Here is a 72,089-nt window from a genome sequence, read left to right as displayed (position 1 = left end):
ACCAGAAACGGAACATTACCGTGAAACAGAAACACAACATTATCGTGGACCAGAGAAGGAACATTACCGTGAAACCGAAACAGAATATTATCGTGGAACACAGAAACGGAACATTACCGTGAAACCGAACATTATCGTGGACCAGAGATCGAACATTACCGTGGACAAGAGACAGAACATTACCGTGGACCAGAGAAAGAACATTACCGTGGACCAGAGACAGAACATTACCGTGGACCAGAGACAGAACATTACTGTGGACCAGAGACCAAACTTTACCTTGAAACCGAACATTACCGTGGACCAGAGACAGAATATTACCATGGACCAGAGACAGAACATTACCGTGAAAAAGAACATTATCATAGACCAGAAACGGGACATTACCGTGAAACAGAAACACAACATTTTCGTGGACCAGAGACGGAACATTACCGTGGACCAGAGACGGAACATTACCGTGAAACCGAACATTATCGTGGACCAGAGATCGAACATTACCGTGGACCAGAGACGGAACATTACCGTGGACCAGAGACAGAACATTACCGTGGACCAGAGACAGAACATTACCGTGGACCAGAGACAGAACATTACCGTGGACCAGGGACAGAACATTACCGTGAAACAGAACATTATCATGGACCAGAAACTGAACATTACCGTGAAACAGAAACAGAACATTATCGTGGACTAGAAACGGAATATTACCGTGAAACCGAAACAGAACATTATCGTGGACCAGAAACGGAACATTACCGTGGACCAGAAATGGAACATTAACGTGAAACCGAACATTATCGTGGACCAGAGACGGAACATAACTGTGAAACCGAACATTATCGTCGACCAGAAATCGAACATTATCGTGGACTAGAGACAGAACATTACCGTGGACCAGAAATGGAACATTACCGTGAAACCGAACATTACCATGGACCAGATACGGAACATTACTGTGGACCAGAGACGGAACATTACTGTGGACCAGAGACGGAACATTACCGTGGACCAGAACATTACCGTGGACCAGAACATTACCGTGAAACCGAACATTATCGTCAAACCGAACATTATCGTGGACCAGAGGTCGAACATTACCATGAAACAGAACATTATCATGGACCAGAAACGGAACATTACCGTGAAACAGAAACACAACATTATCGTGGACCAGAGAAGGAACATTACCGTGAAACCGAAACAGAATATTATCGTGGACCAGAAACGGAACATTACCGTGAAACCGAACATTATCGTGGACCAGAGATCGAACATTACCGTGGACCATAGACAGAACATTACCGTGAAACCGAACATTATCGTGAAACCGAACATTATCGTGGACCAGAGACGGAACATTACTGTGGACCAGAGACCGAACATTACCGTTAAACCGAAACAGAACATTACCGTGAAACAGAAAAAGAACATTATCGTGGACCAGAGACCGAACATTATCATGGAACAGAGATAGAACATTACTGTGGACCAGAAAAGGAACATTACCATGAAACAGAAAAAGGAACATTATCGTGGACCAGAGACCGAACATTACCGTGAAACAGAAACAGATCATTATCGTGGACCAGAGACCGAACATTATCGTGAAACCGAACATTATCATGGAACAGAGACAGAACATTACTGTGGACCAGAGACCGAACATTACCGTTAAACCGAAACAGAACATTATCGTGGACCAGAAACGGAATATTACCGTGAAACAGAAAAAGGAACATTATCGTGGACCAGAGACCGAATATTATCGTGAAACCGAACATTATCATGGAACAGAGACAGAACATTACCGTGGACCAGAACATTACCGTGGACCAGAACATTACCGTGGACCAGAACATTACCGTGAAACCGAACATTACCGTGAAACCGAACATTGTCGTGGACCAGAGACGGAACATTACCGTGAAACAGAAACAGAACATTACCGTGGACCAGAGACAGAACATTACCGTGGACCAGAAACGGAACATTACCGTGAAACAGAAACACAACAGTTTCGTGGACCAGAAACGGAACATTACCGTGAAACAGAAACAGAACATTACCATGGACAAGAGACACAACATTACCGTGAAACATAAACATAACATTATCGTGGACCAGAAACGGAACAAAACCGTGAAACAGAAACACAACATTATCGTGGACCAGAGACGGAACATTACCGTGAAACACAACATTTTCGTGCACCAGAGACGGAACATTACCGTGGACCAGAGACGGAACATTACCGTGAAACCGAAACAGAACATTATCGTGGACCAGAGACGGAACATTACCATGAAACCGAACATTATCGTGGACCAGAGATCGAACATTACCGTGGACCAGAGACAGAACATTACCGTGGACCAGAGACAGAACATTACCGTGGACCAGAGACAGAACATTACCGTGGACCAGAGACAGAACATTACCGTGGATCAGAGACAGAACATTACCATGAAAAAGAATATTATCATGGACCAGAAACGGAACATTACCGTGAAACAGAAACAGAACATTATCGTTGACCAGAAACCGAACATTATCGTGAAACCGAACATTATCGGGGACCCCAAACACAACATTATCGTAGACCAGAAACGGAACATTACCGTGAAACAGAAACACAACATTATCGTGGACCAGAGACGGAACATTACCGTGAAACCGAACATTACCGTGGACCAGAGACAGAAGATTACCGTGAAACCGAAACAGAACATTATCGTGGACCAGAAACGGAATATTACCGTGAAACAGAAACACAACATTATCGTGGACCAGAGACGGAACATTACCGTGAAACCGAACATTATCGTGGACCAGAGATCGAACATTATCGTGGACCAGAGACAGAACATTACCGTGGAGCAGAAATGGAACATTACCGTGAAACCGAACATTATCGTGGACCAGAGACGGAACATAACTGTGAAACCGAACATTATCGTCGACCAGAAATCGAACATTATCGTGGACTAGAGACAGAACATTACCGTGGACCAGAAATGGAACATTACCGTGAAACCGAACATTACCATGGACCAGATACGGAACATTACTGTGGACCAGAGACGGAACATTACCGTGGACCAGAACATTACCGTGGACCAAAACATTACCGTGAAACCGAACATTATCGTCAAACCGAACATTATCGTGGACCAGAGGTCGAACATTACCATGAAACAGAACATTATCATGGACCAGAAACGGAACATTACCGTGAAACAGAAACACAACATTATCGTGGACCAGAGAAGGAACATTACCGTGAAACCGAAACAGAATATTATCGTGGAACACAGAAACGGAACATTACCGTGAAACCGAACATTATCGTGGACCAGAGATCGAACATTACCGTGGACAAGAGACAGAACATTACCGTGGACCAGAAAAAGAACATTACCGTGGACCAGAGACAGAACATTACCGTGGACCAGAGACAGAACATTACTGTGGACCAGAGACCAAACTTTACCTTGAAACCGAACATTACCGTGGACCAGAGACAGAATATTACCATGGACCAGAGACAGAACATTACCGTGAAAAAGAACATTATCATAGACCAGAAACGGAACATTACCGTGAAACAGAAACACAACATTTTCGTGGACCAGAGACGGAACATTACCGTGGACCAGAGACGGAACATTACCTTTAAACCGAAACAGAACATTATCGTGGACCAGAGACGGAACATTACCGTGAAACCGAACATTATCGTGGACCAGAGATCGAACATTACCGTGGACCAGAGACGGAACATTACCGTGGACCAGAGACAGAACATTACCGTGGACCAGAGACAGAACATTACCGTGGACCAGAGACAGAACATTACCGTGGACCAGGGACAGAACATTACCGTGAAACAGAACATTATCATGGACCAGAAACTGAACATTACCGTGAAACAGAAACAGAACATTATCGTGGACTAGAAACGGAACATTACCGTGAAACCGAAACAGAACATTATCGTGGACCAGAAACGGAACATTATCGTGGACCAGAGACAGAACATTACCGTGGACCAGAGACAGAACATTACCATGGACCAGGGACAGAACATTACCGTGAAACAGAACATTATCATGGACCAGAAACTGAACATTACCGTGAAACAGAAACAGAACATTATCGTGGACTAGAAACGGAACATTACCGTGAAACCGAAACAGAACATTATCGTGGACCAGAAACGGAACATTATCGTGGACCAGAGACAGAACATTACCGTGGACCAGAGACAGAACATTACCGTGGACCAGAGACAGAACATTACTGTGGACCAGAGACCGAACTTTACCTTGAAACCGAACATTACCGTGGACCAGAGACAGAACATTACCATGGACCAGGGACAGAACATTACCGTGAAACAGAACATTATCATGGACCAGAAACTGAACATTACCGTGAAACAGAAACAGAACATTATCGTGGACTAGAAACGGAACATTACCGTGAAACCGAAACAGAACATTATCGTGGACCAGAAACGGAACATTATCGTGGACCAGAGACAGAACATTACCGTGAAACCGAAACAGAACATTATCGTGGACCAGAAACGGAATATTATCGTGGACCAGAGACAGAACATTATCGTGGATCAGAGACAGAACATTGTCGTGGACCAGAGACGGAACATTATCGTGGACCAGAGACAGAACATTACCGTGAAACCTAAACAGAACATTATCGTTGACCAGAAACGGAACATTATCGTGATACCGAACATTATCGTGGACCAGAAACACAACATTATCGTGGACCAGAAACGGAACATTACCGTGAAACTGAAACACAACATTATCGTGGACCAGAGACGGAACATTACCGTGAAACCGAACATTACCGTGGACAAGAGACTGAACATTACCGTGGACCAGAGACAGAACATTACCGTGGACCAGAAATGGAACATTACCGTGAAACCGAACATTATCGTGGACCAGAGACGGAACATTACCGTGAAACCAAACATTATCGTCGACCAGAAATCGAACATTATTGTGGACTAGAGACAGAACATTACCGTTGACCAGAAACGGAACATTATCGTGAAACCGAACATTACCGTGGACCAGAGACCGAACATTACCGTGAAACTGAAACAGAACATTATCGTGGACCAGAAACGGAACATTACCGTGAAACAGAAACACAACATTATCGTTGACCAGAAACGGAACATTACCGTGAAACAGAAACAGAACATTAGCGTGGACCAGAGACAGAACATTACCGTGAACCAGAGACAGAACATTACCGTGAAACAGAAACACAACATTACCGTGGACCAGAGACAGAACATTACCGTGAAACGGAAACAGAACATTACCGTGAAACCGAAACAGAACATTATCTTGTACCAGAAACGGAACATTATCATGGACCAGAGACAGAACATTACCGTGAAACCGAACATTATCGTGGACAAGACACAGAACATTACCGTGGACCAGAGACAGAACATTACCGTGAAACCAAAACAGAACATTATCGTGGACCAGAGATCGAACATTACCGTGGACCAGAGAGAGAACATTACCGTGGACCAGAGACAGAACATTACCGTGGACCAGAGACAGAACATTACCATGGACCAGAGACAGAACATTACCGTGGACTAGAGACAGAACATTACTGTGGACCAGAGACACAACTTTACCTTGAAACCGAACATCACCGTGGACCAGAGACAGAACATTAACATGGACCAGAGACAGAACATTACCGTGAAACAGAACATTATCATGGACCAGAAACGGAATATTACCGTGAAACAGAAACACAACATTATCGTCGACCAGAGACGGAACATTACCGTGGACCAGAGACGGAACATTACCGTGAAACCGAAACAGAACATTATCGTGGACCAGAAACGGAACATTTTCGTGAAACCGAACATTATCATGGAACAGAGACAGAACATTACTGTGGACCAGAGACCGAACATTACCGTTAAACCGAAACAGAACATTACCGTGAAACAGAAAAAGAACATTATCGTGTACCAGAGACCGAACATTATCATGGAACAGAGACAGAACATTACTGTGGACCAGAGACCGAACATTACCGTTAAACCGAAACAGAACATTACCGTGGACCAGAGACAGAACATTACTGTGGACCAGAGACCGAACTTTACCTTGAAACCGAACATTACCGTGGACCAGAGACAGAACATTACCGTGGACCAGGGACAGAACATTACCGTGAAACAGAACATTATCATGGACCAGAAACGGAACATTACCGTGAAACAGAAACAGAACATTATCGTGGACTAGAAACGGAACATTACCGTGAAACCCAAACAGAACATTATCGTGGACCAGAAACGGAACATTACCGTGGACCAGAGACAGAACATTACCTTGAAACCAAAACAGAAAATTATCGTGGACCAGAAACGGAACATTATCGTGGACCAGAGACAGATCATTACCGTGAATCCGAACATTATCATGGAACAGAGACAGAACATTACTGTGGACCAGAGACCGAACATTACCGTTAAACCGAAACAGAACATTATCGTGGACCAGAAACGGAATATTACCGTGAAACAGAAAAAGGAACATTATCGTGGACCAGAGACCGAATATTATCGTGAAACCGAACATTATCATGGAACAGAGACGGAACATTACCGTGAAACAGAAACAGAACATTACCGTGGACCAGAGACAGAACATTACCGTGGACCAGAAACGGAACATTACCGTGAAACAGAAAACAAACAGTTTCGTGGACCAGAAACGGAACATTACCGTGAAACAGAAACAGAACATTACCGTGGACAAGAGACACAACATTACCGTGAAACACAACATTTTCGTGCACCAGAGACGGAACATTACCGTGGACCAGAGACGGAACATTACCGTGAAACCGAAACAGAACATTATCGTGGACCAGAGACGGAACATTACCATGAAACCGAACATTATCGTGGACCAGAGATCGAACATTACCGTGGACCAGAGACAGAACATTACCGTGGACCAGAGACAGAACATTACCGTGGACCAGAGACAGAACATTACCGTGGACCAGAGACAGAACATTACCATGAAAAAGAATATTATCATGGACCAGAAACGGAACATTACCGTGAAACAGAAACAGAACATTATCGTTGACCAGAAACGGAACATTATCGTGAAACCGAACATTATCGGGGACCCCAAACACAACATTATCGTAGACCAGAGACAGAACATTACCTTGAAACCAAAACAGAAAATTATCGTGGACCAGAAACGGAACATTATCATGGACCAGAGACGGATCATTACCGTGAATCCGAAACAGAACATTATCGTGGACCAGAAACGGAACATTATCGTGGACCAGAGACAGAACATTATCGTGGATCAGAGACAGAACATTATCGTGGACCAGAGACGGAACATTATCGTGGACCAGAGACAGAACATTACCGTGAAACCTAAACAGAACATTATCGTTGACCAGAAACGGAACATTATCGTGAAACCGAACATTATCGTGGACCATAAACACAACATTATCGTAGACCAGAAACGGAACATTACCGTGAAACAGAAACACAACATTATCGTGGACCAGAGACGGAACATTACCGTGAAACCGAACATTACCGTGGACCAGAGACAGAACATTACCGTGGACCAGAGACAGAACATTACCGTGAAACCGAAACAGAACATTATCGTGGACCAGAAACGGAACATTACCGTGAAACAGAAACACAACATTATCGTGGACCAGAAATCGAACATTATCGTCGACCAGAAATCGAACATTATCGTGGACTAGAGACAGAACATTACCGTGGACCAGAAATGGAACATTACCGTGAAACCGAACATTACCATGGACCAGATACGGAACATTACTGTGGACCAGAGACGGAACATTACCGTGGACCAGAACATTACCGTGGACCATAACATTACCGTGAAACCGAACATTATCGTGAAACCGAACATTATCGTGGACCAGAGACGGAACATTACTGTGGACCAGAGACCGAACATTACCGTTAAACCGAAACAGAACATTACCGTGAAACAGAAAAAGAACATTATCGTGGACCAGAGACCGAACATTATCATGGAACAGAGATAGAACATTACTGTGGACCAGAAACGGAACATTACCGTGAAACAGAAAAAGGAACATTATCGTGGACCAGAAACGGAATATTACCGTGAAACAGAAAAAGGAACATTATCGTGGACCAGAGACCGAACATTACCGTGAAAAAGAAACAGATCATTATCGTGGACCAGAGACCGAACATTATCGTGAAACCGAACATTATCATGGAACAGAGACAGAACATTACTGTGGACCAGAGACCGAACATTACCGTTAAACCGAAACAGAACATTATCATGGACCAGAAACGGAATATTACCGTGAAACAGAAAAAGGAACATTATCGTGGACCAGAGACCGAATATTATCGTGAAACCGAACATTATCATGGAACAGAGACGGAACATTACCGTGAAACAGAAACAGAACATTACCGTGGACCAGAGACAGAACATTACCGTGGACCAGAAACGGAACATTACCGTGAAACAGAAACACAACAGTTTCGTGGACCAGAAACAGAACATTACCGTGAAACCTAAACAGAACATTATCGTTGACCAGAAACGGAACATTATCGTGAAACCGAACATTATCGTGGACCATAAACACAACATTATCGTAGACCAGAAACGGAACATTACCGTGAAACAGAAACACAACATTATCGTGGACCAGAGACGGAACATTACCGTGAAACCGAACATTACCGTGGACCAGAGACAGAACATTACCGTGGACCAGAGACAGAACATTACCGTGAAACCGAAACAGAACATTATCGTGGACCAGAAACGGAACATTACCGTGAAACAGAAACACAACATTATCGTGGACCAGAAATCGAACATTATCGTCGACCAGAAATCGAACATTATCGTGGACTAGAGACAGAACATTACCGTGGACCAGAAATGGAACATTACCGTGAAACCGAACATTACCATGGACCAGATACGGAACATTACTGTGGACCAGAGACGGAACATTACCGTGGACCAGAACATTACCGTGGACCAGAACATTACCGTGAAACCGAACATTATCGTGAAACCGAACATTATCGTGGACCAGAGACGGAACATTACTGTGGACCAGAGACCGAACATTACCGTTAAACCGAAACAGAACATTACCGTGAAACAGAAAAAGAACATTATCGTGGACCAGAGACCGAACATTATCATGGAACAGAGATAGAACATTACTGTGGACCAGAAACGGAACATTACCGTGAAACAGAAAAAGGAACATTATCGTGGACCAGAAACGGAATATTACCGTGAAACAGAAAAAGGAACATTATCGTGGACCAGAGACCGAACATTACCGTGAAAAAGAAACAGATCATTATCGTGGACCAGAGACCGAACATTATCGTGAAACCGAACATTATCATGGAACAGAGACAGAACATTACTGTGAACCAGAGACCGAACATTACCGTTAAACCGAAACAGAACATTATCGTGGACCAGAAACGGAATATTACCGTGAAACAGAAAAAGGAACATTATCGTGGACCAGAGACCGAATATTATCGTGAAACCGAACATTATCATGGAACAGAGACGGAACATTACCGTGAAACAGAAACAGAACATTACCGTGGACCAGAGACAGAACATTACCGTGGACCAGAAACGGAACATTACCGTGAAACAGAAACACAACAGTTTCGTGGACCAGAAACGGAACATTACCGTGAAACAGAAACAGAACATTACCGTGGACAAGAGACACAACATTACCGTGAAACACAACATTTTCGTGCACCAGAGACGGAACATTACCGTGGACCAGAGACGGAACATTACCGTGAAACCGAAACAGAACATTATCGTGGACCAGAGACGGAACATTACCATGAAACCGAACATTATCGTGGACCAGAGATCGAACATTACCGTGGACCAGAGACAGAACATTACCGTGGACCAGAGACAGAACATTACCGTGGACCAGAGACAGAACATTACCGTGGACCAGAGACAGAACATTACCATGAAAAAGAATATTATCATGGACCAGAAACGGAACATTACCGTGAAACCGAACATTATCGGGGACCCCAAACACAACATTATCGTAGACCAGAAACGGAACATTACCGTGAAACAGAAACACAACATTATCGTGGACCAGAGACGGAACATTACCGTGAAACCGAACATTACCGTGGACCAGAGACAGAACATTACCGTGAAACCGAAACAGAACATTATCGTGGACCAGAAACGGAATATTACCGTGAAACAGAAACACAACATTATCGTGGACCAGAGACGGAACATTACCGTGAAACCGAACATTATCGTGGACCAGAGATCGAACATTATCGTGGACCAGACACAGAACATTACCGTGAATCCGAAACAGAACATTATCGTGGACCAGAAACGGAACATTATCGTGGACCAGAGACAGAACATTATCGTGGATCAGAGACAGAACATTATCGTCGACCAGAAATCGAACATTATCGTGGACTAGAGACAGAACATTACCGTGGACCAGAAATGGAACATTACCGTGAAACCGAACATTACCATGGACCAGATACGGAACATTACTGTGGACCAGAGACGGAACAATACTGTGGACCAGAGACGGAACATTACCGTGGACCAGAACATTACCGTGGACCAGAACATTAACGTGGACCAGAGACAGAACATTACCATGAAAAAGAATATTATCATGGACCAGAAACGGAACATTACCGTGAAACCCAAACAGAACATTATCGTGGACCAGAAACGGAACATTACCGTGGACCAGAGACAGAACATTACCTTGAAACCAAAACAGAAAATTATCGTGGACCAGAAACGGAACATTATCGTGGACCAGAGACAGATCATTACCGTGAATCCGAAACAGAACATTATCGTGGACCAGAAACGGAACATTATCGTGGACCAGAGACAGAACATTATCGTGGATCAGAGACAGAACATTATCGTGGACCAGAGACGGAACATTATCGTGGACCAGAGACAGAACATTACCGTGAAACCTAAACAGAACATTATCGTTGACCAGAAACGGAACATTATCGTGAAACCGAACATTATCGTGGACCATAAACACAACATTATCGTAGACCAGAAACGGAACATTACCGTGAAACAGAAACACAACATTATCGTTGACCAGAAACGGAACATTATCGTGAAACCGAACATTATCGTGGACCATAAACACAACATTATCGTAGACCAGAAACGGAACATTACCGTGAAACAGAAACAGAACATTATCGTGGACTAGAAACGGAACATTACCGTGAAACCCAAACAGAACATTATCGTGGACCAGAAACGGAACATTACCGTGGACCAGAGACAGAACATTACCTTGAAACCAAAACAGAAAATTATCGTGGACCAGAAACGGAACATTATCGTGGACCAGAGACAGATCATTACCGTGAATCCGAAACAGAACATTATCGTGGACCAGAAACGGAACATTATCGTGGACCACAGACAGAACATTATCGTGGATCAGAGACAGAACATTATCGTGGACCAGAGACGGAACATTATCGTGGACCAGAGACAGAACATTACCGTGAAACCTAAACAGAACATTATCGTTGACCAGAAACGGAACATTATCGTGAAACCGAACATTATCGTGGACCATAAACACAACATTATCGTAGACCAGAAACGGAACATTACCGTGAAACAGAAACACAACATTATCGTGGACCAGAGACGGAACATTACCGTGAAACCGAACATTACCGTGGACCAGAGACAGAACATTACCGTGGACCAGAGACAGAACATTACCGTGAAACCGAAACAGAACATTATCGTGGACCAGAAACGGAACATTACCGTGAAACAGAAACACAACATTATCGTGGACCAGAAATCGAACATTATCGTCGACCAGAAATCGAACATTATCGTGGACTAGAGACAGAACATTACCGTGGACCAGAAATGGAACATTACCGTGAAACCGAACATTACCATGGACCAGATACGGAACATTACTGTGGACCAGAGACGGAACATTACCGTGGACCAGAACATTACCGTGGACCAGAACATTACCGTGAAACCGAACATTATCGTGAAACCGAACATTATCGTGGACCAGAGACGGAACATTACTGTGGACCAGAGACCGAACATTACCGTTAAACCGAAACAGAACATTACCGTGAAACAGAACATTATCATAGACCAGAAACGGAACATTACCGTGAAACAGAAACACAACATTTTCGTGGACCAGAGACGGAACATTACCGTGGACCAGAGACGGAACATTACCTTTAAACCGAAACAGAACATTATCGTGGACCAGAGACGGAACATTACCGTGAAACCGAACATTATCGTGGACCAGAGATCGAACATTACCGTGGACCAGAGACGGAACATTACCGTGGACCAGAGACAGAACATTACCGTGGACCAGAGACAGAACATTACCGTGGACCAGAGACAGAACATTACCGTGGACCAGGGACAGAACATTACCGTGAAACAGAACATTATCATGGACCAGAAACTGAACATTACCGTGAAACAGAAACAGAACATTATCGTGGACTAGAAACGGAACATTACCGTGAAACCGAAACAGAACATTATCGTGGACCAGAAACGGAACATTATCGTGGACCAGAGACAGAACATTACCGTGGACCAGAGACAGAACATTACCATGGACCAGGGACAGAACATTACCGTGAAACAGAACATTATCATGGACCAGAAACTGAACATTACCGTGAAACAGAAACAGAACATTATCGTGGACTAGAAACGGAACATTACCGTGAAACCGAAACAGAACATTATCGTGGACCAGAAACGGAACATTATCGTGGACCAGAGACAGAACATTACCGTGGACCAGAGACAGAACATTACCGTGGACCAGAGACAGAACATTACTGTGGACCAGAGACCGAACTTTACCTTGAAACCGAACATTACCGTGGACCAGAGACAGAACATTACCATGGACCAGGGACAGAACATTACCGTGAAACAGAACATTATCATGGACCAGAAACTGAACATTACCGTGAAACAGAAACAGAACATTATCGTGGACTAGAAACGGAACATTACCGTGAAACCGAAACAGAACATTATCGTGGACCAGAAACGGAACATTATCGTGGACCAGAGACAGAACATTACCGTGAAACCGAAACAGAACATTATCGTGGACCAGAAACGGAATATTATCGTGGACCAGAGACAGAACATTATCGTGGATCAGAGACAGAACATTGTCGTGGACCAGAGACGGAACATTATCGTGGACCAGAGACAGAACATTACCGTGAAACCTAAACAGAACATTATCGTTGACCAGAAACGGAACATTATCGTGATACCGAACATTATCGTGGACCAGAAACACAACATTATCGTGGACCAGAAACGGAACATTACCGTGAAACTGAAACACAACATTATCGTGGACCAGAGACGAAACATTACCGTGAAACCGAACATTACCGTGGACAAGAGACTGAACATTACCGTGGACCAGAGACAGAACATTACCGTGGACCAGAAATGGAACATTACCGTGAAACCGAACATTATCGTGGACCAGAGACGGAACATTACCGTGAAACCAAACATTATCGTCGACCAGAAATCGAACATTATTGTGGACTAGAGACAGAACATTACCGTTGACCAGAAACGGAACATTATCGTGAAACCGAACATTACCGTGGACCAGAGACCGAACATTACCGTGAAACTGAAACAGAACATTATCGTGGACCAGAAACGGAACATTACCGTGAAACAGAAACACAACATTATCGTTGACCAGAAACGGAACATTACCGTGAAACAGAAACAGAACATTAGCGTGGACCAGAGACAGAACATTACCGTGAACCAGAGACAGAACATTACCGTGAAACAGAAACACAACATTACCGTGGACCAGAGACAGAACATTACCGTGAAACGGAAACAGAACATTACCGTGAAACCGAAACAGAACATTATCTTGTACCAGAAACGGAACATTATCATGGACCAGAGACAGAACATTATCGTGGACCAAAGATGGAACATTATCCTGGACCAGAGACGGAACATTACCGTGAAACCGAACATTATCGTGGACAAGACACAGAACATTACCGTGGACCAGAGACAGAACATTACCGTGAAACCAAAACAGAACATTATCGTGGACCAGAGATCGAACATTACCGTGGACCAGAGAGAGAACATTACCGTGGACCAGAGACAGAACATTACCGTGGACCAGAGACAGAACATTACCATGGACCAGAGACAGAACATTACCGTGGACTAGAGACAGAACATTACTGTGGACCAGAGACACAACTTTACCTTGAAACCGAACATCACCGTGGACCAGAGACAGAACATTAACATGGACCAGAGACAGAACATTACCGTGAAACAGAACATTATCATGGACCAGAAACGGAATATTACCGTGAAACAGAAACACAACATTATCGTCGACCAGAGACGGAACATTACCGTGGACCAGAGACGGAACATTACCGTGAAACCGAAACAGAACATTATCGTGGACCAGAAATGGAACATTTTCGTGAAACCGAACATTATCATGGAACAGAGACAGAACATTACTGTGGACCAGAGACCGAACATTACCGTTAAACCGAAACAGAACATTACCGTGAAACAGAAAAAGAACATTATCGTGTACCAGAGACCGAACATTATCATGGAACAGAGACAGAACATTACTGTGGACCAGAGACCGAACATTACCGTTAAACCGAAACAGAACATTACCGTGGACCAGAGACAGAACATTACTGTGGACCAGAGACCGAACTTTACCTTGAAACCGAACATTACCGTGGACCAGAGACAGAACATTACCGTGGACCAGGGACAGAACATTACCGTGAAACAGAACATTATCATGGACCAGAAACGGAACATTACCGTGAAACAGAAACAGAACATTATCGTGGACTAGAAACGGAACATTACCGTGAAACCCAAACAGAACATTATCGTGGACCAGAAACGGAACATTACCGTGGACCAGAGACAGAACATTACCTTGAAACCAAAACAGAAAATTATCGTGGACCAGAAACGGAACATTATCGTGGACCAGAGACAGATCATTACCGTGAATCCGAACATTATCATGGAACAGAGACAGAACATTACTGTGGACCAGAGACCGAACATTACCGTTAAACCGAAACAGAACATTATCGTGGACCAGAAACGGAATATTACCGTGAAACAGAAAAAGGAACATTATCGTGGACCAGAGACCGAATATTATCGTGAAACCGAACATTATCATGGAACAGAGACGGAACATTACCGTGAAACAGAAACAGAACATTACCGTGGACCAGAGACAGAACATTACCGTGGACCAGAAACGGAACATTACCGTGAAACAGAAAACAAACAGTTTCGTGGACCAGAAACGGAACATTACCGTGAAACAGAAACAGAACATTACCGTGGACAAGAGACACAACATTACCGTGAAACACAACATTTTCGTGCACCAGAGACGGAACATTACCGTGGACCAGAGACGGAACATTACCGTGAAACCGAAACAGAACATTATCGTGGACCAGAGACGGAACATTACCATGAAACCGAACATTATCGTGGACCAGAGATCGAACATTACCGTGGACCAGAGACAGAACATTACCGTGGACCAGAGACAGAACATTACCGTGGACCAGAGACAGAACATTACCATGAAAAAGAATATTATCATGGACCAGAAACGGAACATTACCGTGAAACAGAAACAGAACATTATCGTTGACCAGAAACGGAACATTATCGTGAAACCGAACATTATCGGGGACCCCAAACACAACATTATCGTAGACCAGAGACAGAACATTACCTTGAAACCAAAACAGAAAATTATCGTGGACCAGAAACGGAACATTATCGTGGACCAGAGACGGATCATTACCGTGAATCCGAAACAGAACATTATCGTGGAACAGAAACGGAACATTATCGTGGACCAGAGACAGAACATTATCGTGGATCAGAGACAGAACATTATCGTGGACCAGAGACGGAACATTATCGGGGACCAGAGACAGAACATTACCGTGAAACCTAAACAGAACATTATCGTTGACCAGAAACGGAACATTATCGTGAAACCGAACATTATCGTGGACCATAAACACAACATTATCGTAGACCAGAAACGGAACATTACCGTGAAACAGAAACACAACATTATCGTGGACCAGAGACGGAACATTACCGTGAAACCGAACATTACCGTGGACCAGAGACAGAACATTACCGTGGACCAGAGACAGAACATTACCGTGAAACCGAAACAGAACATTATCGTGGACCAGAAACGGAACATTACCGTGAAACAGAAACACAACATTATCGTGGACCAGAAATCGAACATTATCGTCGACCAGAAATCGAACATTATCGTGGACTAGAGACAGAACATTACCGTGGACCAGAAATGGAACATTACCGTGAAACCGAACATTACCATGGACCAGATACGGAACATTACTGTGGACCAGAGACGGAACATTACCGTGGACCAGAACATTACCGTGGACCAGAACATTACCGTGAAACCGAACATTATCGTGAAACCGAACATTATCGTGGACCAGAGACGGAACATTACTGTGGACCAGAGACCGAACATTACCGTTAAACCGAAACAGAACATTACCGTGAAACAGAAAAAGAACATTATCGTGGACCAGAGACCGAACATTATGATGGAACAGAGATAGAACATTACTGTGGACCAGAAACGGAACATTACCGTGAAACAGAAAAAGGAACATTATCGTGGACCAGAAACGGAATATTACCGTGAAACAGAAAAAGGAACATTATCGTGGACCAGAGACCGAACATTACCGTGAAAAAGAAACAGATCATTATCGTGGACCAGAGACCGAACATTATCGTGAAACCGAACATTATCATGGAACAGAGACAGAACATTACTGTGGACCAGAGACCGAACATTACCGTTAAACCGAAACAGAACATTATCATGGACCAGAAACGGAATATTACCGTGAAACAGAAAAAGGAACATTATCGTGGACCAGAGACCGAATATTATCGTGAAACCGAACATTATCATGGAACAGAGACGGAACATTACCGTGAAACAGAAACAGAACATTACCGTGGACCAGAGACAGAACATTACCGTGGACCAGAAACGGAACATTACCGTGAAACAGAAACACAACAGTTTCGTGGACCAGAAACAGAACATTACCGTGAAACCTAAACAGAACATTATCGTTGACCAGAAACGGAACATTATCGTGAAACCGAACATTATCGTGGACCATAAACACAACATTATCGTAGACCAGAAACGGAACATTACCGTGAAACAGAAACACAACATTATCGTGGACCAGAGACGGAACATTACCGTGAAACCGAACATTACCGTGGACCAGAGACAGAACATTACCGTGGACCAGAGACAGAACATTACCGTGAAACCGAAACAGAACATTATCGTGGACCAGAAACGGAACATTACCGTGAAACAGAAACACAACATTATCGTGGACCAGAAATCGAACATTATCGTCGACCAGAAATCGAACATTATCGTGGACTAGAGACAGAACATTACCGTGGACCAGAAATGGAACATTACCGTGAAACCGAACATTACCATGGACCAGATACGGAACATTACTGTGGACCAGAGACGGAACATTACCGTGGACCAGAACATTACCGTGGACCAGAACATTACCGTGAAACCGAACATTATCGTGAAACCGAACATTATCGTGGACCAGAGACGGAACATTACTGTGGACCAGAGACCGAACATTACCGTTAAACCGAAACAGAACATTACCGTGAAACAGAAAAAGAACATTATCGTGGACCAGAGACCGAACATTATCATGGAACAGAGATAGAACATTACTGTGGACCAGAAACGGAACATTACCGTGAAACAGAAAAAGGAACATTATCGTGGACCAGAAACGGAATATTACCGTGAAACAGAAAAAGGAACATTATCGTGGACCAGAGACCGAACATTACCGTGAAAAAGAAACAGATCATTATCGTGGACCAGAGACCGAACATTATCGTGAAACCGAACATTATCATGGAACAGAGACAGAATATTACTGTGGACCAGAGACCGAACATTACCGTTAAACCGAAACAGAACATTATCGTGGACCAGAAACGGAATATTACCGTGAAACAGAAAAAGGAACATTATCGTAGACCAGAGACCGAATATTATCGTGAAACCGAACATTATCATGGAACAGAGACGGAACATTACCGTGAAACAGAAACAGAACATTACCGTGGACCAGAGACAGAACATTACCGTGGACCAGAAACGGAACATTACCGTGAAACAGAAACACAACAGTTTCGTGGACCAGAAACGGAACATTACCGTGAAACAGAAACAGAACATTACCGTGGACAAGAGACACAACATTACCGTGAAACACAACATTTTCGTGCACCAGAGACGGAACATTACCGTGGACCAGAGACGGAACATTACCGTGAAACCGAAACAGAACATTATCGTGGACCAGAGACGGAACATTACCATGAAACCGAACATTATCGTGGACCAGAGATCGAACATTACCGTGGACCAGAGACAGAACATTACCGTGGACCAGAGACAGAACATTACCGTGGACCAGAGACAGAACATTACCGTGGACCAGAGACAGAACATTACCGTGGACCAGAGACAGAACATTACCATGAAAAAGAATATTATCATGGACCAGAAACGGAACATTACCGTGAAACCGAACATTATCGGGGACCCCAAACACAACATTATCGTAGACCAGAAACGGAACATTACCGTGAAACAGAAACACAACATTATCGTGGACCAGAGACGGAACATTACCGTGAAACCGAACATTACCGTGGACCAGAGACAGAACATTACCGTGAAACCGAAACAGAACATTATCGTGGACCAGAAACGGAATATTACCGTGAAACAGAAACACAACATTATCGTGGACCAGAGACGGAACATTACCGTGAAACCGAACATTATCGTGGACCAGAGATCGAACATTATCGTGGACCAGACACAGAACATTACCGTGAATCCGAAACAGAACATTATCGTGGACCAGAGACAGAACATTATCGTGGATCAGAGACAGAACATTATCGTCGACTAGAAATCGAACATTATCGTGGACTAGAGACAGAACATTACCGTGGACCAGAAATGGAACATTACCGTGAAACCGAACATTACCATGGACCAGATCGGAACATTACTGTGGACCAGAGACGGAACAATACTGTGGACCAGAGACGGAACATTACCGTGGACCAGAACATTACCGTGGACCAGAACATTACCGTGGACCAGAGACAGAACATTACCATGAAAAAGAATATTATCATGGACCAGAAACGGAACATTACCGTGAAACCCAAACAGAACATTATCGTGGACCAGAAACGGAACATTACCGTGGACCAGAGACAGAACATTACCTTGAAACCAAAACAGAAAATTATCGTGGACCAGAAACGGAACATTATCGTGGACCAGAGACAGATCATTACCGTGAATCCGAAACAGAACATTATCGTGGACCAGAAACGGAACATTATCGTGGACCAGAGACAGAACATTATCGTGGATCAGAGACAGAACATTATCGTGGACCAGAGACGGAACATTATCGTGGACCAGAGACAGAACATTACCGTGAAACCTAAACAGAACATTATCGTTGACCAGAAACGGAACATTATCGTGAAACCGAACATTATCGTGGACCATAAACACAACATTATCGTAGACCAGAAACGGAACATTACCGTGAAACAGAAACACAACATTATCGTTGACCAGAAACGGAACATTATCGTGAAACCGAACATTATCGTGGACCATAAACACAACATTATCGTAGACCAGAAACGAAACATTACCGTGAAACAGAAACAGAACATTATCGTGGACTAGAAACGGAACATTACCGTGAAACCCAAACAGAACATTATCGTGGACCAGAAACGGAACATTACCGTGGACCAGAGACAGAACATTACCTTGAAACCAAAACAGAAAATTATCGTGGACCAGAAACGGAACATTATCGTGGACCAGAGACAGATCATTACCGTGAATCCGAAACAGAACATTATCGTGGACCAGAAACGGAACATTATCGTGGACCAGAGACAGAACATTATCGTGGATCAGAGACAGAACATTATCGTGGACCAGAGACGGAACATTATCGTGGACCAGAGACAGAACATTACCGTGAAACCTAAACAGAACATTATCGTTGACCAGAAACGGAACATTATCGTGAAACCGAACATTATCGTGGACCATAAACACAACATTATCGTAGACCAGAAACGGAACATTACCGTGAAACAGAAACACAACATTATCGTGGACCAGAGACGGAACATTACCGTGAAACCGAACATTACCGTGGACCAGAGACAGAACATTACCGTGGACCAGAGACAGAACATTACCGTGAAACCGAAACAGAACATTATCGTGGACCAGAAACGGAACATTACCTTGAAACAGAAACACAACATTATCGTGGACCAGAAATCGAACATTATCGTCGACCAGAAATCGAACATTATCGTGGACTAGAGACAGAACATTACCGTGGACCAGAAATGGAACATTACCGTGAAACCGAACATTACCATGGACCAGATACGGAACATTACTGTGGACCAGAGACGGAACATTACCGTGGACCAGAACATTACCGTGGACCAGAACATTACCGTGAAACCGAACATTATCGTGAAACCGAACATTATCGTGGACCAGAGACGGAACATTACTGTGGACCAGAGAGCGAACATTACCGTTAAACCGAAACAGAACATTACCGTGAAACAGAAAAAGAACATTATCGTGGACCAGAGACCGAACATTATCATGGAACAGAGATAGAACATTACTGTGGACCAGAAACGGAACATTACCGTGAAACAGAAAAAGGAACATTATCGTGGACCAGAAACGGAATATTACCGTGAAACAGAAAAAGGAACATTATCGTGGACCAGAGACCGAACATTACCGTGAAAAAGAAACAGATCATTATCGTGGACCAGAGACCGAACATTATCGTGAAACCGAACATTATCATGGACCATAAACACAACATTATCGTAGACCAGAAACGGAACATTACCGTGAAACAGAAACACAACATTATCGTGGACCAGAGACAGAACATTACCGTGAAACCGAACATTACCGTGGACCAGAGACAGAACATTACCGTGGACCAGAGACAGAACATTACCGTGAAACCGAAACAGAACATTATCGTGGACCAGAAACGGAACATTACCGTGAAACAGAAACACAACATTATCGTGGACCAGAGACCGAACATTATCGTGAAACCGAACATTATCGTGGACCATAAACACAACATTATCGTAGACCAGAAACGGAACATTACCGTGAAACAGAAACACAACATTATCGTGGACCAGAGACGGAACATTACCGTGAAACCGAACATTACCGTGGACCAGAGACAGAACATTACCGTGGACCAGAGACAGAACATTACCGTGAAACCGAAACAGAACATTATCGTGGACCAGAAACGGAACATTACCGTGAAACAGAAACACAACATTATCGTGGACCAGAAATCGAACATTATCGTCGACCAGAAATCGAACATTATCGTGGACTAGAGACAGAACATTACCGTGGACCAGAAATGGAACATTACCGTGAAACCGAACATTACCATGGACCAGATACGGAACATTACTGTGGACCAGAGACGGAACATTATCGTGGACCAGAACATTACCGTGGACCAGAACATTACCGTGAAACCGAACATTATCGTGAAACCGAACATTATCGTGGACCAGAGACGGAACATTACTGTGGACCAGAGACCGAACATTACCGTTAAACCGAAACAGAACATTACCGTGAAACAGAAAAAGAACATTATCGTGGACCAGAGACCGAACATTATCATGGAACAGAGATAGAACATTACTGTGGACCAGAAACGGAACATTACCGTGAAACAGAAAAAGGAACATTATCGTGGACCAGAAACGGAATATTACCGTGAAACAGAAAAAGGAACATTATCGTGGACCAGAGACCGAACATTACCGTGAAAAAGAAACAGATCTTTATCGTGGACCAGAGACCGAACATTATCGTGAAACCGAACCTTATCATGGAACAGAGACAGAACATTACTGTGGACCAGAGACCGAACATTACCGTTAAACCGAAACACAACATTATCGTGGACCAGAAACGGAATATTACCGTGAAACAGAAAAAGGAACATTATCGTGGACCAGAGATCGAACATTACCGTGGACCAGAGACAGAACATTACCGTGGACCAGAGACAGAACATTACCGTGGACCAGAGACAGAACATTACCGTGGACCAGAGACAGAACATTACCGTGGACCAGAGACAGAACATTACCATGAAAAAGAATATTATCATGGACCAGAAACGGAACATTACCGTGAAACCGAACATTATCGGGGACCCCAAACACAACATTATCGTAGACCAGAAACGGAACATTACCGTGAAACAGAAACACAACATTATCGTGGACCAGAGACGGAACATTACCGTGAAACCGAACATTACCGTGGTCCAGAGACAGAACATTACCGTGAAACCGAAACAGAACATTATCGTGGACCAGAAACGGAATATTACCGTGAAACAGAAACACAACATTATCGTGGACCAGAGACGGAACATTACCGTGAAACCGAACATTATCGTGGACCAGAGATCGAACATTATCGTTGACCAGACACAGAACATTACCGTGAATCCGAAACAGAACATTATCGTGGACCAGAAACGGAACATTATCGTGGACCAGAGACAGAACATTATCGTGGATCAGAGACAGAACATTATCGTCGACCAGAAATCGAACATTATCGTGGACTAGAGACAGAACATTACCGTGGACCAGAAATGGAACATTACCGTGAAACCGAACATTACCATGGACCAGATACGGAACATTACTGTGGACCAGAGACGGAACAATACTGTGGACCAGAGACGGAACATTACCGTGGACCAGAACATTACCGTGGACCAGAACATTACCGTGGACCAGAGACAGAACATTACCATGAAAAAGAATATTATCATGGACCAGAAACGGAACATTACCGTGAAACAGAAACAGAACATTATCGTGGACTAGAAACGGAACATTACCGTGAAACCCAAACAGAACATTATCGTGGACCAGAGACCGAACATTATCGTGAAACCGAACCTTATCATGGAACAGAGACAGAACATTACTGTGGACCAGAGACCGAACATTACCGTTAAACCGAAACACAACATTATCGTGGACCAGAAACGGAATATTACCGTGAAACAGAAAAAGGAACATTATCGTGGACCAGAGATCGAACATTACCGTGGACCAGAGACAGAACATTACCGTGGACCAGAGACAGAACATTACCGTGGACCAGAGACAGAACATTACCGTGGACCAGAGACAGAACATTACCGTGGACCAGAGACAGAACATTACCATGAAAAAGAATATTATCATGGACCAGAAACGGAACATTACCGTGAAACCGAACATTATCGGGGACCCCAAACACAACATTATCGTAGACCAGAAACGGAACATTACCGTGAAACAGAAACACAACATTATCGTGGACCAGAGACGGAACATTACCGTGAAACCGAACATTACCGTGGTCCAGAGACAGAACATTACCGTGAAACCGAAACAGAACATTATCGTGGACCAGAAACGGAATATTACCGTGAAACAGAAACACAACATTATCGTGGACCAGAGACGGAACATTACCGTGAAACCGAACATTATCGTGGACCAGAGATCGAACATTATCGTTGACCAGACACAGAACATTACCGTGAATCCGAAACAGAACATTATCGTGGACCAGAAACGGAACATTATCGTGGACCAGAGACAGAACATTATCGTGGATCAGAGACAGAACATTATCGTCGACCAGAAATCGAACATTATCGTGGACTAGAGACAGAACATTACCGTGGACCAGAAATGGAACATTACCGTGAAACCGAACATTACCATGGACCAGATACGGAACATTACTGTGGACCAGAGACGGAACAATACTGTGGACCAGAGACGGAACATTACCGTGGACCAGAACATTACCGTGGACCAGAACATTACCGTGGACCAGAGACAGAACATTACCATGAAAAAGAATATTATCATGGACCAGAAACGGAACATTACCGTGAAACAGAAACAGAACATTATCGTGGACTAGAAACGGAACATTACCGTGAAACCCAAACAGAACATTATCGTGGACCAGAAACGGAACATTACCGTGGACCAGAGACAGAACATTACCTTGAAACCAAAACAGAAAATTATCGTGGACTAGAGACGGAACATTACTGTGGACCAGAGACCGAACATTACCTTTAAACCGAAACAGAACATTACCGTGAAACAGAAAAAGAACATTATCGTGGACCAGAGACCGAACATTATCATGGAACAGAGATAGAACATTACTGTGGACCAGAAACGGAACATTACCGTGAAACAGAAAAAGGAACATTATCGTGGACCAGAAACGGAATATTACCGTGAAACAGAAAAAGGAACATTATCGTGGACCAGAGACCGAACATTACCGTGAAAAAGAAACAGATCATTATCGTGGACCAGAGACCGAACATTATCGTGAAACCGAACATTATCATGGAACAGAGACAGAACATTACTGTGGACCAGAGACCGAACATTACCGTTAAACCGAAACAGAACATTATCGTGGACCAGAAACGGAATATTACCGTGAAACAGAAAAAGGAACATTATCGTGGACCAGAGACCGAATATTATCGTGAAACCGAACATTATCATGGAACAGAGACGGAACATTACCGTGAAACAGAAACAGAACATTACCGTGGACCAGAGACAGAACATTACCGTGGACCAGAAACGGAACATTACCGTGAAACAGAAACACAACAGTTTCGTGGACCAGAAACGGAACATTACCGTGAAACAGAAACAGATTATTACCGTGGACAAGAGACACAACATTACCGTGAAACACAACATTTTCGTGCACCAGAGACGGAACATTACCGTGGACCAGAGACGGAACATTACCGTGAAACCGAAACAGAACATTATCGTGGACCAGAGACGGAACATTACCATGAAACCGAACATTATCGTGGACCAGAGATCGAACATTACCGTGGACCAGAGACAGAACATTACCGTGGACCAGAGACAGAACATTACCGTGGACCAGAGACAGAACATTACCGTGGACCAGAGACAGAACATTACCGTGGACCAGAGACAGAACATTACCATGAAAAAGAATATTATCATGGACCAGAAACGGAACATTACCGTGAAACAGAAACAGAACATTATCGTTGACCAGAAACGGAACATTATCGTGAAACCGAACATTATCGGGGACCCCAAACACAACATTATCGTAGACCAGAGACAGAACATTACCTTGAAACCAAAACAGAAAATTATCGTGGACCAGAAACGGAACATTATCGTGGACCAGAGAAAGATCATTACCGTGAATCCGAAACAGAACATTATCGTGGACCAGAAACGGAACATTATCGTGGACCAGAGACAGAACATTATCGTGGATCAGAGACAGAACATTATCGTGGACCAGAGACGGAACATTATTGTGGACCAGAGACAGAACATTACCGTGAAACCTAAACAGAACATTATCGTTGACCAGAAACGGAACATTATCGTGAAACCGAACATTATCGTGGACCATAAACACAACATTATCGTAGACCAGAAACGGAACATTACCGTGAAACAGAAACACAACATTATCGTGGACCAGAGACGGAACATTACCGTGAAACCGAACATTACCGTGGACCAGAGACAGAACATTACCGTGGACCAGAGACAGAACATTACCGTGAAACCGAAACAGAACATTATCGTGGACCAGAAACGGAACATTACCGTGAAACAGAAACACAACATTATCGTGGACCAGAAATCGAACATTATCGTCGACCAGAAATCGAACATTATCGTGGACTAGAGACAGAACATTACCGTGGACCAGAAATGGAACATTACCGTGGACCAGAAATGGAACATTACCGTGAAACCGAACATTACCATGGACCAGATACGGAACATTACTGTGGACCAGAGACGGAACATTACCGTGGACCAGAACATTACCGTGGACCAGAACATTACCGTGAAACCGAACATTATCGTGAAACCGAACATTATCGTGGACCAGAGACGGAACATTACTGTGGACCAGAGACCGAACATTACCGTTAAACCGAAACAGAACATTACCGTGAAACAGAAAAAGAACATTATCGTGGACCAGAGACCGAACATTATCATGGAACAGAGATAGAACATTACTGTGGACCAGAAACGGAACATTACCGTGAAACAGAAAAAGGAACATTATCGTGGACCAGAAACGGAATATTACCGTGAAACAGAAAAAGGAACATTATCGTGGACCAGAGACCGAACATTACCGTGAAAAAGAAACAGATCATTATCGTGGACCAGAGACCGAACATTATCGTGAAACCGAACATTATCATGGAACAGAGACAGAACATTACTGTGGACCAGAGACCGAACATTACCGTTAAACCGAAACAGAACATTATCGTGGACCAGAAACGGAATATTACCGTGAAACAGAAAAAGGAACATTATCGTGGACCAGAGACCGAATATTATCGTGAAACCGAACATTATCATGGAACAGAGACGGAACATTACCGTGAAACAGAAACAGAACATTACCGTGGACCAGAGACAGAACATTACCGTGGACCAGAAACGGAACATTACCGTGAAACAGAAACACAACAGTTTCGTGGACCAGAAACGGAACATTACCGTGAAACAGAAACAGAACATTACCGTGGACAAGAGACACAACATTACCGTGAAACACAACATTTTCGTGCACCAGAGACGGAACATTACCGTGAAACCGAAACAGAACATTATCGTGGACCAGAGACGGAACATTACCATGAAACCGAACATTATCGTGGACCAGAGATCGAACATTACCGTGGACCAGAGACAGAACATTACCGTGGACCAGAGACAGAACATTACCGTGGACCAGAGACAGAACATTACCGTGGACCAGAGACAGAACATTACCGTGGACCAGAGACAGAACATTACCATGAAAAAGAATATTATCATGGACCAGAAACGGAACATTACCGTGAAACAGAAACAGAACATTATCGTTGACCAGAAACGGAACATTATCGTGAAACCGAACATTATCGGGGACCCCAAACACAACATTATCGTAGACCAGAAACGGAACATTACCGTGAAACAGAAAAACAACATTATCGTGGACCAGAGACGGAACATTACCGTGAAACCGAACATTACCGTGGACCAGAGACAGAACATTACCGTGAAACCGAAACAGAACATTATCGTGGACCAGAAACGGAATATTACCGTGAAACAGAAACACAACATTATCGTGGACCAGAGACGGAACATTACCGTGAAACCGAACATTATCGTGGACCAGAGATCGAACATTATCGTGGACCAGAAACGGAATATTACCGTGAAACAGAAAAAGGAACATTATCGTGGACCAGAGACCGAACATTACCGTGAAAAAGAAACAGATCATTATCGTGGACCAGAGACCGAACATTATCGTGAAACCGAACATTATCATGGAACAGAGACAGAACATTACTGTGGACCAGAGACCGAACATTACCGTTAAACCGAAACAGAACATTATCGTGGACCAGAAACGGAATATTACCGTGAAACAGAAAAAGGAACATTATCGTGGACCAGAGACCGAATATTATCGTGAAACCGAACATTATCATGGAACAGAGACGGAACATTACCGTGAAACAGAAACAGAACATTACCGTGGACCAGAGACAGAACATTACCGTGGACCAGAAACGGAACATTACCGTGAAACAGAAACACAACAGTTTCGTGGACCAGAAACGGAACATTACCGTGAAACAGAAACAGATTATTACCGTGGACAAGAGACACAACATTACCGTGAAACACAACATTTTCGTGCACCAGAGACGGAACATTACCGTGGACCAGAGACGGAACATTACCGTGAAACCGAAACAGAACATTATCGTGGACCAGAGACGGAACATTACCATGAAACCGAACATTATCGTGGACCAGAGATCGAACATTACCGTGGACCAGAGACAGAACATTACCGTGGACCAGAGACAGAACATTACCGTGGACCAGAGACAGAACATTACCGTGGACCAGAGACAGAACATTACCGTGGACCAGAGACAGAACATTACCATGAAAAAGAATATTATCATGGACCAGAAACGGAACATTACCGTGAAACAGAAACAGAACATTATCGTTGACCAGAAACGGAACATTATCGTGAAACCGAACATTATCGGGGACCCCAAACACAACATTATCGTAGACCAGAGACAGAACATTACCTTGAAACCAAAACAGAAAATTATCGTGGACCAGAAACGGAACATTATCGTGGACCAGAGAAAGATCATTACCGTGAATCCGAAACAGAACATTATCGTGGACCAGAAACGGAACATTATCGTGGACCAGAGACAGAACATTATCGTGGATCAGAGACAGAACATTATCGTGGACCAGAGACGGAACATTATTGTGGACCAGAGACAGAACATTACCGTGAAACCTAAACAGAACATTATCGTTGACCAGAAACGGAACATTATCGTGAAACCGAACATTATCGTGGACCATAAACACAACATTATCGTAGACCAGAAACGGAACATTACCGTGAAACAGAAACACAACATTATCGTGGACCAGAGACGGAACATTACCGTGAAACCGAACATTACCGTGGACCAGAGACAGAACATTACCGTGGACCAGAGACAGAACATTACCGTGAAACCGAAACAGAACATTATCGTGGACCAGAAACGGAACATTACCGTGAAACAGAAACACAACATTATCGTGGACCAGAAATCGAACATTATCGTCGACCAGAAATCGAACATTATCGTGGACTAGAGACAGAACATTACCGTGGACCAGAAATGGAACATTACCGTGGACCAGAAATGGAACATTACCGTGAAACCGAACATTACCATGGACCAGATACGGAACATTACTGTGGACCAGAGACGGAACATTACCGTGGACCAGAACATTACCGTGGACCAGAACATTACCGTGAAACCGAACATTATCGTGAAACCGAACATTATCGTGGACCAGAGACGGAACATTACTGTGGACCAGAGACCGAACATTACCGTTAAACCGAAACAGAACATTACCGTGAAACAGAAAAAGAACATTATCGTGGACCAGAGACCGAACATTATCATGGAACAGAGATAGAACATTACTGTGGACCAGAAACGGAACATTACCGTGAAACAGAAAAAGGAACATTATCGTGGACCAGAAACGGAATATTACCGTGAAACAGAAAAAGGAACATTATCGTGGACCAGAGACCGAACATTACCGTGAAAAAGAAACAGATCATTATCGTGGACCAGAGACCGAACATTATCGTGAAACCGAACATTATCATGGAACAGAGACAGAACATTACTGTGGACCAGAGACCGAACATTACCGTTAAACCGAAACAGAACATTATCGTGGACCAGAAACGGAATATTACCGTGAAACAGAAAAAGGAACATTATCGTGGACCAGAGACCGAATATTATCGTGAAACCGAACATTATCATGGAACAGAGACGGAACATTACCGTGAAACAGAAACAGAACATTACCGTGGACCAGAGACAGAACATTACCGTGGACCAGAAACGGAACATTACCGTGAAACAGAAACACAACAGTTTCGTGGACCAGAAACGGAACATTACCGTGAAACAGAAACAGAACATTACCGTGGACAAGAGACACAACATTACCGTGAAACACAACATTTTCGTGCACCAGAGACGGAACATTACCGTGAAACCGAAACAGAACATTATCGTGGACCAGAGACGGAACATTACCATGAAACCGAACATTATCGTGGACCAGAGATCGAACATTACCGTGGACCAGAGACAGAACATTACCGTGGACCAGAGACAGAACATTACCGTGGACCAGAGACAGAACATTACCGTGGACCAGAGACAGAACATTACCGTGGACCAGAGACAGAACATTACCATGAAAAAGAATATTATCATGGACCAGAAACGGAACATTACCGTGAAACAGAAACAGAACATTATCGTTGACCAGAAACGGAACATTATCGTGAAACCGAACATTATCGGGGACCCCAAACACAACATTATCGTAGACCAGAAACGGAACATTACCGTGAAACAGAAAAACAACATTATCGTGGACCAGAGACGGAACATTACCGTGAAACCGAACATTACCGTGGACCAGAGACAGAACATTACCGTGAAACCGAAACAGAACATTATCGTGGACCAGAAACGGAATATTACCGTGAAACAGAAACACAACATTATCGTGGACCAGAGACGGAACATTACCGTGAAACCGAACATTATCGTGGACCAGAGATCGAACATTATCGTTGACCAGAGACAGAACATTACCGTGGACCAGAAATAGAACATTACCGTGAAACCGAACATTATCGTGGACCAGAGACGGAACATAACTGTGAAACCGAACATTATCGTCGACCAGAAATCGAACATTATCGTGGACTAGAGACAGAACATTACCGTGGACCAGAAATGGAACATTACCGTGAAACCGAACATTACCATGGACCAGATACGGAACATTACTGTGGACCAGAGACGGAACAATACTGTGGACCAGAGACGGAACATTACCGTGGACCAGAACATTACCGTGGACCAGAACATTACCGTGAAACCGAACATTATCGTCAAACCGAACATTATCGTGGACCAGAGGTCGAACATTACCATGAAACAGAACATTATCATGGACCAGAAACGGAACATTACCGTGAAACAGAAACACAACATTATCGTGGACCAGAGAAGGAACATTACCGTGAAACCGAAACAGAATATTATCGTGGACCAGAAACGGAACATTACCGTGAAACCGAACATTATCGTGGACCAGAGATCGAACATTACCGTGGACCAGAGACAGAACATTACCGTGAAACCGAACATTATCGTGAAACCGAACATTATCGTGGACCAGAGACGGAACATTACTGTGGACCAGAGACCGAACATTACCGTTAAACCGAAACAGAACATTACCGTGAAACAGAAAAAGAACATTATCGTGGACCAGAGACCGAACATTATCATGGAACAGAGATAGAACATTACTGTGGACCAGAAAAGGAACATTACCATGAAACAGAAAAAGGAACATTATCGTGGACCAGAGACCGAACATTACTGTGAAACAGAAACAGATCATTATCGTGGACCAGAGACCGAACATTATCGTGAAACCGAACATTATCATGGAACAGAGACAGAACATTACTGTGGACCAGAGACCGAACATTACCGTTAAACCGAAACAGAACATTATCGTGGACCAGAAACGGAATATTACCGTGAAACAGAAAAAGGAACATTATCGTGGACCAGAGACCGAATATTATCGTGAAACCGAACATTATCATGGAACAGAGACAGAACATTACCGTGGACCAGAACATTACCGTGGACCAGAACATTACCGTGGACCAGAACATTACCGTGAAACCGAACATTACCGTGAAACCGAACATTATCGTGGACCAGAGACGGAACATTACCGTGAAACAGAAACAGAACATTACCGTGGACCAGAGACAGAACATTACCGTGGACCAGAAACGGAACATTACCGTGAAACAGAAACACAACAGTTTCGTGGACCAGAAACGGAACATTACCGTGAAACAGAAACAGAACATTACCGTGGACAAGAGACACAACATTACCGTGAAACATAAACATAACATTATCGTGGACCAGAAACGGAACAAAACCGTGAAACAGAAACACAACATTATCGTGGACCAGAGACGGAACATTACCGTGAAACACAACATTTTCGTGCACCAGAGACGGAACATTACCGTGGACCAGAGACGGAACATTACCGTGAAACCGAAACAGAACATTATCGTGGACCAGAGACGGAACATTACCATGAAACCGAACATTATCGTGGACCAGAGATCGAACATTACCGTGGACCAGAGACAGAACATTACCGTGGACCAGAGACAGAACATTACCGTGGACCAGAGACAGAACATTACCGTGGACCAGAGACAGAACATTACCATGAAAAAGAATATTATCATGGACCAGAAACGGAACATTACCGTGAAACAGAAACAGAACATTATCGTTGACCAGAAACGGAACATTATCGTGAAACCGAACATTATCGGGGACCCCAAACACAACATTATCGTAGACCAGAAACGGAACATTACCGTGAAACAGAAACACAACATTATCGTGGACCAGAGACGGAACATTACCGTGAAACCGAACATTATCGTGGACCAGAGACAGAACATTACCGTGGACTAGAGACAGAACATTACCGTGAAACCGAAACAGAACATTATCGTGGACAAGAAACGGAACATTACCGTGAAACAGAAACACAAAATTATCGTGGACCAGAAATGGAACATTACCCTGAAACCGAACATTATCGTGGACCAAAGACGGAACATTATCGTGGACCAGAAACGGAACATTACCGTGAAACAGAAACACAACATTTTCGTGGACCAGAGACGGAACATTACCGTGGACCAGAGACGGAACATTACCGTGAAACCGAAACAGAACATTATCGTGGACCAGAAACGGAACATTACCGTGAAACAGAAACACAACATTATCGTGGACCAGAAACGGAACATTACCGTGAAACCGAAACAGAACATTATCGTGGACCAGAGACGGAACATTACTGTGAAACCGAACATTATCGTGGACCACAGATCGAACATTACCGTGGACCAGAGACAGAACATTACCGTGGACCAGAGACAGAACATTACCGTGGACCAGAGACAGAACATTACCGTGGACCAGAGACAGAACATTACCGTGGACCAGAGACAGAACATTACTGTGGACCAGAGACCGAACTTTACCTTGAAACCGAACATTACCGTGGACCAGAGACGGAACATTACCGTGAAACCGAAATATTACATTATCGTGGACCAGAAATGGAACATTACCGTGAAACCGAAACAGAACATTATCGTGGACCAGAAACGGAACATTACCGTGAAACAGAAACACAACATTATCGTGGACCAGAGACGGAACATTACCGTGAAACCGAATATTACCGTGGACCATAGACAGAACATTACCGTGGACCAGAGACAGAAAATTATCATGGACCAGAAATGGAACATTACCGTGAAACAGAAACAAAACATTTTCTTGGACCAGACACGGAACATTACCGTGGACCAGAGACGGAACATTACTGTGAAACCGAAACAGAACATTATCGTGGACCAGAAACGGAACATTACCGTGAAACAGAAACACAACATTATCGTGGACCAGAAACAGAACATTACTGTGAAACCGAAACAGAACATTATCGTGGACCAGAGACGGAACATTACCGTGAAAACGAACATTATCGTGGACCAGAGATCGAACATTACCGTGGACCAGAGACAAAACATTACCGTGTACCAGAGACAGAACATTACCGTGGACCAGAGACAGAACATTACCGTGGACCAGAGACCGAACTTTACCTTGAAACCGAACATTAAAGTGGACCAGAGACGGAACATTACCGTGAAACCGAAACATTACATTATCGTGGACCAGAAATGGAACATTACCGTGAAACCGAAACAGAACATTATCGTGGACCAGAAACGGAACATTACCGTGAAACCGAAACAGAACATTATCTTGGACCAGAAACGGAACATTACCGTGAAACAGAAACACAACATTATCGTGGACCAGAAACGGAACATTACCGTGAAACCGAAACACAACATTATCGTGGACCAGAGACGGAACATTACTATTAAACCGAACATTATCGTGGACCACAGATCTAACATTACCGTGGACCACAGACAGAACATTACCGTGGACCAGAGACAGAACATTACCGTGGACCAGAGACAGAACATTACTGTGGACCAGAGACCGAACTTTACCTTGAAACCGAACATTACCGTGGACCAGAGACGGAACATTACCGTGAAACAGAAACACAACATTATCGTGGACCAGAGACGGAACATTACCGTGAAACCGAACATTACCGTGGACCATAGACAGAACATTACCGTGGACCAGAGACAGAAAATTATCATGGACCAGAAATGGAACATTACCGTGAAACAGAAACAACATTTTCTTGGACCAGAGACGGAACATTACCGTAGACCAGAGACGGAACATTACTGTGAAACCGAAACAGAACATTATCGTGGACCAGAAACGGAACATTACCGTGAAACAGAAAAAGAACATTATCGTGGACCAGAAACGGAACATTATCCTGGACCAGAGACAGAACATTATCGTGGACCAAAGACGGAACATTATCGTGGACCAGAGACAGAACATTATCGTGGACCAAAGACGGAACATTATCGTGGACCAGAGACGGAACATTACCGTGAAACCGAACATTATCGTGGACCAAAGACGGAACATTATCGTGGACCAGAAACGGAACATTACCGTGAAACAGAAACACAACATTTTCTTGGACCAGAGACGGAACATTACCGTGGACCAGAGACGGAACATTACCCTGAAACAGAAACACAACATTATCGTGGACCAGAAACGGAACATTACCGTGAAACCGAACATTACCGTGGACCATAGACAGAACATTACCGTGGACCAGAGACAGAAAATTATCATGGACCAGAAATGGAACATTACCGTGAAACAGAAACACAACATTTTCTTGGACCAGAGACGGAACATTACCGTAGACCAGAGACGGAACATTACTGTGAAACCGAAACAGAACATTATCGTGGACCAGAAACGGAACATTACCGTGAAACAGAAAAAGAACATTATCGTGGACCAGAAACGGAACATTATCGTGGACCAGAGACAGAACATTATCGTGGACCAAAGACGGAACATTATCGTGGACCAGAGACAGAACATTATCGTGGACCAAAGACGGAACATTACCGTGAAATTGAAACAGAACATTATCGTGGACCAGAGACGGAACATTACCGTGAAACCGAACATTATCGTGGACCAGAGATCGAACATTACCGTGGACCAGAGACAGAACATTACCGTGGACCAGAGACAGAACATTACCGTGGACCAGAGACAGAACATTACCGTTGACCAGAGACCGAACTTTACCTTGAAACCGAACATTACCGTGGACCAGAGACGGAACATTACCGTGAAACCGAAACATTACATTATCGTGGACCAGAAATGGAACATTACCGTGAAACCGAAACAGAACATTATCGTGGACCAGAAACGGAACATTACCGTGAAACCGAAACAGAACATTATCGTGGACCAGAAACGGAACATTACCGTGAAACAGAAACACAACATTATCGTGGACCAGAAACGGAACATTACCGTGAAACCGAAACACAACATTATCGTGGACCAGAGACGGAACATTACTATTAAACCGAACATTATCGTGGACCACAGATCGAACATTACCGTGGACCACAGACAGAACATTACCGTGGACCAGAGACAGAACATTACCGTGGACCAGAGACAGAACATTACTGTGGACCAGAGACCGAACTTTACCTTGAAACCGAACATTACCGTGGACCAGAGACGGAACATTACCGTGAAACCGAAACAGAAAATTATCGTGGACAAGAAACGGAACATTACCGTGAAACAGAAACACAACATTATCGTGGACCAGAGACGGAACATTACCGTGAAACCGAACATTACCGTGGACCATAGACAGAACATTACCGTGGACCAGAGACAGAAAATTATCATGGACCAGAAATGGAACATTACCGTGAAACAGAAACACAACATTTTCTTGGACCAGAGACGGAACATTACCGTGGACCAGAGATGGAACATTACTGTGAAACCGAAACAGAACATTATCGTGGACCAGAAACGGAACATTACCGTGAAACAGAAACACAACATTATCATGGACCAGAAACGGAACATTACCGTGAAACCGAAACAGAACATTATCGTGGACCAGAGACGGAACATTACCGTGAAACCGAACATTATCGTGGACCACAGATCGAACATTACCGTGGACCAGAGACAGAACATTACCATGGACCAGAGACAGAACATTACCGTGGACCAGAGACCGAACTTTACCTTGAAACCGAACATTACCGTGGACCAGAGACGGAACATTACCGTGAAACCGAAACATTACATTATCGTGGACCAGAAATGGAACATTACCGTGAAACCGAAACAGAACATTATCGTGGACCAGAAACGGAACATTACCGTGAAACAGAAACACAACATTATCGTGGACCAGAGACGGAACATTACCGTGAAACCAAACATTACCGTGGACCATAGACAGAACATTACCGTGGACCAGAGACAGAAAATTATCATGGACCAGAAGTGGAACATTACCGTGAAACAGAAACACAACATTTTCTTGGACCAGAGACGGAACATTACCGCGGACCAGAGACGGAACATTACTGTGAAACCGAAACAGAACATTATCGTGGACCAGAAACGGAACATTACCGTGAAACAGAAACACAACATTATCGTGGACCAGAAACGGAACATTACCGTGAAACCGAAACAGAACATTATCGTGGACCGGAGACGGAACATTACCGTGAAACCGAACATTATCGTGGACCAGAGATCGAACATTACCGTGGACCAGAGACAGAACATTACCGTGGACCAGAGAGAGAACATTACCGTGGACCAGAGACAGAACATTACCGTGGACCAGAGACCGAACTTTACCTTGAATCCGAACATTACCGTGGACCAGAGACGGAACATTACCGTGAAACCGAAACATTACATTATCGTGGACCAGAAATGGAACATTACCGTGAAACCGAAACAGAACTTTATCATGGACCAGAAACGGAACATTACCGTGAAACCGAAACAGAACATTATCGTGGACCAGAAACGGAACATTACCGTGAAACAGAAACACAACATTATCGTGGACCAGAAACGGAACATTACCGTGAAACCGAAACAGAACATTATCGTGGACCAGAGACGGAACATTACTGTGAAACCGAACATTATCGTGGACCACAGATCGAACATTACCGTGGACCAGAGACAGAACATTACCGTGGACCAGAGACGGAACATTACCGTGAAACCGAACATTATCGTGGACCAGAGATCGAACATTACCGTGGACCAGAGACAGAACATTACCATGGACCAGAGACAGAACATTACCGTGGACCAGAGACCGAACTTTACCTTGAAACCGAACATTACCGTGGACCAGAGACGGAACATTACCGTGAAACCGAAACATTACATTATCGTGGACCAGAAATGGAACATTACCGTGAAACCGAAACAGAACATTATCGTGGACCAGAAACGGAACATTACCGTGAAACAGAAACACAACATTATCGTGGACCAGAGACGGAACATTACCGTGAAACTGAACATTACCGTGGACCATAGACAGATCATTACCGTGGACCAGAGACAGAAAATTATCATGGACCAGAAATGGAACATTACCGTGAAACAGAAACACAACATTTTCTTGGACCAGAGACGGAACATTACCGCGGACCAGAGACGGAACATTACTGTGAAACCGAAACAGAACATTATCGTGGACCAGAAACGGAACATTACCGTGAAACAGAAACACAACATTATCGTGGACCAGAAACGGAACATTACCGTGAAACCGAAACAGAACATTATCGTGGACCGGAGACGGAACATTACCGTGAAACCGAACATTATCGTGGACCAGAAATCGAACATTACCGTGGACCAGAGACAGAACATTACCGTGGACCAGAGAGAGAACATTACCGTGGACCAGAGACAGAACATTACCGTGGACCAGAGACCGAACTTTACCTTGAAACCGAACATTACCGTGGACCAGAGACGGAACATTACCGTGAAACCGAAACATTACATTATCGTGGACCAGAAATGGAACATTACCGTGAAACCGAAACAGAACTTTATCGTGGACCAGAAACGGAACATTACCGTGAAACCGAAACAGAACATTATCGTGGACCAGAAACGGAACATTACCGTGAAACAGAAACACAACATTATCGTGGACCAGAAACGGAACATTACCGTGAAACCGAAACAGAACATTATCGTGGACCAGAGACGGAACATTACTGTGAAACCGAACATTATCGTGGACCACAGATCGAACATTACCGTGGACCAGAGACAGAACATTACCGTGGACCAGAGACAGAACATTACCGTGGACCAGAGACAGAACATTACTGTGGACCAGAGACCGAACTTTACCTTGAAACCGAACATTACCGTGGACCAGAGACGGAACATTACCGTGAAACCGAAACACAACATTATCGTGGACCAGAGACGGAACATTACTATTAAACCGAACATTATCGTGGACCACAGATCGAACATTACCGTGGACCACAGACAGAACATTACCGTGGACCAGAGACAGAACATTACCGTGAAACCGAACATTACCGTGGACCATAGACAGAACATTACCGTGGACCAGAGACAGAAAATGATCATGGACCAGAAATGGAACATTACCGTGAAACAGAAACACAACATTTTCTTGGACCAGAGACGGAACATTACCGTGGACCAGAGACGGAACATTACTGTGAAACCGAAACAGAACATTATCGTGGACCAGAAACGGAACATTACCGTGAAACAGAAACACAACATTATCGTGGACCAGAAACGGAACATTACCGTGAAACCGAAACAGAACATTATCGTGGACCAGAGACGGAACATTACCGTGGACCAGAGACAGAACATTACCATGGACCAGAGAGAGAACATTACCGTGGACCAGAGACCGAACTTTACCTTGAAACCGAACATTACCGTGGACCAGAGACGGAACATTACCGTGAAACCGAAACATTACATTATCGTGGACCAGAAATGGAACATTACCGTGAAACCGAAACAGAACATTATCGTGGACCAGAAACGGAACATTACCGTGAAACAGAAACACAACATTATCGTGGACCAGAGACGGAACATTACCGTGAAACCGAACATTACCGTGGACCATAGACAGAACATTACCGTGGACCAGAGACAGAAAATTATCATGGACCAAAAATGGAACATTACCGTGAAACAGAAACACAACATTTTCTTGGACCAGAGACGGAACATTACCGTGGACCAGAGACGGAACATTACTGTGAAACCGAAACAGAACATTATCGTGGACCAGAAACGGAACATTACCGTGAAACAGAAACACAACATTATCGTGGACCAGAAACGGAACATTACCGTGAAACCGAACATTATCGTGGACCAGAGACGGAACATTACCGTGAAACCGAACATTATCGTTGACCAGAGATCGAACATTACCGTGGACCAGAGACAGAACATTACCATGGACCAGAGACAGAACATTACCGTGGACCAGAGACAGAACTTTACCTTGAAACCGAACATTACCGTGGACCAGAGACGGAACATTACCGTGAAACCGAAACATTACATTATCGTGGACCAGAAATGGAACATTACCGTGAAACCGAAACAGAACATTATCGTGGACCAGAAACGGAACATTACCGTGAAACAGAAACACAACATTATCCTGGACCAGAGACGGAACATTACCGTGAAACCGAACATTACCGTGGACCATAGACAGAACATTACCGTGGACCAGAGACAGAAAATTATCATGGACCAGAAATGGAACATTACCGTGAAACAGAAACACAACATTTTCTTGGACCAGAGACGGAACATTACCGCGGACCAGAGACGGAACATTACTGTGAAACCGAAACAGAACATTATCGTGGACCAGAAACGGAACATTACCGTGAAACAGAAACACAACATTATCGTGGACCAGAAACGGAACATTACCGTGAAACCGAAACAGAACATTATCGTGGACCGGAGACGGAACATTACCGTGAAACCGAACATTATCGTGGACCAGAGATCGAACATTACCGTGGACCAGAGAAAGAACATTACCGTGGACCAGAGAGAGAACATTACCGTGGACCAGAGACAGAACATTACCGTGGACCAGAGACCGAACTTTACCTTGAAACCGAACATTACCGTGGACCAGAGACGGAACATTACCGTGAAACCGAAACATTACATTATCGTGGACCAGAAATGGAACATTACCGTGAAACCGAAACAGAACTTTATCGTGGACCAGAAACGGAACATTACCGTGAAACCGAAACAGAACATTATCGTGGACCAGAAACGGAACATTACCGTGAAACAGAAACACAACATTATCGTGGACCAGAAACGGAACATTACCGTGAAACCGAAACAGAACATTATCGTGGACCAGAGACGGAACATTACTGTGAAACCGAACATTATCGTGGACCACAGATCGAACATTACCGTGGACCAGAGACAGAACATTACCGTGGACCAGAGACAGAACATTACCGTGGACCAGAGACAGAACATTACCGTGGACCAGAGACAGAACATTACCGTGGACCAGAGACAGAACATTACTGTGGACCAGAGACCGAACTTTACCTTGAAACCGAACATTACCGTGGACCAGAGACGGAACATTACCGTGAAACCGAAATATTACATTATCGTGGACCAGAAATGGAACATTACCGTGAAACCGAAACAGAACATTATCGTGGACCAGAAACGGAACATTACCGTGAAACAGAAACACAACATTATCGTGGACCAGAGACGGAACATTACCGTGAAACCGAACATTACCGTGGACCATAGACAGAACATTACCGTGGACCAGAGACAGAAAATTATCATGGACCAGAAATGGAACATTACCGTGAAACAGAAACAAAACATTTTCTTGGACCAGAGACGGAACATTACCGTGGACCAGAGACGGAACATTACTGTGACACCGAAACAGAACATTATCGTGGACCAGAAACGGAACATTACCGTGAAACAGAAACACAACATTATCGTGGACCAGAAACAGATGGTGTGATGCTGTAGTGTCGCGAGATTGTGTGAGACTATCGGCAGATTCAAACAAGGCGCGCCTCAAATACAGCAAACAATATAGTAAGATTATAATTACGCCAATAACTACTGTTTAAATAAATATATTATCGGGTGAAACAAAAACAAAACACTGGACTACAGTGAAGAAAGCCTGGAGAGCCTCACGGATTTCATCGACGAGTGTTTTGACAGGATCGTCATGGGGAAAACCAACCAAACCCCATCTGCTAGCAGCAAGGCTTCAACTTCAAAGAGAAGTCGCAATGAAGAGTCACCCGGAGCGACTTCTCCAGCTGGTAATGATTCGACGGACATTTTAACATCGATCGATAACAAATTATCCAGCTTCGACGCCCGTATGTCTCTGTTAGAAATTCTACACAGAGAGTTCCAGGCATTACGGGAGTCGTTGGAGTTCAGCCAGCAACAAGTGCAGACGCTGGCTGCAGAAAACGCAGCCCTCAGAGAATCGGTGAAATCACTCACCGAGGGAATGAGCCGGATCTCTGACGAGAACAAGAGGATGAAAGAATCAATTATTGATCTCCAGGCTCGTAGTATGAGGGACAATCTGGTGTTTTCTGGAATCCCGGAGCAGGCAGACGAGGATCCTGAACTCACAGTGAAAAGCTTCATTCAAAATCAGCTGAAACTTCCAGGAGATGTAGTGAAAAACATTACTTTTCACCGAGTCCACCGCCTGGGAGGGAAGAGACCTGATGCCCGCCGACCGAGACCGATTGTGGCCAAGTTCGAGCATTATCAACAGAAGGTCCAGGTGAGGGGCCGCGGCAGGGAGCTGAGAGGAACGGACTTCAGCGTCAACGACCAGTTTCCCAAAGAAATCCTGGAAAGACGCAGGGTTCTGTTCCCCATCCGGAGAAAGTTCATGGAAGGAGGCTCCCGAGCTGTCATCGCGGTGGATAAGTTATTCATCAACGGGCAGCTGTACCGCGACCAGGAAACCACTCCTTGGCTCTTCTAAACTCCAGGTGATCTGTATTCGTTAACTTGTATAAATCATATCACCATAGATGGTACATAAGTAACTCTGAAATAATCTATCCAATTCATATCTAGTTATCTATCAAGGCAAAATATATAGCTCACTGCCAGTCTCAGCAGCATAGGATATATGCAGCTCATATTTGTTTATTTGGGTATGTTTTTTTGTTTTTGTTTTTCCTTTTTCTATCTCACACTTCCACTCTTTTGCACTGTTTTTCTATTCTGTCTTTCTTCCCCAACCCGCTGCGTTTCCACCTTAATAAGTAATGTTAACAAGCACGGCGCACATAGAGTTTTGAGCAGAGCACATAATCAAGTTCCACACAGCATCGACAGCGCAAGTACATATTGTAGCAAGCTCATACTGACAACTGAAACACCAACAATGGCATGTTCATGGAAGCATATATGCACACACACGCACGGGATGCTTTTAGCAAGCATCCAGCACTCACTGCGTTAGTCTGAGCATGTCCACGCTGAGGTTTATCTCATGGAATGTGCATGGAGCTGGGTCCAGGGAGAAGAGATTAAAAATCTCCAATAAATTGAAGGATTTACAGGCGGACATTGTTTTATTACAGGAGATTCATTTATCAAAGACTGTAGCTGATGTTCTCACCACAGCACAGTTTCCTCATGTGTACTCAGCCTGTTACAACTCCAGACAAAGAGGTGTAGCCATTCTGATAAATAGAAGAGTAAATTTCACCGTAAACAACACAGTTATAGATCCAGAAGGTAGATTTCTAATAGTTAATTTATCTGTTCAAAATATGAATTTATGCATTGCAAATATATATGGTCCAAATGTGGATGACCCCTCATTTTTTCACTCCTTTTTCACTTCACTCTCTGATCACTCAGATAACACACTCATCATAGGAGGGGACTTTAACATGGTATTAGACTCAGGAGTAGACAGACTCAGTACTTCAGGAAGTCAGCGGAACTGGCAGTCCATGAATATTGTTAAACAGTATATGAAAGATTTTGGTCTTTGTGATGCTTGGCGCTCCCACCACCCCACTCTTAGAGAATACACCTTCTTCTCACCGGTACACCACTCATACTCAAGAATAGATTATTTCTTAGTTAGCAGTTCCTTGATGAGGGATATTTCAGACACCAAAATCCACCCCATCACTATCAGTGATCACGCTCCAGTTTCTATCACACTGAAGAATAACAGAGTTATACCACCAGCTAGGAATTGGAGATTTAATACATCATTACTAAAAGACCCTGATTTTATTAATTATTTCAAAAGGGAATGGTCTGTATATTTAGAAAATAATGACCTGCCAGGAATGTCAGCTTGTACTCTTTGGGAAGCCGGAAAAGCAGTTATGAGAGGCAAAATAATCTCTTTTTCATCAAATAAGAAAAAGAGGGAAAGTTCAAGGAAATCAGATTTAGAACTCAGGATTAAATCATTAGAAATTGTCTACAGTACCTCCAAAGAGGAACACACACTGAATGAATTAAGAAAAGCTAAACTTGAATTAAACAAAATTATTGATAAACAAACACAGTTTCTCATACAAAGACTTCGCTTGGAGAACTTTGAGCACGGCAATAAATCTGGAAGGTTCCTAGCTAACCAACTAAAGAGAAACAAAGAGAAAACAACAATCACTTCTGTTAAAGACTCAAAAGGAAATGTCACCCATGACCCCGATGTAATCAACAATGCTTTTAGGGACTTCTATAAAACCTTATATTCATCACAAAATGATCCATCAGACAGTAACATAGATCAGTTTCTTAGTAATATCAACCTTCCAAAATTACAAACCGAACAGGCAATGGCTCTGGATTCAACTCTTTCAATAGGAGAACTCCATGAAGCCCTTCAACATATGCCTAGTAACAAAGCCCCGGGACCAGATGGTTTTCCAGCAGAGTTCTACAAAGAATTTTGGACTGTTTTGGCACCTGCATTTCACAAAATGGTATTACAAGTTAAGCAGAATGGCAGATTATCCCCACACATGAACTCTGCTAACATTATCTTGCTACAGAAACCAGGAAAAGACCCCATACTTCCATCCAGCTACCGCCCAATATCTCTAATAAATGCAGACCTCAAAATAATTTGTAAAGCCCTCGCCAAAAGAATAGAAAAAATAACTCCACTTATAATACATCCTGACCAGACAGGTTTTATAAAGGGTAGACACTCATCCACTAACACTCGCAGGCTAATTAATCTCATAGACTATTCTAACATCAACAACCTGGAAACCACAATAGTCTCTCTAGATGCAGAAAAAGCATTTGATCGAGTGAACTGGAAATTTTTATTCGCAGCATTAAACAAATTTGGGTTTGGGTCACACTTCATCAACTGGATAAGGATATTATATAGCTCCCCAAATGCGTGTGTCAGGACAAATGATCAAACCTCTCCAAACTTCAGTCTGCAGAGAGGTACAAGACAGGGTTGCCCACTTTCTCCCTCACTTTTTGCTATTTTCATCGAACCTTTAGCAGCTGCTATCAGACAAGATAGAAATATTAAAGGCATCCAACCCCAAAATATTGAGCATAAAATAAGTCTTTATGCTGATGATGTTTTACTTTTCCTTCAGAACTCTCAAACGTCTCTCACTCACACGATCACACTCATAAATAAATTCTCAGCACTTTCTGACTACTCTATCAATTGGTCTAAGACCACAGTTCTGCCCATTAACTGCAGAGTCCAGAATATACCTGCAATCACTTTACAGTCAGGAAATATCAGATATTTAGGCATAAACATTTCCTCCAGGCTCTCAGAGCTAACAAAGCTAAATTATGTGCAATTATTAAAGACAGTAGAGGACGATCTCTCTCGTTGGAAGTCCTTACCTATATCACTTATGGGGAGAGTTACAACCATTAAAATGATGATACTACCAAAAGTTAATTATTTGTTCTCAATGATCCCCATAAAACCATCTGCTACTTGGTTTAAGTCACTAGATTCTTGCATCTCCAAATTTCTGTGGAAAAACAAACCACCACGTATTAGTTTAAAAACCCTACAGAAGACCAAGGACAGTGGTGGATTAGATTTACCTAATTTTCAGCACTATTCCTTAGCCAATAGGTTACAGTATATATCAAAATGGTTTAAACCTAGCCCAATAGATGAACCATGGATAAATGTAGAACAAGCATTGTGTGATAATCTGGAAATCTCTGACCTGCCACTTATTAGTCAAAACGTAAAACATCACAAATGTTTCAAAAGCATTAACATCAGCACCTCTCTGACAGCCTGGTGGGAATTTCTTAAAATAACAAAGTCTTCAATTGTCCCATGTAAGCTTACACCCATCTGGAACAATCCTGACATACTGCAAAACAAAAAAATGCTAAACTTTACTCTGTGGAAGATCAAAGGAATCAAACATCTGGAACATATAATCCAAAATGGACATTTTATTTCATTTGATGAGCTCATATCACAACACGAGATAGGCAGCAATAAATTCCTAGAATATCAACAACTTAAGTCTATAATAACAAAGAAATATATCCTCCACCAACCAGACTTACAACTCCCGATTAGGGTAGCAGAATTTCTAAGCATCTGCACCCCAAAACTACTATCAAAAATATATAAATTATTGTCTAAAATAGATGACACAATGTCTCTTCCATCCTCAAAATGGGAGGCAGATTTATCCATCAGTTCTAGTCATAGCTTCTGGCCACAAATATGTTTGAACACCTTCAGAATGACTCAGAATTCTAATTTACAGCTCATACAATACAAAATCCTTCATAGAACACACTATACAGGACAAAGGATGTTCAGGATGGGTCTAACACACTCAAACATCTGCGCACATTGCACAGATAACACACCTGATGATTATGCACACGCTTTGTGGTTCTGTGCGCCTGTCCAGAAGTTCTGGCTTGAAGTCTGTGCGGACCTATCAACATGGCTAAAGTGTAGCATTCCTGCATGCCCCAGACTGTGCATACTGGGTGACTTAGACAACATCAACATGGAAATTAACTCAGCACACATGGTTCTCACAGTGTTATGTATCGCAAAGAAAACTATTCTCATGAACTGGAAAGCGAAGAACAATCTGTGTATTAACCAGTTTAGAAATTTTCTTTTAGATTATATTAGCATGGAAACAATGTCTGCCTCCTCAAAACATCAATTGGCTGAATTTAACTCTCTCTGGTTCCCGCTGATTAGCTTTATCACATAGTGGTGGTGGTGGGTTGCTGTCCCGTCGCTCTGGGCGGTTGGGTGTGTGCTGGGGGGGGCTGTGTGGCTTCGGGCGTCTGGTGGTCTCGCGGGTCGTGGGGACCGGGTTGGTCATTGCTGGGGGGGACTGTGTGTCGGGCTTGGAGGGCAGTTTTGGGGGCTTGCGGGTGGGACTGTCTTGCGGTGTGGGGCGGGGTCACTTAGAGGCCTTGGGGTGGTGGCTGCTGGCTCTATGCCGGGTGGCTGGGCCGCTCCGGCATGGGTGGTGGTGCTGGGCCTGGGCCCTGGTGGCTGGGCGCTGCCTTGCGCCCGGGGGGGGGCCCTGCCTGTGCCTGGAGGGGCTGGGTTGTCCTGGACGCGCCACAGTATGGGTGGGTTGGTGCAGGTCCTGGTGCCGGGCTTGTTGCTCTGGGACCTCCAAGGTGTCCGCAGATGGTTGTTTTTTTTTCAGGGTGTTGGGGCGTGCGGTGGGGGGGGGCGGTGCTTTTCCCCTGTTGGGGGGGGAGGGGTGGCCTGTGTGATGGTGGGTCTCAGGCCCGGGCTGCTGCGACTGGTGTGACCGGGAGGTTTGTTTGTTTGTTTTTTGTTGTTGTTTGTTTGTTGTTTGTAGAGGTCCTCCGGGGTGGGGTGGGGCGGGATGGGTACCTTCTGGGGGTACAGTAGCTCCCGCAATATGGTCGCTGCAGGCCCCGAGCCTGGTGGACATCAGCCCCTCCTGCCCTGGGTTGGCTCCCAGGTAGCGGGGATGCCTATTGCAGCCAGTCCCTGGCTGCCTTCTCCGGGGGAGAGTAGCTGCCCCGGTGTATATCCCCATACCCCTCTCCCTTCTGGCTCCTGTACACAGCACACACTCACACATGAAGGGTTTTGGGGGCGTGTGTGTTCGGTGGGGTGTAGTGGATGGGGCCACGTAGGTGGTCCCCTTTGGTTGCACTCTGCAGTTCCCCGCCCCTGTTTTAATTACACCTTAGACATTACTACTTATCAAACACACACTCACACACACACATTAGGTCTTGGGGGGTGGTTACACTGAGTGGCATCTGGTGGGCGGGGCTCTTTGGGTATGTAGGCTGCCCAGAGGGCCGCGCTCCCAGTCCTACAAGTTGGGCTGCCCCTCAATTTTAATCGCTCACTATTAGAAAATATTGAAGAACCAGAAGGGTGAGGGGAGGGGTCTTCTTCCCACACCCCTGCTTCCTGGTTGCTGCTCGGGGCGGGAGGGGCCAAGAGGATTAATTAATTGTTCTGCTGGTTCGGGGTCTGTGGTGGCTGGGGGGCTGCTGGCCCCCTGGTGTGCCCGCTGCACTACACCCCAGCAGAGTCGAGGGAGGGAGGATGTGTGGATGTATGGGACGTGAAAGTGTGTGTGGTAATGATTGGGCCTGGATCTGGGACTTGCTGTCGCCTGGCCTGCCTGTGCTTCTCCCGATGGGGGGGCGGCGTTGCCTCTCCCCGCTGCTCGCGACTTCACCCACCTGTGGGCACGTCTTGACTCCCAGGGCACTTGGCCAGGGGTGCTGGGGCAGGCGCTGACCCACTGCGTGGCTGTCTGGGGCACTTGGCCCTCCTGGGTATTGGGTGGGGCCTCTGCCGGGGGGTTTGGGGGCGCTCGGGCTCCCGGGGCCCGGGTCCAGTGCACGGCCCATGTCTGGGCGGCTGGGACCTGGCGGGGTCGGTGGGCTGTTGCCCCTGGCTCTCTGAGGGCCTCTGCCCTATGCTTATGGGGGCTCTATCCGGGGGCTTCCTCTGCAGTCTTCTGGGTGGATGCGTGGTTGTCCCTGCGGTGGGCTTCGTGGGTTCTGTGCTCCGTGGGGGCTGCTGGTGGCCTGGGTCTTGTGGCCCTCTCTGCCTGCTTCTGATTGCTGGGGGGGGCTGTGGATTGTGGCCCTGTACACTTATACACTCATAACTAACCACGGTTACCATGTAGATCCTGTGCCATGGGTGTTGCATGTTCTCACACACACATTTATTAGCCCAGTAGCATGCTCGCTAAGCAGTTTATGTGTTATCCTGTGGTTTCAGGTCATCTCTCCACAGCTGTGTTGTATGCGATTACCGCTTCTTGTGCTTGTTTTTGTTTGTTTGTGTGTTTGTTTTTTCTCTGCTTGTCTGCTTTCAGGTGCTCCTGGTGGCGCTAAGGCTGGATTCCCCTCAGAGGCCATGGATTGTTGTCTGTTTTGTTTTTTACAGGTGTAGCAGCTGGTTGTCTGGTTTTTGTTTCTATTTTTGTTCTGTTTCCTCTTCTTTCCTCTTCTTCTTTCCTTGTCCCCCGGTCCGGTTCAGTTCTATTACATGTCATATATTGTAAACAGAAATAAATAAATGGGCATCAAGGGGAGCTTTACATTTATAAAACTTCCCTTGGCAAAGCAAATCTGTTTGGCATCAAAGGTATTCAGACTACAATTCTGCTGCCATAACGCTGAACAGGACAAGGGGAGAAAAAAAGAAAAAAAAAAAAAAAAAAAAAAAAAAAAAAAAAAAAAAAAAAGAAACAGAACATTACCGTGAAACCGAAACAGAACATTATCGTGGACCAGAGACGGAACATTACCGTGAAACCGAATATTATCGTGGACCAGAGATCGAACATTACCGTGGACCAGAGACAGAACATTACCGTGGACCAGAGACAGAACATTACCGTGGACCAGAGACAGAACATTACCGTGGACCAGAGACCGAACTTTACCTTGAAACCGAACATTACCGTGGACCAGAGACGGAACATTACCGTGAAACCGAAACATTACATTATCGTGGACCAGAAATGGAACATTAACGTGAAACCGAAACAGAACATTATCGTGGACCAGAAACGGAACATTACCGTGAAACCGAAACAGAACATTATCGTGGACCAGAAACGGAACATTACCGTGAAACAGAAACACAACATTATCGTGGACCAGAAACGGAACATTACCGTGAAACCGAAACACAACATTATCGTGGACCAGAGACGGAACATTACTATTAAACCGAACATTATCGTGGACCACAGATCTAACATTACCGTGGACCACAGACAGAACATTACCGTGGACCAGAGACAGAACATTACCGTGGACCAGAGACAGAACATTACTGTGGACCAGAGACCGAACTTTACCTTGAAACCGAACATTACCGTGGACCAGAGACGGAACATTACCGTGAAACCGAAAAATTACATTATCGTGGACCAGAAACGGAACATTACCGTGAAACAGAAACACAACATTATCGTGGACCAGAGACGGAACATTACCGTGAAACCGAACATTACCGTGGACCATAGACAGAACATTACCGTGGACCAGAGACAGAAAATTATCATGGACCAGAAATGGAACATTACCGTGAAACAGAAACAACATTTTCTTGGACCAGAGACGGAACATTACCGTAGACCAGAGACGGAACATTACTGTGAAACCGAAACAGAACATTATCGTGGACCAGAAACGGAACATTACCGTGAAACAGAAAAAGAACATTATCGTGGACCAGAAACGGAACATTATCATGGACCAGAGATAGAACATTATCGTGGACCAAAGACGGAACATTATCGTGGACCAGAGACAGAACATTATCGTGGACCAAAGACGGAACATTATCGTGGACCAGAGACGGAACATTACCGTGAAACAGAAACACAACATTTTCTTGGACCAGAGACGGAACATTACCGTGGACCAGAGACGGAACATTACCGTGAAACCGAAACAGAACATTATCGTGGACCAGAAACGGAACATTACCCTGAAACAGAAACACAACATTATCGTGGACCAGAAACGGAACATTACCGTGAAACCGAAACAGAACATTATCGTGGACCAGAGACGGAACATTACTGTGAAACCGAACATTATCGTGGACCACAGATCGAACATTACCGTGGACCAGAGACAGAACATTACCGTGGACCAGAGACAGAACATTACTGTGGACCAGAGACCGAACTTTACCTTGAAACCGAACATTACCGTGGACCAGAGACGGAACATTACCGTGAAACCGAAATATTACATTATCGTGGACCAGAAATGGAACATTACCGTGAAACCGAAACAGAACATTATCGTGGACCAGAAACGGAACATTACCGTGAAACAGAAACACAACATTATCGTGGACCAGAGACGGAACATTACCGTGAAACCGAACATTACCATGGACCATAGACAGAACATTACCGTGGACCAGAGACAGAAAATTATCATGGACCAGAAATGGAACATTACCGTGAAACAGAAACACAACATTTTCTTGGACCAGAGACGGAACATTACCGTAGACCAGAGACGGAACATTACTGTGAAACCGAAACAGAACATTATCGTGGACCAGAAACGGAACATTATCTTGGACCAGAGACAGAACATTATCGTGGACCAAAGACGGAACATTATCGTGGACCAGAGACGGAACATTACCGTGAAACCGAACATTATCGTGGACCAAAGACGGAACATTATCGTGGACCAGAAACGGAACATTACCGTGAAAGAGAAACACAACATTTTCTTGGACCAGAGACGGAACATTACCGTGGACCAGAGACGGAACATTACCGTGAAACCGAAACAGAACATTATCGTGGACCAGAAACGGAACATTACCCTGAAACAGAAACACAACATTATCGTGGACCAGAAACGGAACATTACCGTGAAACCGAAACAGAACATTATCGTGGACCAGAGACGGAACATTACTGTGAAACCGAACATTATCGTGGACCACAGATCGAACATTACCGTGGTTCAGAGACAGAACATTACCGTGGACCAGAGACAGAACATTACCGTGGACCAGAGACAGAACATTACCGTGGACCAGAGACAGAACATTACCGTGGACCAGAGACAGAACATTACTGTGGACCAGAGACCGAACTTTACCTTGAAACCGAACATTACCGTGGACCAGAGACGGAACATTACCGTGAAACCGAAATATTACATTATCGTGGACCAGAGATGGAACATTACTGTGAAACCGAAACAAAACATTATCGTGGACCAGAAACGGAACATTACCGTGAAACAGAAACACAACATTATCGTGGACCAGAAACGGAACATTACCGTGAAACCGAAACAGAACATTATCGTGGACCAGAGACGGAACATTACCGTGAAACCGAACATTATCGTGGACCAGAGATCGAACATTACCGTGGACCAGAGACAGAACATTACCGTGGACCAGAGACAGAACATTACCGTGGACCAGAGACAGAACATTACCGTGGACCAGAGACAGAACATTATCGTGAAACAGAAACACAACATTATCGTGTACCAGAAACGGAACATTACCGTGAAACCGAAACACAACATTATCGTGGACCAGAGACGGAACATTACTATTAAACCGAACATTATCGTGGACCACAGATCGAACATTACCGTGGACCACAGACAGAACATTACCGTGGACCAGAGACAGAACATTACCGTGGACCAGAGACAGAACATTACTGTGGACCAGAGACCGAACTTTACCTTGAAACCGAACATTACCGTGGACCAGAGACGGAACATTACCGTGAAACCGAAAAATTACATTATCGTGGACCAGAAATGGAACATTACCGTGAAACCGAAACCGAAAATTATCGTGGACCAAAAACGGAACATTACCGTGAAACAGATACACAACATTATCGTGGACCAGAGACGGAACATTACCGTGAAACCGAACATTACCGTGGACCATAGACAGAACATTACCGTGGACCAGAGACAGAAAATTATCATGGACCAGAAATGGAACATTACCGTGAAACAGAAACACAACATTTTCTTGGACCAGAGACGGAACATTACCGTGGACCAGAGACGGAACATTACTGTGAAACCGAAACAGAACATTATCGTGGACCAGAAACGGAACATTACCGTGAAACAGAAACACAACATTATCGTGGACCAGAAACGGAACATTACCGTGAAACCGAAACAGAACATTATCGTGGACCAGAGACGGAACATTACCGTGAAACCGAACATTATCGTGGACCAGAGATCGAACATTACCGTGGACCAGAGACAGAACATTACCATGGACCAGAGACAGAACATTACCGTGGACCAGAGACCGAACTTTACCTTGAAACCGAACATTACCGTGGACCAGAGACGGAACATTACCGTGAAACCGAAACATTACATTATCGTGGACCAGAAATGGAACATTACCGTGAAACCGAAACAGAACATTATCGTGGACCAGAAACGGAACATTACCGTGAAACAGAAACACAACATTATCGTGGACCAGAGACGGAACATTACCGTGAAACCGAACATTACCGTGGACCATAGACAGAACATTACCGTGGACCAGAGACAGAAAATTATCATGGACCAGAAATGGAACATTACCGTGAAACAGAAACACAACATTTTCTTGGACCAGAGACGGAACATTACCGCGGACCAGAGACGGAACATTACTGTGAAACCGAAACAGAACATTATCGTGGACCAGAAACGGAACATTACCGTGAAACAGAAACACAACATTATCGTGGACCAGAAACGGAACATTACCGTGAAACCGAAACAGAACATTATCGTGGACCGGAGACGGAACATTACCCTGAAACCGAACATTATCGTGGACCAGAGATCGAACATTACCGTGGACCAGAGACAGAACATTACCGTGGACCAGAGAGAGAACATTACCGTGGACCAGAGACAGAACATTACCTTGGACCAGAGAAAGAACTTTACCTTGAAACCGAACATTACCGTGGACCAGAGACGGAACATTACCGTGAAACCGAAACATTACATTATCGTGGACCAGAAATGGAACATTACCGTGAAACCGAAACAGAACTTTATCGTGGACCAGAAACGGAACATTACCGTGAAACCGAAACAGAACATTATCGTGGACCAGAAACGGAACATTACCGTGAAACAGAAACACAACATTATCGTGGACCAGAAACGGAACATTACCGTGAAACCGAAACAGAACATTATCGTGGACCAGAGACGGAACATTACTGTGAAACCGAACATTATCGTGGACCACAGATCGAACATTACCGTGGACCAGAGACAGAACATTACCGTGGACCAGAGACAGAACATTACCGTGGACCAGAGACAGAACATTACCGTGGACCAGAGACAGAACATTACCGTGGACCAGAGACAGAACATTACTGTGGACCAGAGACCGAACTTTACCTTGAAACCGAACATTACCGTGGACCAGAGACGGAACATTACCGTGAAACCGAAAAATTACATTATCGTGGACCAGAAATGGAACATTACCGTGAAACCGAAACAGAACATTATCGTGGACCAGAAACGAAACATTACCGTGAAACAGAAACACAACATTATCGTGGACCAGAGACGGAACATTACCGTGAAACCGAACATTACCGTGGACCATAGACAGAACATTACCGTGGACCAGAGACAGAAAATTATCATGGACCAGAAATGGAACATTACCGTGAAACAGAAACACAACATTTTCTTGGACCAGAGACGGAACATTACCGTGGACCAGAGACGGAACATTACTGTGAAACCGCAACAGAACATTATCGTGGACCAGATACAGAACATTACCGTGAAACAGAAACACAACATTATCGTGGACCAGAAACGGAACATTACCGTGAAACCGAAACAGAACATTATCGTGGACCAGAGACGGAACATTACCGTGAAACCGAACATTATCGTGGACCAGAGATCGAACATTACCGTGGACCAGAGACAGAACATTACCGTGGACCAGAGACAGAACATTACCGTGGACCAGAGACAGAACATTATCGTGGACCAGAGACGGAACATTACCGTGAAACAGAAACACAACATTATCGTGGACCAGAGACGGAACATTACCGTGAAACCGAACATTACCGTGGACCATAGACAGAACATTACCGTGGACCAGAGACAGAACATTACTGTGGACCAGAGACCGAACTTTACCTTGAAACCGAACATTACCGTGGACCAGAGACAGAACATTACCATGGACCAGAGACAGAACATTACCGTGAAACAGAAACACAACATTTTCGTGGACCAGAGATGGAACATTACAGTGAAACCGAAACAGAACATTATCATGGACCAGAAACGGAACATTACCGTGAAACAGAAACACAACATTATCGTGGACCAGAAATGGAACATTACCGTGAAACCGAAAGAGAACATTATCGTGGACCAGAGACGGAACATTACCGTGAAACCGAACATTATCATGGACCAGAGATCGAACATTACCGTGGACCAGAGACAGAACATTACCGTGGACCAGAGACAGAACATTACCGTGGACCAGAGACAGAACATTACCGTGGACCAGAGACAGAACATTACTGTGGACCAGAGACAGAACATTACCGTGAAACCGAAACATTACATTATCGTGGACCAGATACAGAACATTACCGTGAAACAGAAACACAACATTATCGTGGACCAGAAACGGAACATTACCGTGAAACAGAAACACAACATTATCGTGGACCAGAGACGGAACATTACCGTGAAACCGAACATTACCGTGGACCATAGACAGAACATTACCGTGGACCACAGACAGAACATTACCGTGAAACAGAACATTATCATGGACCAGAAATGGAACATTACCGTGAAACAGAAACACAACATTTTCGTGGACCAGAGACGGAACATTACCGTGGACCAGAGACGGAACATTACCTTGAAACCGAAACAGAACATTATCGTGGACCAGAAACGGAACATTACCGTGAAACAGAAACACAACATTATCGTGGACCAGAGACGGAACATTACCGTGAAACCGAACACTATCGTGGACCAAAGATCGAACATTACCGTGGACCAGAGACAGAACATTACCGTGGACCAGAGACAGAACATTACCGTGGACCAGAGACAGAACATTACCGTGGACCAGAGACGGAACATTACCGTGAAACCGAAACAGAACATTATCGTGGACCAGAAAAGGAACATTACTGTGAAACAGAAACGGAACATTAGCATGGACCAGAGACAGAACATTACCGTGGACCAGAGACAGAACATTACTGTGGACCAGAGACCGAACTTTACCTTGAAACCGAACATTACCGTGGACCAGAGACGGAACATTAGTGTGAAACCGAAACATTACATTATCGTGGACCAGAAATGGAACATTACCGTGAAACCGAAACAGAACATTATCGTGGACCAGAAACGGAACATTACCGTGAAACAGAAACACAACATTATCGTGGACCAGAGACGGAACATTACCGTGAAACCGAACATTACCGTTGACCATAGACAGAACATTACCGTGGACCAGAGACAGAACATTACCGTGTAACTGAAACAGAACATTATCGTGGACCAGAAACGGAACCTTACCGTGAAACAGAAACACAACATTATCGTGGACCAGAGACGGAACATTACTGTGGACCAGAGACAGAACATTACATTGGACCAAAGACAGAACATTACCGTGGACCAGAGATCGAAAATTACGTGAAACAGCACATTATCCTGGACCAGAAACGGAACATTATCGTGAAACAGAAACACAACATTATCGTGGACAAGAGACGGAACATTACTGTGGACCAGAGACAGAACATTACATTGGACCAGAGACAGAACATTACCGTGGACCAGAGATCGAAAATTACGTGAAACAGAACATTACTGTGGACCAGAACATTACCGTGGACCAGAACATTACCGTGAAACCGAACTCTATCGTGAAACCGAACATTATAGTGGACCAGAGACCGAACATTACCGTGAAACCGAACATTACCATGGACCAGAGACCGAACATTACCGTGAAACCCAACATTACTGTGAAACCGAAACAGAACATTACCGTTGACCAGAGACAGAACATTACCGTGAAACCGAAACAGAACATTATCGTGGACCATAAACGGAACATTACCGTGAAACCGAAACAGAACATTATCGTGGACCAGAGACGGAACATTACCGTGAAACCGAACATTATCGTGGACCAGAGATCGAACATTACCGTGGACCAGAGACAGAACATTACCGTGGACCAGAGACAGAACATTACCGTGGACCAGAGACAGAACATTACCGTGGACCAGAGACAGAACATTACCGTGGACCAGAGACAGAACATTATCGTGGACCAGAGACGGAACATTACCGTGAAACAGAAACACAACATTATCGTGGACCAGAGACGGAACATTACCGTGAAACCGAACATTACCGTGGACCATAGACAGAACATTACCGTGGACCAGAGACAGAACATTACTGTGGACCAGAGACCGAACTTTAACTTGAAACCGAACATTACCGTGGACCAGAGACAGAACATTACCATGGACCAGAGACAGAACATTACCGTGAAACAGAAACACAACATTTTCGTGGACCAGAGACGGAACATTACAGTGAAACCGAAACAGAACATTATCATGGACCAGAAACGGAACATTACCGTGAAACCGAACATTATCATGGACCAGAGATCGAACATTACCGTGGACCAGAGACAGAACATTACCGTGGACCAGAGACAGAACATTACCGTGGACCAGAGACAGAACATTACCGTGGACCAGAGACAGAACATTACTGTGGACCAGAGACAGAACATTACCGTGGACCGAAGACAGAACATTACCGTGAAACCGAAACATTACATTATCGTGGACCAGAAATGGAACATTACCGTGAAACCGAAACAGAACATTATCGTGGACCAGAAACGGAACATTACCGTGAAACAGAAACACAACATTATCGTGGACCAGAGACGGAACATTACCGTGAAACCGAACATTACCGTGGACCATAGACAGAACATTACCGTGGACCACAGACAGAACATTACCGTGAAACAGAACATTATCATGGACCAGAAATGGAACATTACCGTGAAACAGAAACACAACATTTTCGTGGACCAGAGACGGAACATTACCGTGGACCAGAGACGGAACATTACCTTGAAACCGAAACAGAACATTATCGTGGACCAGAGACGGAACATTACCTTGAAACCGAAACAGAACATTATCGTGGACCAGAAACGGAACATTACCGTGAAACAGAAACACAACATTATCGTGGACCAGAGACGGAACATTACCGTGAAACCGAACACTATCGTGGACCAAAGATCGAACATTACCGTGGACCAGAGACAGAACATTACCGTGGACCAGAGACAGAACATTACCGTGGACCAGAGACAGAACATTACCGTGGACCAGAGACGGAACATTACCGTGAAACCGAAACAGAACATTATCGTGGACCAGAAAAGGAACATTACTGTGAAACAGAAACGGAACATTAGCATGGACCAGAGACAGAACATTACCGTGGACCAGAGACAGAACATTACTGTGGACCAGAGACCGAACTTTACCTTGAAACCGAACATTACCGTGGACCAGAGACGGAACATTACCGTGAAACCGAAACATTACATTATCGTGGACCAGAAATGGAACATTACCGTGAAACCGAAACAGAACATTATCGTGGACCAGAAACGGAACATTACCGTGAAACAGAAACACAACATTATCGTGGACCAGAGACGGAACATTACCGTGAAACCGAACATTACCGTTGACCATAGACAGAACATTACCGTGGACCAGAGACAGAACATTACCGTGTAACCGAAACAGAACATTATCGTGGACCAGAAACGGAACCTTACCGTGAAACAGAAACACAACATTATCGTGGACCAGAGACGGAACATTACTGTGGACCAGAGACAGAACATTACATTGGACCAAAGACAGAACATTACCGTGGACCAGAGATCGAAAATTACGTGAAACAGAACATTATCCTGGACCAGAAACGGAACATTATCGTGAAACAGAAACACAACATTATCGTGGACCAGAGACGGAACATTACTGTGGACCAGAGACAGAACATTACATTGGACCAGAGACAGAACATTACCGTGGACCAGAGATCGAAAATTACGTGAAACAGAACATTACTGTGGACCAGAACATTACCGTGGACCAGAACATTACCGTGAAACCGAACTCTATCGTGAAACCGAACATTATAGTGGACCAGAGACCGAACATTACCGTGAAACCGAACATTACCGTGGACCAGAGACCGAACATTACCGTGAAACCCAACATTACTGTGAAACCGAAACAGAACATTACCGTTGACCAGAGACAGAACATTACCGTGAAACCGAAACAGAACATTATCGTGGACCAGAAACGGAACATTACCGTGAAACCGAAACAGAACATTATCGTGGACCAGAGACGGAACATTACCGTGAAACCGAACATTATCGTGGACCAGAGATCGAACATTACCGTGGACCAGAGACAGATCATTACCGTGGACCAGAGACAGAACATTACCGTGGACCAGAGACAGAACATTTCCGTGGACCAGAGACCGAACTTTACCTTGAAACCGAACATTACCGTGGACCAGAGACGGAACATTACCGTGAAACCGAAACATTACATTATCGTGGACCAGAAATGGAACATTACCGTGAAACCGAAACAGAACATTATCGTGGACCAGAAACGGAACATTACCGTGAAACCGAAACAGAACATTATCGTGGACAACAAACGGAACATTACCGTGAAACAGAAACACAACATTATCGTGGACCAGAAACGGAACATTACCTTGAAACCGAAACACAACATTATCGTGGACCAGAGACGGAACATTACTATTAAACCGAACATTATCGTGGACCACAGATCGAACATTACCGTGGACCACAGACAGAACATTACCGTGGACCAGAGACAGAACATTACCGTGGACCAGAGACAGAACATTACTGTGGACCAGAGACCGAACTTTACCTTGAAACCGAACATTACCGTGGACCAGAGACGGAACATTACCGTGAAACCGAAAAATTACATTATCGTGGACCAGAAATGGAACATTACCGTGAAACCGAAACAGAAAATTATCGTGGACCAGAAACGGAACATTACCGTGAAACAGAAACACAACATTATCGTGGACCAGAGACGGAACATTACCGTGAAACCGAACATTACCGTGGACCATAGACAGAACATTACCGTGGACCAGAGACAGAAAATTATCATGGACCAGAAACGGAACATTACCGTGAAACCGAAACAGAACATTATCGTGGACCAGAGACGGAACATTACCGTGAAACCGAACATTATCGTGGACCAGAGATCGAACATTACCGTGGACCAGAGACAGAACATTACCGTGGACCAGAGACCGAACTTTACCTTGAAACCGAACATTACCGTGGACCAGAGACGGAACATTACCGTGAAACCGAAACATTACATTATCGTGGACCAGAAATGGAACATTACCGTGAAACCGAAACAGAACATTATCGTGGACCAGAAACTTAACATTACCGTGAAACAGAAACACAACATTATCGTGGACCAGAGACGGAACATTACCGTGAAACCGAACATTACCGTGGACCATAGACAGAACATTACCGTGGACCAGAGACAGAAAATTATCATGGACCAGAAATGGAACATTACCGTGAAACAGAAACACAACATTTTCTTGGACCAGAGACGGAACATTACCGCGGACCAGTGACGGAACATTACTGTGAAACCGAAACAGAACATTATCGTGGACCAGAAACGGAACATTACCGTGAAACAGAAACACAACATTATCGTGGACCAGAAACGGAACATTACCGTGAAACCGAAACAGAACATTATCGTGGACCGGAGACGGAACATTACCGTGAAACCGAACATTATCGTGGACCAGAGATCGAACATTACCGTGGACCAGAGACAGAACATTACCGTGGACCAGAGACAGAACATTACCGTGGACCAGAGACCGAACTTTACCTTGAAACCGAACATTACCGTGGACCAGAGACGGAACATTACCGTGAAACCGAAACATTACATTATCGTGGACCAGAAATGGAACATTACCGTGAAACCGAAACAGAACTTTATCGTGGACCAGAAACGGAACATTACCGTGAAACCGAAACAGAACATTATCGTGGACCAGAAACGGAACATTACCGTGAAACAGAAACACAACATTATCGTGGACCAGAAACGGAACATTACCGTGAAACCGAAACAGAACATTATCGTGGACCAGAGACGGAACATTACTGTGAAACCGAACATTATCGTGGACCACAGATCGAACATTACCGTGGACCAGAGACAGAACATTACCGTGGACCAGAGACAGAACATTACCGTGGACCAGAGACAGAACATTACCGTGGACCAGAGACAGAACATTACCGTGGACCAGAGACAGAACATTACTGTGGACCAGAGACCGAACTTTACCTTGAAACCGAACATTACCGTGGACCAGAGACGGAACATTACCGTGAAACCGAAAAATTACATTATCGTGGACCAGAAATGGAACATTACCGTGAAACCGAAACAGAACATTATCGTGGACCAGAAACAAAACATTACCGTGAAACAGAAACACAACATTATCGTGGACCAGAGACGGAACATTACCGTGAAACCGAACATTACCGTGGACCATAGACAGAACATTACCGTGGACCAGATACAGAAAATTATCATGGACCAGAAATGGAACATTACCGTGAAACAGAAACACAACATTATCGTGGACCAGAAACAGAACATTACCGTGAAACAGAAACACAACATTATCGTGGACCAGAAACGGAACATTACCGTGGACCAGAGACGGAACATTACTGTGAAACCGCAACAGAACTTTATCGTGGACCAGAAACAGAACATTACCGTGAAACAGAAACACAACATTATCGTGGACCAGAAACGGAACATTACCGTGAAACCGAAACAGAACATTATCGTGGACCAGAGACGGAACATTACCGTGAAACCGAACATTATCGTGGACCAGAGATCGAACATTACCGTGGACCAGAGACAGAACATTACCGTGGACCAGAGACAGAACATTACCGTGGACCAGAGACAGAACATTATCGTGGACCAGAGACGGAACATTACCGTGAAACAGAAACACAACATTATCGTGGACCAGAGACGGAACATTACCGTGAAACCGAACATTACCGTGGACCATAGACAGAACATTACCGTGGACCAGAGACAGAACATTACTGTGGACCAGAGACCGAACTTTACCTTGAAACCGAACATTACCGTGGACCAGAGACAGAACATTACCATGGACCAGAGACAGAACATTACCGTGAAACAGAAACACAACATTTTCGTGGACCAGAGACGGAACATTACAGTGAAACCGAAACAGAACATTATCATGGACCAGAAACGGAACATTACCGTGAAACAGAAACACAACATTATCGTGGACCAGAAATGGAACATTACCGTGAAACCGAAACAGAACATTATCGTGGACCAGAGACGGAACATTACCGTGAAACCGAACATTATCATGGACCAGAGATCGAACATTACCGTGGACCAGAGACAGAACATTACCGTGGACCAGAGACAGAACATTACCGTGGACCAGAGACAGAACATTACATTGGACCAAAGACAGAACATTACCGTGGACCAGAGATCGAAAATTACGTGAAACAGCACATTATCCTGGACCAGAAACGGAACATTATCGTGAAACAGAAACACAACATTATCGTGGACAAGAGACGGAACATTACTGTGGACCAGAGACAGAACATTACATTGGACCAGAGACAGAACATTACCGTGGACCAGAGATCGAAAATTACGTGAAACAGAACATTACTGTGGACCAGAACATTACCGTGGACCAGAACATTACCGTGAAACCGAACTCTATCGTGAAACCGAACATTATAGTGGACCAGAGACCGAACATTACCGTGAAACCGAACATTACCATGGACCAGAGACCGAACATTACCGTGAAACCCAACATTACTGTGAAACCGAAACAGAACATTACCGTTGACCAGAGACAGAACATTACCGTGAAACCGAAACAGAACATTATCGTGGACCAGAAACGGAACATTACCGTGAAACCGAAACAGAACATTATCGTGGACCAGAGACGGAACATTACCGTGAAACCGAACATTATCGTGGACCAGAGATCGAACATTACCGTGGACCAGAGACAGAACATTACCGTGGACCAGAGACAGAACATTACCGTGGACCAGAGACAGAACATTACCGTGGACCAGAGACAGAACATTACCGTGGACCAGAGACAGAACATTATCGTGGACCAGAGACGGAACATTACCGTGAAACAGAAACACAACATTATCGTGGACCAGAGACGGAACATTACCGTGAAACCGAACATTACCGTGGACCATAGACAGAACATTACCGTGGACCAGAGACAGAACATTACTGTGGACCAGAGACCGAACTTTAACTTGAAACCGAACATTACCGTGGACCAGAGACAGAACATTACCATGGACCAGAGACAGAACATTACCGTGAAACAGAAACACAACATTTTCGTGGACCAGAGACGGAACATTACAGTGAAACCGAAACAGAACATTATCATGGACCAGAAACGGAACATTACCGTGAAACCGAACATTATCATGGACCAGAGATCGAACATTACCGTGGACCAGAGACAGAACATTACCGTGGACCAGAGACAGAACATTACCGTGGACCAGAGACAGAACATTACCGTGGACCAGAGACAGAACATTACTGTGGACCAGAGACAGAACATTACCGTGGACCGAAGACAGAACATTACCGTGAAACCGAAACATTACATTATCGTGGACCAGAAATGGAACATTACCGTGAAACCGAAACAGAACATTATCGTGGACCAGAAACGGAACATTACCGTGAAACAGAAACACAACATTATCGTGGACCAGAGACGGAACATTACCGTGAAACCGAACATTACCGTGGACCATAGACAGAACATTACCGTGGACCACAGACAGAACATTACCGTGAAACAGAACATTATCATGGACCAGAAATGGAACATTACCGTGAAACAGAAACACAACATTTTCGTGGACCAGAGACGGAACATTACCGTGGACCAGAGACGGAACATTACCTTGAAACCGAAACAGAACATTATCGTGGACCAGAGACGGAACATTACCTTGAAACCGAAACAGAACATTATCGTGGACCAGAGACGGAACATTACCGTGAAACCGAACACTATCGTGGACCAAAGATCGAACATTACCGTGGACCAGAGACAGAACATTACCGTGGACCAGAGACAGAACATTACCGTGGACCAGAGACAGAACATTACCGTGGACCAGAGACGGAACATTACCGTGAAACCGAAACAGAACATTATCGTGGACCAGAAAAGGAACATTACTGTGAAACAGAAACGGAACATTAGCATGGACCAGAGACAGAACATTACCGTGGACCAGAGACAGAACATTACTGTGGACCAGAGACCGAACTTTACCTTGAAACCGAACATTACCGTGGACCAGAGACGGAACATTACCGTGAAACCGAAACATTACATTATCGTGGACCAGAAATGGAACATTACCGTGAAACCGAAACAGAACATTATCGTGGACCAGAAACGGAACATTACCGTGAAACAGAAACACAACATTATCGTGGACCAGAGACGGAACATTACCGTGAAACCGAACATTACCGTTGACCATAGACAGAACATTACCGTGGACCAGAGACAGAACATTACCGTGTAACCGAAACAGAACATTATCGTGGACCAGAAACGGAACCTTACCGTGAAACAGAAACACAACATTATCGTGGACCAGAGACGGAACATTACTGTGGACCAGAGACAGAACATTACATTGGACCAAAGACAGAACATTACCGTGGACCAGAGATCGAAAATTACGTGAAACAGAACATTATCCTGGACCAGAAACGGAACATTATCGTGAAACAGAAACACAACATTATCGTGGACCAGAGACGGAACATTACTGTGGACCAGAGACAGAACATTACATTGGACCAGAGACAGAACATTACCGTGGACCAGAGATCGAAAATTACGTGAAACAGAACATTACTGTGGACCAGAACATTACCGTGGACCAGAACATTACCGTGAAACCGAACTCTATCGTGAAACCGAACATTATAGTGGACCAGAGACCGAACATTACCGTGAAACCGAACATTACCGTGGACCAGAGACCGAACATTACCGTGAAACCCAACATTACTGTGAAACCGAAACAGAACATTACCGTTGACCAGAGACAGAACATTACCGTGAAACCGAAACAGAACATTATCGTGGACCAGAAACGGAACATTACCGTGAAACCGAAACAGAACATTATCGTGGACCAGAGACGGAACATTACCGTGAAACCGAACATTATCGTGGACCAGAGATCGAACATTACCGTGGACCAGAGACAGATCATTACCGTGGACCAGAGACAGAACATTACCGTGGACCAGAGACAGAACATTTCCGTGGACCAGAGACCGAACTTTACCTTGAAACCGAACATTACCGTGGACCAGAGACGGAACATTACCGTGAAACCGAAACATTACATTATCGTGGACCAGAAATGGAACATTACCGTGAAACCGAAACAGAACATTATCGTGGACCAGAAACGGAACATTACCGTGAAACCGAAACAGAACATTATCGTGGACAAGAAACGGAACATTACCGTGAAACAGAAACACAACATTATCGTGGACCAGAAACGGAACATTACCTTGAAACCGAAACACAACATTATCGTGGACCAGAGACGGAACATTACTATTAAACCGAACATTATCGTGGACCACAGATCGAACATTACCGTGGACCACAGACAGAACATTACCGTGGACCAGAGACAGAACATTACCGTGGACCAGAGACAGAACATTACTGTGGACCAGAGACCGAACTTTACCTTGAAACCGAACATTACCGTGGACCAGAGACGGAACATTACCGTGAAACCGAAAAATTACATTATCGTGGACCAGAAATGGAACATTACCGTGAAACCGAAACAGAAAATTATCGTGGACCAGAAACGGAACATTACCGTGAAACAGAAACACAACATTATCGTGGACCAGAGACGGAACATTACCGTGAAACCGAACATTACCGTGGACCATAGACAGAACATTACCGTGGACCAGAGACAGAAAATTATCATGGACCATAAACGGAACATTACCGTGAAACCGAAACAGAACATTATCGTGGACCAGAGACGGAACATTACCGTGAAACCGAACATTATCGTGGACCAGAGATCGAACATTACCGTGGACCAGAGACAGAACATTACCGTGGACCAGAGACCGAACTTTACCTTGAAACCGAACATTACCGTGGACCAGAGACGGAACATTACCGTGAAACCGAAACATTACATTATCGTGGACCAGAAATGGAACATTACCGTGAAACCGAAACAGAACATTATCGTGGACCAGAAACTTAACATTACCGTGAAACAGAAACACAACATTATCGTGGACCAGAGACGGAACATTACCGTGAAACCGAACATTACCGTGGACCATAGACAGAACATTACCGTGGACCAGAGACAGAAAATTATCATGGACCAGAAATGGAACATTACCGTGAAACAGAAACACAACATTTTCTTGGACCAGAGACGGAACATTACCGCGGACCAGTGACGGAACATTACTGTGAAACCGAAACAGAACATTATCGTGGACCAGAAACGGAACATTACCGTGAAACAGAAACACAACATTATCGTGGACCAGAAACGGAACATTACCGTGAAACCGAAACAGAACATTATCGTGGACCGGAGACGGAACATTACCGTGAAACCGAACATTATCGTGGACCAGAGATCGAACATTACCGTGGACCAGAGACAGAACATTACCGTGGACCAGAGACAGAACATTACCGTGGACCAGAGACCGAACTTTACCTTGAAACCGAACATTACCGTGGACCAGAGACGGAACATTACCGTGAAACCGAAACATTACATTATCGTGGACCAGAAATGGAACATTACCGTGAAACCGAAACAGAACTTTATCGTGGACCAGAAACGGAACATTACCGTGAAACCGAAACAGAACATTATCGTGGACCAGAAACGGAACATTACCGTGAAACAGAAACACAACATTATCGTGGACCAGAAACGGAACATTACCGTGAAACCGAAACAGAACATTATCGTGGACCAGAGACGGAACATTACTGTGAAACCGAACATTATCGTGGACCACAGATCGAACATTACCGTGGACCAGAGACAGAACATTACCGTGGACCAGAGACAGAACATTACCGTGGACCAGAGACAGAACATTACCGTGGACCAGAGACAGAACATTACCGTGGACCAGAGACAGAACATTACTGTGGACCAGAGACCGAACTTTACCTTGAAACCGAACATTACCGTGGACCAGAGACGGAACATTACCGTGAAACCGAAAAATTACATTATCGTGGACCAGAAATGGAACATTACCGTGAAACCGAAACAGAACATTATCGTGGACCAGAAACAAAACATTACCGTGAAACAGAAACACAACATTATCGTGGACCAGAGACGGAACATTACCGTGAAACCGAACATTACCGTGGACCATAGACAGAACATTACCGTGGACCAGAGACAGAAAATTATCATGGACCAGAAATGGAACATTACCGTGAAACAGAAACACAACATTATCGTGGACCAGAAACAGAACATTACCGTGAAACAGAAACACAACATTATCGTGGACCAGAAACGGAACATTACCGTGGACCAGAGACGGAACATTACTGTGAAACCGCAACAGAACTTTATCGTGGACCAGAAACAGAACATTACCGTGAAACAGAAACACAACATTATCGTGGACCAGAAACGGAACATTACCGTGAAACCGAAACAGAACATTATCGTGGACCAGAGACGGAACATTACCGTGAAACCGAACATTATCGTGGACCAGAGATCGAACATTACCGTGGACCAGAGACAGAACATTACCGTGGACCAGAGACAGAACATTACCGTGGACCAGAGACAGAACATTATCGTGGACCAGAGACGGAACATTACCGTGAAACAGAAACACAACATTATCGTGGACCAGAGACGGAACATTACCGTGAAACCGAACATTACCGTGGACCATAGACAGAACATTACCGTGGACCAGAGACAGAACATTACTGTGGACCAGAGACCGAACTTTACCTTGAAACCGAACATTACCGTGGACCAGAGACAGAACATTACCATGGACCAGAGACAGAACATTACCGTGAAACAGAAACACAACATTTTCGTGGACCAGAGACGGAACATTACAGTGAAACCGAAACAGAACATTATCATGGACCAGAAACGGAACATTACCGTGAAACAGAAACACAACATTATCGTGGACCAGAAATGGAACATTACCGTGAAACCGAAACAGAACATTATCGTGGACCAGAGACGGAACATTACCGTGAAATCGAACATTATCATGGACCAGAGATCGAACATTACCGTGGACCAGAGACAGAACATTACCGTGGACCAGAGACAGAACATTACCGTGGACCAGAGACAGAACATTACCGTGGACCAGAGACAGAACATTACTCTGGACCAGAGACAGAACATTACCGTGGACCGAAGACAGAACATTACCGTGAAACCGAAACATTACGTTATCGTGGACCAGAAATGGAACATTACCGTGAAACCGAAACAGAACATTATCGTGGACCAGAAACGGAACATTACCGTGAAACAGAAACACAACATTATCGTGGACCAGAGACGGAACATTACCGTGAAACCGAACATTACCGTGGACCATAGACAGAACATTACCGTGGACCACAGACAGAACATTACCGTGAAACAGAACATTATCATGGACCAGAAATGGAACATTACCGTGAAACAGAAACACAACATTTTCGTGGACCAGAGACGGAACATTACCGTGGACCAGAGACGGAACATTACCTTGAAACCGAAACAGAACATTATCGTGGACCAGAAACGGAACATTACCGTGAAACAGAAACACAACATTATCGTGGACCAGAAACGGAACATTACCGTGAAACCGAAACAGAACATTATCTTGGACCAGAGACGGAACATTACCGTGAAACCGAACACTATCGTGGACCAAAGATCGAACATTACCGTGGACCAGAGACAGAACATTACCGTGGACCAGAGACAGAACATTACCGTGGACCAGAGACAGAACATTACCGTGGACCAGAGACGGAACATTACCGTGAAACTGAAACAGAACATTATCGTGGACCAGAAAAGGAACATTACTGTGAAACAGAAACGGAACATTAGCATGGACCAGAGACAGAACATTACCGTGGACCAGAGACAGAACATTACTGTGGACCAGAGACCGAACTTTACCTTGAAACCGAACATTACCGTGGACCAGAGACAGAACATTACCGTGAAACCGAAACATTACATTACCGTGAAACCGAAACATTACATTATCGTGGACCAGAAATGGAACATTACCGTGAAACCGAAACAGAACATTATCGTGAAACAGAAACACAACATTATCGTGGACCAGAGACGGAACATTACCGTGAAACCGAACATTACCGTTGACCATAGACAGAACATTACCGTGGACCAGAGACAGAACATTACCGTGTAACCGAAACAGAACATTATCGTGGACCAGAAACGGAACCTTACCGTGAAACAGAAACACAACATTATCGTGGACCAGAGACGGAACATTACTGTGGACCAGAGACAGAACATTACATTGGACCAAAGACAGAACATTACCGTGGACCAGAGATCGAAAATTACGTGAAACAGAACATTATCATGGACCAGAAACGGAACATTATCGTGAAACAGAAACACAACATTATCGTGGACCAGAGACGGAACATTACTGTGGACCAGAGACAGAACATTACATTGGACCAGAGACAGAACATTACCGTGGACCAGAGATCGAAAATTACGTGAAACAGAACATTACTGTGGACCAGAACATTACCGTGGACCAAAACATTACCGGAAACGGAACATTACCGTGAAACAGAAACAAAACATTTTCGTAGACCAGAGACGGAACATTACCGTCGACCAGAGATGGAACTTTACCGTGAAACCGAAACAGAACATTATCGTGGACCAGAAACGGAATATTACCGTGAAACCGAAACAGAACATTATCGTGGACCAGAGACGGAACATTACCGTGAAACCGAACATTATCGTGGACCAGAGATCGAACATTACCGTGGACCAGAGACAGAACATTACCGTGGACCAGAGACAGAACATTATCGTGGACCAGAGACAGAACATTACCGTTGACCAGAGACAGAACATTACCGTGGACCAGAGACAGAACATTACTGTGGACCAGAGACCGAACTTTACCTTGAAACCGAACATTACCGTGGACCAGAGACAGAACATTACCATGGACCAGAGACAAAACATTACCGTGAAACAGAAACACAACATTATCGTGGACCAGAGACGGAACATTACCGTGAAACCGAACATTACGGTGGACCATAGACAGAACATTACCGTGGACCAGAGACAGAACATTACCGTGAAACCGAAACCGAAAATTATCGTGGACCAGAAACGGAACATTACTGTGAAACAGAAACACAACATTATCGTGGACCAGAGACGGAACATTACTGTGGACCAGAGACAGAACATTACATTGGACCAGAGATCGAAAATTACGTGAAACAGAACATTACTGTGGACCAGAACATTACCGTGGACCAGAACATTACCGTGGACCAGAACATTACCGTGAAACCGAACATTATCGTTAAACCGAACATTATCGTGAACCAGAGACAGAACATTACCGTGAAACGGAAACAGAACATTACCGTGAAACCGAAACAGAACATTATCGTGGACCAGAAACGGAACATTACCGTGGACCAGAGACAGAACATTACCGTGGACTAGAGACAGAACATTACCAAGTACCAGAGACAGAACATTACCGTGGACCAGAGACAGAACATTACCATGGACCAGAGACAGAACATTACCGCGAAACAGAACATTATCATGGACCGGAAACGGAACATTACCTTGAAACAGAAACACAACATTATCGTGGACCAGAGACGGAACATTACCGTGGACCAGAGACGGAACATTACCGTGAAACCGAAACAGAACATTATCGTGGACCAGAAACGGAATATTACCGTGAAACCGAAACAGAACATTATCGTGGACCAGAGACGGAACATTACCGTGAAACCGAACATTATCGTGGACCAGAGATCGAACATTACCGTGGACCAGAGACAGAACATTACCGTGGACCAGAGACAGAACATTATCGTGGACCAGAGACAGAACATTACCGTGGACCAGAGACAGAACATTACCGTGGACCAGAGACAGAACATTACTGTGGACCAGAGACCGAACTTTACCTTGAAACCGAACATTACCGTGGACCAGAGACAGAACATTACCATGGATCAGAGACAGAACATTACCGTGAAACAGAACATTATCATGGACCAGAAACGGAACATTACCGTGAAACAGAAACAAAACATTTTCGTAGACCAGAGACGGAACATTACCGTCGACCAGAGATGGAACATTACCGTGAAACCGAAACAGAACTTATCGTGGACCAGAAACAGACCATTACCGTGAAACCGAAACGGAACATTATCGTGGACCAGAGACGAAACATTACCGTGAAACCGAACATTATCGTGGACCAGAGATAGAACGTTACCGTGGACCAGAGACAGAACATTACCGTGGACCAGAGACAGAACATTACCGTGGACCATAGACAGAACATTACTGTGGACCAGAGACCGAACTTTACCTTGAAACCGAACATTACCATGGACCAGAGACAGAACATTACCATGGACCAGAGACAGAACATTACCGTGAAACAGAACATTATCATGGACCAGAAATGGAACATTACCGTGAAACAGAAACACAACATTTTTTTGGACCAGAGACGGAACATTACCGTGGACCAGAGACGGAACATTACCGTGAAACCGAAACAGAACATTATCGTGGACCAGAAACGGAACATTACCGTGAAACAGAAACACAACATTATCGTGGACCAGAAACGGAACATTACCGTGAAACCGAAACAGAACATCATCGTGGACCACAGACGGAACATTACCGTGAAACCGAACATTATCGTGGACCAGAGACAAAACATTACCGTGGACCAGAGACAGAACATTACCGTGGACCAGAGACAGAACATTACCGTGGACCAGAGACAGAACATTACCGTGGACCAGAGACAGAACATTACTGTGGACCAGAGACCGA

Source organism: Leuresthes tenuis, unplaced genomic scaffold (genome assembly GCF_036924035.1).
Source record: "Leuresthes tenuis unplaced genomic scaffold, fLeuTen1.0.hap1 SCAF_1, whole genome shotgun sequence".
In the NCBI taxonomy this organism is placed as follows: domain Eukaryota; kingdom Metazoa; phylum Chordata; class Actinopteri; order Atheriniformes; family Atherinopsidae; genus Leuresthes; species Leuresthes tenuis.
Note: the sequence above shows the minus strand (reverse complement) of the source record.